Source organism: Homalodisca vitripennis, chromosome 1 (assembly GCF_021130785.1).
Source record: "Homalodisca vitripennis isolate AUS2020 chromosome 1, UT_GWSS_2.1, whole genome shotgun sequence".
Lineage (NCBI taxonomy): Eukaryota > Metazoa > Arthropoda > Insecta > Hemiptera > Cicadellidae > Homalodisca > Homalodisca vitripennis.
The window spans coordinates 58,855,052-58,924,986 of record NC_060207.1 but is presented as its reverse complement, the minus strand read 5'-3'; the positions used below and the strand labels follow the sequence as shown (position 1 = coordinate 58,924,986).

General features: G+C 33.8%; 2 protein-coding genes across 2 annotated transcripts; one reads left to right on the top strand and one right to left on the bottom strand.

Moving 5' to 3' along the window:
• Positions 1-10,144: 10,144 nt before the first annotated feature.
• Positions 10,145-28,760, bottom strand: LOC124362371 (deubiquitinating protein VCPIP1-like). Its single transcript, XM_046816813.1, has 5 exons — positions 28,534-28,760; positions 15,537-15,753; positions 13,818-13,933; positions 11,447-11,596; positions 10,145-10,349 (listed from the first exon to the last, which is right to left on the bottom strand). Coding segments are annotated over exons 1-5 (675 nt in total). The 5' UTR covers positions 28,536-28,760; the 3' UTR covers positions 10,145-10,159.
• A 3,551-nt stretch (positions 28,761-32,311) lies between these two features.
• Positions 32,312-44,313, top strand: LOC124362362 (translation initiation factor eIF-2B subunit epsilon). Its single transcript, XM_046816801.1, has 7 exons — positions 32,312-32,712; positions 39,139-39,263; positions 39,464-39,637; positions 41,343-41,514; positions 41,647-41,891; positions 43,330-43,443; positions 44,046-44,313. Exons 1-7 carry the CDS (start codon positions 32,590-32,592, stop codon positions 44,296-44,298), a joined length of 1,206 nt encoding a protein of 401 aa, XP_046672757.1. The 5' UTR covers positions 32,312-32,589; the 3' UTR covers positions 44,299-44,313.
• The last annotated feature ends 25,622 nt before the right edge of the window (positions 44,314-69,935 follow it).

Genomic DNA, 69,935 nt, shown 5'->3' with positions numbered 1-69,935 from the left:
TTTTCGTTGATACAGTTTTCCTTGGAAGGCACACATCCTCAATAATACTGGAAATATCTTAGATAGAAAATTAATTTTAACAGAACCGAATTTTGATTCGTTTATAACCCTGAATTAGTTCTTATCGAGATTCATCCTTTATTAAATTAAATTGTTCTGAATAACTTTTATATCAACACCTAAGAAAAAACCACACAGAAAGATATCAGGCGCAGGAAATATGGTACATACCTTCATATATGCGCCCAGACGACGGCTCACAATAAGGGATACGACTAATCAATTATCTCCAGTCAATTGTTTAGAATGGTGATGGGAAAAAAGAAATACCCGCCCCTGAATGTTAGTGTAACTGTTTCTTTCAGACGGGAAATTGCGGTGTGAAAGCCAGGCGGGGGCAACTGCTAGTTCACCAAACATTTTATGGCACTTGAAAAATCATCTAGATCAGAGTCCCCTGATTATTATCTATGAATGTCTATTTACATTTTCAAATAAAGTGCATTATAAAATAAAACAATTTTCAACTAAAAAATAATTATTTTGTAAATAACTAAATTGTTGTTATAGGGGCAACCCTCTTTTAAGTACTCAAATTATATTATGTTAATCACTATCATAATGAAATTAAGTTTTGGTAAGGATATATAGTATAAACATTTTTATAAAAACTTATAAACACCCTTTCTTAAATTATTATTTAACTATGAATCCATCCACTTTAGAAATTTTGAATCACTTACAAAATATATAAACTATTTATAGGAATATTTTCAAAAATGCACTTTTTAAGAAATTTAAAATCAAAATTTTGAATTTGATTTTTTCAAAATACTTTTTATGGCGTAGTATGTTGTGTTGCTCATCAAAATAAGAGCAGTTAAACTGAATAAAATTACTCCACTTCCATCTCTCTAGCTCAATTATGAGAATAGCTATGGTGATTTCAACATGTTTTGGTTCTGGTTTTTGGTGGGCTTTGAGAAATACATAGCTGTAACTTTGAAACCGTTTGGGAAAATATTGGAAATATTTCTGATCAATATAAAGACACATTCATACCAAATTTCATCAAATGCTAAGATTGTGAAGTAAATTATTTTATTTTAGTGCGTTGATTTTATTTGGAATTACCTATCATTATTTCAGTTTGAAACATGTAAAAAACCTTATCCAAGAAATATATGGAGGGTGGTATATGGAGGGATATATGTAGGGATATGTATATGGAGGAGGGTGGTACATCCATATACATATGAGGGTGGTTAGATATCAGTGACTTTTTGAATTGAAAACATTTTTTTTGCTGAATAAACATTTTATTTTTCAATATAATCAGCATTTAGCTTAATACATTTAGTCCAGTGTTTTTCTAATTTTTGTATTTCCTCCAAATAATAGGTTTTCTCAAGGCTCTCATAGGCTTTTTGTTTCAATAATGACCTTCTTCATTCGACCCAAATCTCCTACTGCCCAGTCATTTCTTTAGGTTTGGAAATACGAAATAGCGCAGGGGACAAGATCTGGAGAATATGCTGGATGGGGTTGCAGTTTTTAGCCCAATTCATGGATTTTTGCTATTGTGACTATATAAGTGTGCAAATAGCCCATTGCAATATAAGTCCAATTGTCTTGATGGATATAAGGACTTTCTCTCCTTCACTAAATGCGGGTTGTTTTTTGCCTATACATCAAGCGTTCGAATCTGTTCCCTAAAAAGCTCTGAAATATTATTTCGCCGTTGCATCGTTTTTAAACCTTTCCTCATAGGGTAATCATATGTGAAATGATTACCCTGTGCACTCCACAAAAAGAATATGTGGTCCATGACCTTGTTGGCTGACATTACTCCACCTTGGCCTTCTGTGGGTCCACATTTCAATTAATTCCTTATTTCGCTAAAACAGCTGTTATTGTAAATGGTCACACAGGTTGCGCTTATTGAGTCCGAGTGTGCTCGCAACCGCAGCAACCCATCCTGTGGAGAGTTTTTATTCATGTTCAAATATTCTTGTGACAAATGTTGAGAATGCCCAATTCAGTTGGAGACACCTACAGTATTAGCCCAACCCTAACCTATAGCACTTTACATTCTCTGATTATATCTATGGAATTTTTATTCAACAATTTTTCCGGTTGTGGATACACCTTCTTTTGGGCGACTTGAACGTTTCGGCATCACTGAGGTGATGGTGATGAACACCAAAAATGGAATTCTATAATACCACTTCTTAAAACCATTGAAATTGAAGGTGCTGAGTTCCCAGGAGTATTTATCAAGTCTTTCCTTAGGTTCCTCAGTAAATGGATAGTTTTACGTACAATAGTAATGACTTAATCAGATTACACCGAAAATTTCACCTTTTTATAGTGAAAATTATTTACGAGGCTGTCTGCTTTTAAAACGGGTTTTATCAAACAAGCACCCATCTGCACAACGCTGCTTGCTCCAAAATTTAGAAAGTTGTCCACAGTAATAGATTTACAGTTGGCCTGCAGCCATTGTTGCAATTTAAAGTTTATGCGTGTGTAAATTCCACTGACTAATCAAACTGTATTTATGAAGTATTTTTACACCCCATTTGGAATGAAAAAAATGCTTGCATACTATTGACATCAATTCTATTAGTACAGTTGACTGGCAGCATTGTTTGCATTGTAAAAAGTTTACTACTGGCCGTGTTAAATTCACCTGACGTAATCAAACTTTGTTATATATGAAGATATACACACTTGGAAATGAAAACAAAAAATGCTTGCTTACTTGAACATTCAATCTCCTTCAAACAAGTCTATTAGGCATCATCTAAACCTGCCTTTCCAGAAAATTAAAAGAAAAATTACTTTGTTTTTAGGTAAACAAGAGAAAATACATTCAAAGGTTGGTACCTTAATTTGACTGGCTCCGTTCATTGTCTATATTGCACCTGGCCAACTCACCCCAAACGTTAGTCCCCTTGGCAATAAATAAATACCTACGTCCCCGACCTCCACCCACACAACCCCCACTCCCCACAGCCCACTCCGTGCTCGGCCCCACCTGCCGCCCGCACATATTCCCCCACCCCCTACCCCTATCCTTCCCCTTCATGCCCCCAAGTTTCCCTGCGCCATAACATGTTTTATAGATTGTTGTACTGTTTATTGTTTTTTTAGCATTATTTCATCACCAGGCCTGTCGCACCTACCCATTAATACCTGAGCTCTGTCCGGCAATAAGGCAAGGGGTTGCCTTAATCCTCACTCTCCGCTGCTGCCTAGCTTTGGTCCAGCCCACTTGCTCGCACAAATAACCATTACATTCCCTTGTACCCATCCAAAGATTAGTAAAAGTGATTTTCTATATTAATATTAAGTTTATAATTTTGAACAAAATTTAAGTTGCAAATAATTGATTACATTTCGTTTTGTGTTGAGAGTGTGATTATTGTTAAGTGAAATATGTTAATTTTGTGTCAAGCCCCAGCTTTGCCCCTGTTCCCAAAACATCTGCTGCCTTCTAAAGATGTGGGGAATTGCCTCTCAAACTTGTTCCCTGGCAGCAATATTTGACCTCTCAATGAAAACAACCTGTGTTATGCATATAGGTGAGTCTGACAATAACTGCTTTTTTTATGGAATTAAAAAAACTGATATATCCTGAGTCCACAAATATTGTTAAATTTTTATTGTATGCATTATGGCCTGCTCTTAAGAATGTCTAGTAAGGCTATGTATAATCCTGCCATACTCTTTGAAGCCTAAAATTACAGGCTATTGTGTCAACCTGTAGTATTTTCTTGTTAGAGCTTTCACATAAACAATGTGGAGGTTATATATCAACACAATTGTGTCAGCAACTTCAGCTAGTATTAAAGACGCTAGCTAAATTTCCACGCTGTTTAAGTTTATTTTGGAATTTTAAAAAATAAGTGTACTGAGTAAATGTATTTTGTTTTGTCTTTAGGTGTAGAGTTACTTCCATTTGCCGTGTGGTATTAGTTATGCAAATGCTTGATAACATTGTAGTATTTTTTAAGGTTCAATGGTTCACAACTACTTTCGGGGGGAGCGGGAATTTTAGTTGTCACCTCTGTGTAAACCAAAAACATGTAACCTTTGATCGTATGAAATGCCAATGGCTCCTATTTGGACTCAGGTTCCTGGATACTTATTATATATTTTCAGAGTGTATAAAACATTCATTTAGGAAAGTCACTAATATATTTCGATTTTTTATTGTCACTCATTCTGTAATAAATTAAAAAGTATAACGAAAACACTGAATATCCTGTAGAAAGATAGAAACAATCTGTTAAAATACATATCCTGTACTCCAGTTGATTATGATACTGTCTGGTTGTTTGTGATATAGTTGTTTTCAGTCTAGGTTCCATTTGCAGTATAAATACTCTTATCGAAACACTAAGCTGTGCCTCAGTAGTTTTTGATACTATTTTTTTCTTCAGTATTTTCGATGTCTATGTTTGTCCCTCATTATGCATCTGCTGCATCTATTTTTTAATGTTAGCTGCTCTGCGGTAGACAAAACAATGACTAATTTTTTATCTCGTAATATGTGTAGTTGTGTGAATGTCTTCTCTATAAGAGTGTATGTGTGTTTATTTATTAGCTATCAGTTACCCTTGGCTTCACACGCAGTTTCCTGCTGAACTACTGGGACAATCACAATCATATGTTTTAAATAGCATACCTAATACTCCTGTGATAATGATGGATAATTGAAGGTAATTAGAGACTTTTGATCCATTTTTGAATCATTACTTTTTAAGTTTGAAGAGCAATATTTTGAGGCCTGAAGTCGAAGAGAGAAACCATTTTTATACATATCAATTAAATAAATTTAATGATTCTGTAAAATACCATGATATTTGATAAAATAGCACCAATGATTTGAAATAGTAACATGTGAAATATTTTAGGGCAGTGTGGAGGAATAATAAAGCTAAAGTACATAGTCTTTTTAATGAAAGTACATATATGTTAAGTCCTATGATGACTTTAAAACGGACTGTTTATGGTTTAAGAGGATCAGAGCATCTGCAAAATTGTGACTGGCTCTTATTTCAGTTTTGTATGTGTAGGAGGTGCACATCTGGTTCAAATGAATAATATTTCTGTCACCACAGTTGAGTTTATATATAGATGTCACAAACTTACTATACTATATAGATAGTACTCACCATTTAAAAGAAAAATATGTAATACAAACATAGGTCAAACAATATCTAATTTAGCCGCCATTTTGTATTTTTTAGAAAAATAAATATTATCTTTAGAACTAGTTAAGCTAAAGAAACCAAATTTGGCACATAGGTTTAAATAGATATAGTGGAAAATAACATACAAAATTGTAAGTCAAATATAAAAAACCAGTATAGCTATAAAAACTTAACTAGACACCAACTATTTGACTGATTTTCATTAAAACGACTTTAAGGGTATGTATGCTTGTACAAATCAAGAGCAGCAAACGTTTTTTACTGACATCAGCAGTTTTACATAGGTTGTACAAAGTTTACAAAATATCAACTATTTTGCAATCTATTACCAATTCCAACAATATTTTTTAACGAAATCCGTCAACCCATAAGTGAGCACTTTAAAGATATGCTTGCACAAGCCAGGAGCAACAAAAAATTGGTCTCTCTCAACTGTGAGATGTTTGGTTTATGTGAGAAGTCTGGCAGAATTCTGACATAATTGAGAATTTATTGACTGAATTCGTTAAAACCAGTACCGTTGGAATTTGAATGGAAAATTTTCGAATAATTGGTGTCTAGTAAATGTTTTATAATTGTACTGATTTTATCTTATTTGTCTTGAAACATTTTCAACAAACACCATTTTGTTAATATTAAAGAAAATAACAACATTTTTGTTACAATTTTTCTCTTATTTATTCAAACCTATGTGTCCAAATTTGATTTCTTTAGCCTAACTATTTTTAGAGATAATACAGTTTTTATAAAATATACAAAATGGTGGCTAGTGGCCAAACGGGGTACATTTCTTTACCTTTGTTTATATGAGATTTTTTGTTTTAAATTATGAGTACTATCAGCCTCGGAAGTTTGTGATACCCTTTTGTGAACACCCTGTATATGGAATGTAACAAAAAATGTTGGGCTGGATATGCATTTTCAGATTCTATGTGTGATTTTAAGCTAAAAGTGAAGAATAACTTTTTAATAGTCGGTTTCATTGTTGCATTTTATTTACAGTAAACAGCTGTTCAGACTGTCAAATTTATTATAAGCCATTTAGTTTGCATGTGTAATATGAATCCTTCCATAAAATGGTTATTTTTAACTGATTTTTATAAATGATGTCTTTGGCAACAAAAAGTTAATTAAAAACTTTTTTGTCATATACATTTTTTATAAAAACAGTGGTTTATTAGTGGTTTCATTAAACAAAAATTAAATGGCCCCCCATTTTGGAAAATATTAAAACTTATTTAAAAAATGCCTTCTGAAATGGACCCTTTTACCAAGTTTTGTAACAATTGTAAAAGTAAAAACAAATGTAAAATTGTTTTAATAAAAAAATTAAATAGGTGGCTGAACAAAGTGGAAATATGGAAAAAAGTTGTTCTTCATTTTTAGGCTTAGAATCACATAGAATCTGAAAATGCATAGCCAGCCTTTGTGTTACCCCCTTGTATATTATGTATGCCAACTTTGTGGCCCACCCAGCTCTGCTTAGATCGTATAGAAGATAAATTTAATTTGTGAGATATTCCATTTATAGAGTGAGAACCCTCATATAAAGGTTAAATAATTGTTTAATCACAGTCAATGATGGCAAATCGTACCCCTGTTTTTACATTTAAGTATGCTTTTATTGTATTTACAGTGCAGTGCTGTAATCCCAAATTATAAGCATTGTATAGTTTATAAAACACTTTGTTTTAAGTTACCCATTATCTGGAACTACATGTATTTTAAATGGGAATTAAATTTTTTTGTATAATCTCCCTACAATTGTTAGTTATAAATAACACAGTAATCGGTATTGAATTCAGAATCGATACCCCACTATACCTTGGAATCTGTTTTTAGAATCCATGAATCAAATTCTTTTTCCACATTGATCTATCTTTATGGTAAAATAGTTTTATTGTGTAAAGTTAAATTAAGTGCTTAACTATACCCCAGTATACAACCAATAGGCATGTTCCAACCGCTGTTCTGTTATTGCTTGAAACTACAAATTGCCAGTAGAGGTCGTGGGCCAAATGAATTGGGCGAAGCTCAAACCCTTAGATTTCATGTGCTTCCAAACTCAAAAACAGACTTGGTATCTTTCATAGTGATTTGTATACCGCTTTCCTAAAGATTAATAAAAAAAGATTAACAAGTACTCAGGGGCTTGGATTTAGTTGTACTTCTACAATATACCCAAAATTTGAAGGTAGATATCGTGTTTCATAATAGGAGGAAGCAACTGCATGCAGCCAGCATACATGTTGTGACTTACTTGCTGCTATGAGACATAATTGTTCCATACCCCCCCCCCCCCAAGGTTCCTCGCTCCACGCCATCTCTGGGTAGCTGATGTGTACCTTTACCAGTATGCCATGGGGGGGGGTGGGGGGGGGGGGGGGTGGGGGGGGGGGGGGGTGGGGGGGGGGGGGGGTGGGGGGGGGGGGGGGTGGGGGGGGGGGGGGGTGGGGGGGGGAACTAGTATACTTATATTAACATTTGGCACAGTATTTCACAATGAAATGTTAATATAGACAAGCCTACAAAAATTGTTTTTGTTACTTATAATTTTAAAGTTAATATTTTTCATATTTGATAAACTGAAAGCAAATATGATACCAGTTCTTCTCTAACAGTTATACTTCATGGGATTATGAATTAAACCATAAGCCTATATATAGTTTATTTATTGTATAAATACTGACCAAACTGTATATTCTAAGCAGTATAAAGTCTGATATTGCTCTTCTCTTCATTGTCTTCTTCTTTGTAAAACTATCACATGGTTTCATCAGACAATGCTATTCTTTTCAGCTAACATAACCTAAAAGTTTTTGTTTGTGCATTTCACAAAAGACAAAATGGCTTCCAGTCAAAGATACTGTATTAATCATCCTAATGTGATTTGTTATGTTTGTGGGGAGTACACTCTAAAAGAAAACAGAAAAACAACAGATTTTGAAGAGAAAGCTTACCTTGGGTACTTTGGTTATGGATTTGATAATCAAGATAAATACTGGGTGCCGCATATTGCGTATAAAACCTGTACAGAGCACTTAAGACAGTGGACTAACAGGAAAAGAAAGTTCCTAAAACCTGGTGTTTTGTTGGTTTGGAGAGAACTAGGAAACCAGAGCTCTCCGAAGATGAACTTCATCTCTCTGATGTTATTAGGAATATGGAAAAGCTAGCAATAGCGACCATGAGGGAACTTCATTAAATCCTCAAGAGTTTAATCAAGAAGAGTTGTGGTTTAATAATACAAAACTTAGATGTTTTTAAAGAATCAACTGAGTTACTAGCATCAAGATTAAACAGAAAATAACCTTTTTGACCAAGGAACACTAATTACATTTTAACATACATAAACAACCTTGAGTTAGATTTGCTTCCTTACTGCTCACAAGACAGGGATCTTGTAATTTGCCAAAATGTTAAGGGCTACTACTCAAAATAAGCTTTCCTGAATAAATTCAGATGGCTGGCGTCTCTTTATTGATAGTTACAAGTGCACTTTTAAGTGTTAATTTTGCACAATGACAACAAAAATGGTTTAGTACAGATTGGTAACTCAACCAAGATGAAAGAAGAGTACCATATAGTTGCTTTAGTAAATGATTAACTTGAGAGCTAAACAGCAGTACTGGGAGAGGCCTAAAAGAGAAAACATAATTGTAGTTGTAAGAAAGGTATTTTGTGAGCCCTTAATTGAATGAGATAGAGTCATCTTGCCTCTATTGCACACTAAGCTAGACTTAATGAAGCGGTTTGTGAGGGATTTAGATCAAGATGATGAATGCTTTTCATATTCCTGAAAATATGGTTGAGACCAGTGAAGAACGAGGTGAAAGATTTCCCCAGCACATTAAGTATGGAGAACCATTATCAGAGCAAATGGAACACTCATATGATAGCAGATTATTGTAGGAATTTGCAGAGACTGCTGTAACAAAGGAATATTCCACAAAAGAAACTTTAGCAGCGTAAAAAGCTGATGCTATCAATGTGTAATGGTCTTATAAACTTTACAAATCTGTAATACTGTTTTGTTTATGTAAAATAAATAATGTGTATATAAGAGTTTTAATTTTGTATTATTAATTTCTTGTTCAATAAGTTTAACTTAAAATAGTAAATTACGCTGATGTTAAATTTTAGAAAATACAGGTGATAGGAAAAGATTGGTGGCATATTCGTTTTCAGCACATCAAAAAGATGAAATTTGTATGGTCACTTGTTGATATTATGGTAAAGTTTACGATTACAAGTTATTCATAAGCTCAAAAATGTTAACATATAGTACATTATTGAGAAATTGAATTATTACTCTTACATTATTTGTTTTAATTTTTTGTCAGATCACACACTACACTGACAAATTATAATAACAGAGAGCAAAGTTTAAAATATTCTGTGTAGTTTGTTCTAAACATTTTCAGAAAAAATACTATAACTTGAAAAATGCCTTAATTTTTCTTTTTTTGATAAAATAACAAAATATTATTATTATTCAATACCTTCTGTTCTAAAGTGTATAACAACTAATTTTCATGTGATAAAAGGATCAATGTCTTACAAAAAATATAACTTTAAGATTCCACTTTTTTATATTTGCTCTTATATCTGTAAAAGATTACTCTTTTGGTATTACATAATATACTAAAGATTCTTGTTAAACATTGAACTCATTCTGATATTCTATAATTCTGTCAAAATAACTAGTTGTAAAGTGAGGTGAGTCAAATTTGAATTTTGTATGTGCAATTAAAAAACTAAATATTTCTTTTACAGAAAACATGTTTTGTACTTTATTAACATTGATTTTTATTTTATAACTGTAATCTGGATTTATGCCCATGAAACACTTTTTTTAATAATACGATTTGGACAAGGTTTTGGACTGCATTGCAGATACATATATACATACTTTGAAGATAAATATAATTTGAATACTACTGTAACTTTTCTATGATTGTATAAATTTTGAATGAGACCTTGTAGGTATCCAAGTTGTCCTTGAAATGCTGCTGTAAATGGACACGCAAGGGATGCCAGAACAACTCCCGGCCTACCAAAGCTCTGGACACGGCATGTACCAGACAGTGACCATCCCCATCAACATGCAGTGGCACCAATGTCTCTCTGAAATACAATCAATCACTTAGTTAAGGAGCTGATATACTTCAATATCCTATAGTAATGAAACAATTCTAAACACAGTGAATTCCAGGAGTTATTAGTAAGAAATAGTTTTTTGGAAGGTCATATCTAAGGACCTTTGTAACAATAACATGGCAATTTTGTCCTAAATTTATCTTATAACTAGCTGTTTCCCTTGGCTTCACATGCTTTTTGTAAGCTTTGCCCGTGTATGAGAACTTCTGGTTCAACGGAATTATATTTCCAACGCCCATGTAGGGTTTTGCCTTGTTGCCACGATCAAGAAAATCTGTCAAAAGTGTATGTTTATAGCTATTGTACACGTACGTATATTTTATTATAAACTGGTCTAATACTAAAGCTATAATTTCAAACAGAAATTTATTTTAAAGACAAATATACATAAAAATGTTGTGCCTTCAAATAGTGTTTGGCTATTTAATATACGTAATTGTTTCGTAATTGCAGTTTATAATGTGCAGGCACTTTGATAACTTTTATATTTTGCAGTGCCGCCTGGTGGTGAGTTATATCAATGGCCATAGCATATAAATCTTCTCAATAGAAAAAATACACATACAAAAAACCTTTCATAATGATCGGTCAAATAGCTTCTGAGTCTATCAATGTCATATAGTATACAAACATTTTGTGTGTGTATAAATATAGGAGATTTAATATTAGTCTATTTATTTTTAGGGTGTTTTTTTACATTCAATCAAACGCATTGATTATTATCATTTAAGGTTTTGAGATTTTTTGAAAGGTTACTATGGTTATGAAACTTATAAATCTTCACATAAACAAATTCATTATATTATATTAAAAATAATGTTTTTGTCCGATTGTTAAAGTGTTGATGCAGCATTTTGTTTCTCAATGAATGATACATTCTGAAAATTCTGTCCAAGTTCTTGAAATGTTGTGATTTGGTTTCTCACAATACATTACCACTATAAATAAGTACATCAATTCTGTTAATTTATTTACACAATATTTGGAGAACAGGAAAGCATGGGAGACTTTAATAATGGATAATAAACAAGAAGAACAGAATAAACATATTGGTTGTTATGTACTTATTGTCATTGTAAGGCAGCAACAGAGCCAGAGTGTCTGCGAGGTAGGAGGCACTGCCGCTCTGGTCTCTACCGTAACCACTGATGTGCAGGTGCCGACTCTCGATGCTGAATCCCCGATCACCAAATACACTACAGTCCAGTGTCGGTCTGTGTAACATACAAATTATTTACTTCTGTGACAGTAATCACCTTATTTACTCAGTTCTATATTAAATAATAAAAACCCACTTTTTAGTATTTACTTTGAAATTGTTAGTATAACACAAAAATATCTCCAGTTTTTGTATTTTTATACTGCAAAATAAATTAATATGAACAGCTGATGTATAGCACACTATTACTACTAACAGCATAATACAATTAGTAACTCAAAACATTACTTGTATTTTTATTATGGTTGAATAATCTTAATGAAATGAAAACCAGTTTATGTATTAATTTAAAACCTCGCATACTTCAATTCTTAGTGAAACTAAAACATTATGCAATTATGTTCATGTGAAGATTTGCCTGTATTTATGATTCTAATTCTTTCTAGATGACTGATAAGTAACTTGTTATTACAAGTTCACACCACCTGTGGTTCTTGGGACGATTCTGTTAAGTGTATAGTGCATCAGCCACCAGTGGTACACAATACAGTAATTGCTGATGTGGACAATAAACATTAGTTTTTTATAGAGCAATTATTGATACCATTAAATGAACATGAGGAATATCATATTGTGTGTACCACCAGTTGCACACACACCACCTATTTCATGGGATAAACAATATAGGAATTTGTAATATTGCTTTAATTTGTACTAATACATAAAATGTATTTTAATTATAAAACTTACTACATCTAAGATATGCACTACAAATGATATATTTACAACAGGAATTTTAACCAAGGTCCCAGATTTTAATTTGGGGTAGGTGAAGAACGTCATATACAGTGTTGTATCATTGTTACCTTGGATAGAGTAATCTCTGGATTGTCTCATCACAAACCAATGGAGTTGTCACTGACATTGTCATTATCATTATTCAAATGAAACAATTTTAACAATGTCACTTGAAAACTGTTAAACTGGTTTAATTCCTTAGTTATCCGATATCACTTAAACAATTACATCTTGAATACTGAATGTTTATAATCAAAGTTGTGTTTACAAACACAAAGAGCTCAGGATAATCAGTTGTGTGCATTGACGTCAATATGTTATACAGATATCATACAGCATATTGATAAATAACGACTTCTCTTGGCTATTTTAAACAAGTAAACAAAGTTACAAGTTCACACCACCTGTGGTACTTGAGAGGATTCAGTTAAGTGTGTAGTTCATCAGCCACTATGATAAAAAATGTAGTAATTGTAGATCAATAATCCTTCCTGTCTGTTGGTCAGACATTCAAATATAAAATAACGTTGCATAAGGCAATATTACGCACCCTGAGTCAACGTTCAACCTAAGGTCAATGGAAAATATATAACATCCAAAAGTGAGATAGAAATTGACAAAATATATTGTATGGTATAATATGTTTACTTTTAGCAGCTTAAAATATTTTCCCACATAATTCTGACTTTTTTCATTGATTCATTTAAATTATAACATTCCGATGAAAAACGTTAAAAAAGGTATAATTGGGTGGCACTGTAGTCGTCACGGAATGGTTCCATAATATAAAGCCAATGGGTTAACACATATAGCTATATTTACATGTGGTGGTCTGTACTTTTCTATTTCAATGATGTCTATGTTAGTTAACTACTTCCATTACTTATGTGGGATCCTATAGTTATAGGCCATATTATAACAGAACTAGTACATTTGGAAATGTAACATATAGTTTACTTGTAGCTATCCATTTTTCATTTATTTATATTACATAGGAAAAAATTAATTGTTCTTCTGGGGGATTTCCGTTCTTTGTGTATTAATTTGTTTCTTAACTTGTTTACATAATAAATTTTAGCAACAACACTATTAATTTCTACTAATTTTATCTTACTGGTTTACAAATGATTAAAAACTGATAGTGAGAATGGCCTCGTCATCTGTGTATGCTGTGAGGAGGGAATATTCTCTTGGAAGGTGAGGAAAGAGAATTATAAGGTCTTGTAAGAATTATACAGAGTGGCCATTCAAAACCTATATCAAATTCCCGGTTTTCCCGATCAAAAAGTCTGATTTTCTAGTCCATTTTCAAACCAAATAAACACCTGCACTTAACCCTTACACTGATATTTATAAAATATCCTACTTCAGTTAATGTGTTTTTCTGAATATTCTGAAAACCAGAGAAAGATTTTAGTGACAAGTCCATTATATAAGATTTGAACATGAAACACTAGTACTTAAATGTAAAGACATACCTTTTAATCAATTCCTTGAGAAGTCTTGCTTTTCCAGTATGTTTGTCCATTCCATAAAGAGTGAGTAATGGGGATAGCAACTTATGGTGGTAGTTAGAGATGCCAAGAACTTTGATCTAAAAAAAATATAGATACACTTTAAAACCTTTGGTTATGGTTTTTTAGTTCTAAAATTATATACTCTTGTACTTTTTCATAATGTTAGGTTTTATTATTTTATAAAATAAACAGCATAAACAAGAAAATCACGGCACCATTTCCAAATGTAGAGCACCTTATTGTTTTTAGAAAATCCCTGAGTTTTTAGCATTAGTAAATTGATCTAATAGAGTTAATTTACTTTGCCACTTCTTTAGTTCATATTGTAAACCTAGTTATTACTTATTACACAGTTAATTCATCTTTCCCCCCCTAACTAACAGGCTATTTGAGACAGAGCCTAAAATTGACAGTTAAATCAGTTTTGACATCCTGTGCTACAAAAGAAGAAATTAACAATAAAAAGACCATTTATGAACCTGTCGTACAATACTTAAATTAAAATCATAACATATAACACAAGGAAGTTATTTTACTCTTTTGAAATAGAGAAGCAAAACCTAAATTGTTTTTTCTCTTTTTTAAAGTCAAATTTTTTGGAATATTTGTAGAGCCTCATTGTCAGTCTAAATTAAGACAACTAACATATCACTCATAAGCACGATGCTTTGACACACAGTTCCACTAATTGTGTTGCACCCACAGTTGTCAGTCTAAATTATGACAACTAACATATCACTCATAAGCACAATACTTTGACACACAGTCACACTAATTGTGTTGCACCCAAAGTTGTCAGTCTAAATTATGACAACTAACATATCACTCATAAGCACAATGCTTTGACACACTCCCACTAATTGTATTGCACCCACAGTTGTCAGTCTAAATTATGACAACTAACATATCACTCATAAGCACAATGCTTTGACACACTCCCACTAATTGTATTGCACCCACAGTTGTCAGTCTAAATTATGACAACTAATATACCGTTCCTAAATATCATACTCTGACACACAGTCACATTAATTGTATTGCACCCACAGTTGTCAGTCTAAATTATGACAACTAATATACCGTTCCTAAATATCATACTTTGACACACAGTCACACTAATTGTATTGCACCCACAGTTGTCAGTCTAAATTATGACAACTAATATACCGTTCCTAAATATCATACTTTGACACACATAGTCCCACTAATTGTATTGCACCCACAGTTGTCAGTCTAAATTATGACAAATAATATACCGTTTCTAAATATCATACTTTGACACACAGTCACACTAATTGTGTTGCACCCACAGTTGTCATTCTAAATTATGACAACTAATATACTGTTCCTAAATATCATACTTTGACACACAGTCACACTAATTGTGTTGCACCCACAGTTGAATTAATTGCAACCATCTTAAGGGAGTGAATATATCATTTGCTCCATGTAACACTCAAGCATAAATGCATACTATCTACTCTCACCCTAACATTAGTAAACCAAAATAATTTAACCCCTTCACTAGAGCTCTATGCTGAATGAAATTACTCTCTCTGTGATTATGCGATATAAGTTGTATGCTGTAGTCACTTGTTAAATTACATAATTTAAATTCATCAATTTCAAAAATAACATCTATAGCTTTTCAAATATTTGTCTTGTTTTTCAAATACTCACTGTCTCTGGGCTTCTTTTAGGTGTCTGTGTTTCGATGAGTAAGCTTTTAATCAATGTTTGAACTTTGGTGGGTGCATCTTCTACAGATGTCTTTTCTGGAAAGTGGGCGACAGAGTGGGTCTGACCACAGCCTCGGCAAGTGACAGTCGTGTATGATGCAGGGTACACTATTCGGTAGCGGCATCGCTCATCCAGACACGTACTGAACAGCACACTCCTGCAAACAACATTAATATATACACTGATCAAATACTATGCTCACAACCCACATGAAAACATTTTATTTGATATGACAATGAGCTGTTAATTTTGGTATAATTTATATGATACTGAAACAATCATAAATCAAACGACCACCAAATTGACACTGGAAACGTAGGGTTCAAATACATCAAATGAACTATTCAGTAAACGCAATTGTTTTATATATATAAAATTATTATATAAGAGGCCTATTCTTATCTCGAAAATCCCTCCAGGCTACTTGATCTTGCAAACTGTCCAAAACTCGTTACAGCAGCGCACGCGAGAGCTCTTGCGCCCGTTTAGACGCAATTTTTGTAGTCGGACACAAAATTTGTGCAATTTTTTGCCAGTGTAAACGCAGTTCAGTCGAGGTTTGGATGTGACTGTGATATCATAACATAACATCACTTTCCTTGTTTTAACCAATGTAATCTGAAAACCAATCGGAACGTGTTATGAGGAGCACTCGTTCAAAGACCAACCGAGGCCTCGGCCATGATGCAAGCGGTAAACGCTGGATCAAGCGGCGACTTAAAAGTTTAATGTTTGTAATGCACATATGGGGAACACTCAACACTAGCCACAGCAGTTATGAGCGGTAGGGCGGTACCACATGATGTCATTTATCCACTGCCAATTTTAGACAATAAATGTTTCTCCTACCTCTCAGCCCTCAGCTCATTCTGTCATTGCTATGCAACATGTCAGACGCAAATGTGCCCTTCTTGGCATTAATTGTTGTAGCTTACCCGCTTATTTCTTCTCCAAAAGGTATCTTATCATGCCTGGTAAAAACCCAACTGAAATTCTGGTGTATTCAAAAAGAAATTGGGTTGCACCTATTATCAAACCATCAAACACATTACATTATTCAACGAACTGAACTATTGACCTTGTTTATAGGGTGAATACTGTACATTTTAAGCCTGTGCTATCTATCTAATACACGTCTTGTCAAAATACTATTTTCACTCAAGAATAAGAGTTGGACAACATTGTACAGACACCCCACTTCAACTTAATCATATTTCAATACAAAATAAACCCATTTGTATCGTGGTCACTACCGATTTACCACTCTTTTAGTGCTGAAGTTTGGAATGATCAGTCGACCGATTTTAAACTGGCTAATGCATTGTTACGTGTTTTTTTAGGGTGAGAGGGATGCTTGCCATGGCACAGGAGTAGAACAAACCAAAATATACTCCACTACACTAATGGAGGCAAACCTCAGATGAAGGTCGCGAACATAAATCGATCTTCATTCACAATTTCAAGATCTACGTCACGTAAAATACAATGTTTCGAAATTAATCATTTCTTGGTTCAAGGAGCTGTCAAATTATGTCCTGGTTCTATAAGTTCTTGGAGACAGATAAAACAGTTTTTGAAATTTTCCCGGTTCTCAGGAAGATTCCCGGCTTATTCCCCGGTCCATTAAATTGCCAGCTAATTCCCGGTTTTCCCGTTCTGGTGGCGACCCTGACTTAAGAGCAAAATCTACTAAGAATGTGTTTTTAGCCATTTGTTCAAAGGATTTACAACACTGGAAATTCAACTTATATATGACTTATTATATAACATTGTTTTCAGGATACTCCAAGTGATAATAATAAATTATCTTCATTAACATTTTTTTACTTTCAAAAAAAATGTCAGTGTTTAAATATTCTTGATAAGATGATGATACTATATCATCATGTATGTGTGAAAGGTTTATATAAATTCCAAATCTTACAAAAGGAACACAATTTTATACTTATTAGAAATATATATAGTTTTAGATCTTTTACTTAAAAAATGTTTACTTTTTTTAGCAATTTTTGAACTTAAGTGCAAAATCCACTAACATTGTATTTTCAGCATTTTGTACAATTGCTTTATAACACTGAAATTCAACCTATATGACTTATCATACATCTTTTCAGGAAAACTAAAGGAATAATAATATTACTCGCTTATTATTGTTGCTATAGCTTTTTTTTTTCACAAAAAGTTTTACCTTGAACTAGCCTGATAAGGATGCCGGTTCCAATTCAGCTAATAGTTCTATCAAATTACTAGATTTATTCCTAAAATTAAGCGTGACTTCATCAGCCATATTAGTAATAAACAAAACAAAATATAAAATACAGTTAAATCAATTAGACAGACACCAAAATACAACGACAGCAAACGTAACTAATAAGACAATTGGTCCGGTGAGCTGGTCACAGTCAAAACAGTTGCTTGCACAAGACGTTTCTTCTAACAATACGAAGAGGAATTAAGTTTGATTTATTGAGTAATAATATACTTCAATCGAAAGCTTAATTATTCTGCCATCAACTGAATTGATCACCTCCAGTTCCTTTTCTTGCAGCCATTTAAAACATTGCTGTGTTTATAAAAACATTTTCAGCCAATTTCGGCATATTCATCTCCATTGTTCTTGTCATTGTCACTAGCCTTCTGCTACATAAATGAAATAATAACAGCTGGTAATGACGTCACTAGTCTAAATAAAGAAAGCTTGCAATGATTAATTATGAAGTAAAGAGTCGTATTCAATATTTAAAATGAATAATAATCAGATTGCGTTGGTGGTCGCTTATTATACTGTAGCCCTTAACCCTTCGACGGACCGCGACGTACGCCGTACGTCTAGTGTTTACCGCTGAACTCGGCCCGCGACGTACGCTGTACGCATCGCGCAGTCCGATCTTATAACAAATATATTTCTGTTATTTTCGGTGTAATACATTCGAGTTATACATCGTTGGAAAGAAGATGAAATGAACTATCGGTGTATCAATACCTATGTATCGAAAGCCGTTCAACATGTAGTTTATAGTAGACGAAAAACATCGATCAAGGTGGTGCTTACTGTCAGCTGTTTCTAACTACGCAATTGACTGTGAAACAACTTTGTCTGCTGGCATGACGATGTTATTGTTTGTGTTTAGCTGTTTATTTGTTTGGTTATGTTTGGTATTGTAGTAGAATATAATAAGAATATGGGGAGTGTGGACCTTAGAGATCAAATGCTAGAGAACTATCTACTGGAAAGGAAAAAAGGTACTAAATGATACATGAAAGTCTTCAAGCGTATGTTAAACATTACAATTCTGAACTCATACATCATTTGGAAGTCAAAACACAACAATATTGATCACTTAAAATTTAGATTAGACCTAGTAAAAGAAAGATTAGAAAGATTTCGACAAGAGGTACCACGAACAGTTCAAGGCAGACCATCCACTGAGCCTCCACCAATGCGCCTAACTGAAAGACATTTTATTGAAAAGATTCCACCAACTGGGAAAAAAGCAAAGCCTCAAAGGAGATGTGTGGTTTGCTACAAACATGGCAGAAGAAGGGACACAATCTACTGGTGTCCCCAATGTGAGGCTGGCCTATGCCTAGAGGACTTCTTCAAAACATATCACACAGTTGCAAATTTCTAATGTAATTACAGCAAATAACTTCCACAAAACATCTCTTAAAAACGTTTATAATGGTATTTTGTACATGTTTGTATGGGTATACTTATATTTTAGCAATACAATCACTTTTACAAGTATAGGCTTAACGGAAAATCATTTAATGTATGTATAGGTAATGTTGTCACAAAACTGTGAAAAACAAGAAATTAATTGGACCACTTAGGGGGTGTTCAGTTTAAATTAAATATTGCGTTGAAGGGTTAAAACCAATATTGTCACTATTAAGAAATATTTCACATAATTTCCTCATACTCATCGCCATTTAAAAAGATAGATTCTAAATATTAGTATATTAAAGTAAGTTGAGCCGCACCCCATTTTAAAAGTATTCACTTTGATCATTTTCTTCTTGAACAGTATATAAAGTGGTCCAAAATGTTACAATCATAAGGCTTCAAAGTCTTTTTTGTTTTACTGTAAGGAAAAAAAAACAAAATTTAAGTAACTGCATTAAAGTTTGTAGCAAATCCAAATTTTAATCTAAGGTTACCAAAGAAGTACTTTTTCTTAAAATAGACTTACAGTTACAGTTTTTAATTTTCAGCACATTTCTAGTTTTCTTAAATAGTTTAAACAGGATATTTTAAACTGGTATAACCTAAAGAATTCTGTACTTTGGTACTGTATGGAGGCTACTCTGTTCCTGTCTACTACTGTTCTATTAGTAGGATTAGATTAGATTACTGTAAATATATTACTAATAGTAACAAAATTAAAGTTTACGAGTGCTCACATGATTTGAGCTTGAATTTGGGTAACCTCTTTAATCTATGATACTTATGAGGAAAATTACTTTTATCAATGAGATGGATGGAACACAACATGGACTAAATCTATGACCACACCAAAAGTCAGGGTTTAAGCTCCAATCGCATTTGTCACAATTTGCGACATGAGGCAAGAAAATGCGATGCTGTTGAGAAAAACTCTTGCAAAATTATGACAAAAGCAAGAAAGAACAACTAACCACGAAAAGTATATCGAATTTTGAAAATCTGTTTACATTAATACAAATTTGACACATTTAACCCTAGAAGTGGCGATGCTAAACTTCCACAGTGGCAAGCTCTTTTTGGCCACTTTGAAGAGTATTTTTTTTAATTCACCAAAAATATATTTTTTACTCTAACCTAGTCATGTTGCATACTGAATTCTTCGGAAAGAGTTGAATTTTCATATTATGACAAAATAAAATGATTTCTTGAAACCTGAATTGGACTTATCATGTGAAAAACAAAAAATTTTGATTGACCAAACTAAAATTGTAACTTTGACACTTTGTAAAAAATAACAAACACATAGTTACAGAAAACCCATTATATACAAAAGGTAGAAACAATAATTACCTACAAATAACAAAGGGAAAAGTTTGAAAATTATAAAAAATAAATTTTAAAATTTTAAAAAATAAAAATATTTTGCAAAATAGCAAAAAGTTATTGTTTAAACTGGTAAAAAACAACCTAAATGCTGTAGAATTTTTGCATACTATATTTTACTTTGAAGAGAAAGAGTTTTTTTACAGATCTACCAGATCAGTTTATTACAGTAAATTATTATTTTTAGTTTTTTGTTTGTGATCAAACTTGAAAATGAAATTTGGTACCAGGAAACAGTGAATAAACAAACTAACACAATATCGTAAAAACAATGCCAAATTTATTAAAAACCAAAAAGATAGACAATGTTATAATAATAAAGAAAATATATAGCTATATGTACAAGCCAAGAGAAACGAAACAGTCACGTAGGCCTACTCAGCTAGTTTTGCCACAGACCGCGGGAGAAAACTTAGGATTATTTCAGTTAGTACCATTGATTATTTCATCGTGATGTTGATGATACTATATGAAATGTATTTGAAATTTAGTGGTGAACGCAACTGTGCAAACTAGGCGTAAAAATAATTATCGGTTGCCTAGCAATAAGCGGCAATGTGAAGCAACTTCTAAGACGTCGCTTGCCACGTCACGGCGGCGTAGATAGAACGTCTCAGACGTCGCTTGCCACTTAGAGGGTTAATTTCATACACACATATATATAAAATATTAGATAGACACTGAGCCGCGCCACCAGTTGACAAATTGTTTGGTTGAAAAACGCCTACCTACTCTAGGATCAAAAGGAATAGATACCCGAGTTTGAATGTTAACCACAAACTAACTAACAGTTAAAATTATGGACATTACATTTAACTTAAGGTTGTTTATTTCAGCATCTAGACATATACAGCAAATTGTTTATAAACAATAACCAAACAAGTTTTGTGTCTGTAACAACGAACAAAGGTATCGGTTTTGGTGTTTTACTACTAAACTGCAATTTAGAAAGTTAAATTATTCATTGTTAACCCAAAAGCCACTCAATATACTTCCACAAATCAAATTAAATATGCAAAAAGTGCAAGGGTTTAGCAAAACTATCACAAAACATTCATTTTATTGCTATTTGGTTGACTGAGCTGTTGTTTTTTGTTTTTATTCAGTACATAACACCATTGTAATCTAAGATATATGATGTAGTTTTATAGGAAATGTAATTCTTTAAGTGGAAAATTTTATTTCATTGATTTATCTAAATTTCTTTTCAATTTTACGTATATTTTGTAAAATGTGACATTTGTGTTCTTACATAAATCCTAGCAAACACGCAAACACAAGGGTATTTTATTATACCTTGATTCACATTGTTTTTCTGGGTTAATACACATTTATTCATTTGGGATTCATTGGGATTAGTACATATTCTTTTTTTAGTTTTTTTTAAATACATAAATTTTATTATTTGAACAAATACTAATGTTCAAACAAGCCCTTTGCGTGCCAAGGCGGCGATATATCGTCACCAAAAACCCTTGCGAAAAAAGCCACGGCAACGATCTATCGTCACTGACTAACTGTGCGAAAAGTGCCAGGCGACGATCCGTCGTCGCCGTGTGTTATCGTAATTTTTAACGCTTTATTTTTCATGAATTCTTTTCACAACCAATATTGTTTTATTTGTTAACTATCCTGCAATAGATAAATAATAGTTCACATAGTACTCTATATTAGTGAAGATAAAAAAAAAACACAGAATAATAGAAGCAACAACAGCTGGCGGTGATTAACAGGGGCATCGTTGGCGCGTAAACAACTCGCTACGTATAGCAGTCTGTTCGGTCACATGGTTGTGTTTACATCGTTTTGAGGTTAGGATCTCTAAAATGCTTTGTTAAATTGATATCTTTGTAAGTTTTAGTAGTTATTGTGACTGTTTTTTCATGTGTTATTAATAATAGACATTCAGAAATGGATCGTGATCACTTAACTGTAAGTGAAGTTGACAGACAACTACCGAGTGATTTGTCAGGTAGTGAAAACGATTCAAACTTTTCATTGTCCGATATTTTTGATGACACTGATGAAGACCCTACTTACAAACCAGAACAAGACACCCAACCGAGATTTGTGAGTCGTAATTCCCCGACCATAGGCTCTCAATGTGACAGTGATACTTTAGTTCAACTTTGTGTGTGTGTGTGTGTGTGTGTGTGTGTACATATTTTTTTGGAAAATATGAAGACCATATATTAGATATTGGACTTGAGAACCAAAGGATAAATGTAAATAATGCATTGATTATTTTTGTTTTAGTGTTATGTTACCGGTACTGAAAAATGATTTTTTTATTATGTACATAATTTCAAACATTGTTATGTAACTATAGTAATTATATAAAAAAGTTAACCATTTTTTTCACATTAACAATGTTATAAAGAATATTTAAAAAATTCTTCCCATGGTAAAATTGTTTCTTATTAATTTGTCAAAAAAATTAAAACTACAAAATAAAAATTGCTTCATACATTTTTTGGTTTTGACATGCCAAAACTAATATTATTTTCTGTTGTTTCGTGTGTTTTGTAACATTTTATTGTAATACAATTTATTACAAACATTTTGATACCTGTTTCATAAAAATAGTATGAAAAATAAAAATATATATTCTTTTTCCTGAAGCCCGGTAATACTTCTTATTATTCCCTGGTATTTTTCGCATATGACTTGCAATATAGTTGCTAGTGCATTTCTTTTGTACTAAAGTTTTTGCCTTGTGGCATTCAAAGGGTTAATAACGTATGTCGTCATCACGGTACCGTCTTGTGACGGCCGATGAGGTACCAAACAAAGATCAAGCCCATATTTTTCTGGGATTAATACATAGAGTACATGTTCTTTAGTTTAATTTTAATATATAAACTTTATTACTTGAACCCATACTAATGTTTAATAAAATATTTAATAACGTATGTCGTCATCATGGTACAGTCTCGTGATCGACGTTTTAGTACCGGGTCGGACGTAACGAGACGGTACTGTGATGTGGTTAACCCTTTCAGGGCCAGGACCAAATATAAGATGTTGCAAAATTTTTTCACATATCATATCCGCTTGTGACTAGTCAAAAGTGCCAGGCTAAAATTGGCGATTTTGCAGTCTCTTAGATTAAAATTTATAACTTTTCATACAAATTAGAGAATGACCTAAAAGTTGCACCAAATTACTCGTATAGATATATACTATCAACAAAACAATATATAGATGTAGTTTTAAGTAATTTAAAATTTAAAAAAATAATTTTTTAATAGATTACATAAAACAAATTTTATTTTTTTATTTTTTTTGTAAATAACTAAAAAAGGAAAAATAATTTTACTGTGGGAAGCTATCTTATTATATTGTATTTAGAAAGGAACAACCATACAAAATTTTGTGTTATTTCTCTCATAAATAAATTTTTTATGACACATTTTATATAAATACGCATAATTGTACTTCGCAACAAGTGATAAAGCAACTGACTCTTGCAAGAAACTTAAAATAAATATTCACATTATGGATGTACTGGTAAACAGATGATTGTAGGATCCATAAACAGTTTCAATACAGTTAAAAACACTATTTACACAATTTTATTTGAAATTTATTTACACTTTTTTATTTACAAATATGCTACTTACAATTTCACTCCCGTGAGATCGCAAATTGTCAGTCATTGTAACTACTTCACACAATAGCTAAGCACGTAATAACTAACACTACTAGTATTTACAACCACAAAATAAAATAATGAAGAAGAATCCAGCATAAAATAGTACGATTACACTAAAGCATAAAGAATTAACAACAATAGATCGAGTCAGCTGTAATGTCACGTGACAATTACAAAATAAAAATGCATAGACCTCCAAAATAAAAATGATATATTAATTATCTACAAATATACCAGGGAATAAAAAAACATAAAACTTTAATCATTTGACGTCGTATTTGTTTAAGAAAATGACGAATATCAAGGCGACTATATATTGCCGCCTGGCACTTTTCAGACGCGATCTATGGCGGCAATATATTGCCGCCTGGCCCGGAAAGGGTTAATGGGTTAAACCTGCCATTCAAGGCCCAAATGAAAAGTTGATGGTAAATGGTCCAATATATTTAAACAATATTTAATTTACTACGGCTTCCTTTTGTGCTTAAGGACGCGAGCAGACCACTCACGATTATTGCAACTCCGCTCTTGACTGTCTGAATGTTCGTGCGTTCCGAGCAGGCACCAGCCGCAGCAAATGGAAAAATTCTGTTAACTAAAGTTTTATCAAGTGGTGTTAAAAACTATATTTTTAAATTGTGTTTACAAAAATAAATTATCTTTAAAACAAAAATAGTGACTATCTCAATAACATGACCAATGCCAACTTTTTTAATCGAACAAAGCTGAGAATATAAGTTAAAATGGTTTACAAACAACTGGTTAAAGGTTTACAACATCTTTTATCCATATTACTAAAATTCTAAAATTACAATCACTAAGCTCGTACTATTGTACATATTTTATATAAAACATTGGTCTTAATAGGATTACATGTTTTCCTGGTTATAAATGTTCAAAATTTCGCAATTTAGTTGGAAAGAGCCAAAACAGGGACGATTTTTCGTTCTTACGGGCATAAAATTTATTGTTTGTAAACAATTTGATTTATTTCTAGACACAAAAATAAGCAAGCTATACGAGGTCTGTCCAAAAAGTATCTGACCGCCGGCCAGTAGAAGACCGCCGCGTAACCGACCGGCTCGAACCGGTTATTGGAAGGGAGGGGCGAGCCTATTCCTCCCCATATTAGGTATTGAATACGATCCGGTCACTCAGTGAGTCACAGCGCTCTGTTCCGTACAGTACTGCCGTGTGTGTGCGTCACATTTCAATATGACTGAACGTGTTGAGAAGCGCATTTGCATTAAATTTTGCCAAAAACTTGGCCATTCAGCATCAGAGACGATTACTATGATACGGAAAGTTTATGGTGATGTGTCTATGGGCGATACACAAAAAGAAGAGTGGTTTAAGCGGTTAAAAAATGGCCACATATCAGTGGAGAGTGATGACCGATCTGGCAGGCCAGAAATGCTGAAAATGTTGAACGTGTTCGTGCACCAATTAACAAAAACCGTTGATTGACTGTCCGAGAGCTGGAAGAAGATTTAGGAATACCAAAATCGTCAGTTTGTAACATTTTACACGAAGATTTAAAGCCTATGCCTATGCTTGTTGCTATAACAGAAGTTCTAATACTACGGTGCCGTGGTTGACACGCATACAAACAAAAACGCACATTGTACACTTCTAAACCACTTGTTTTTGTGTCTGTAACTAGTACTGGAGATTTGAGGTTATGTTATAGCGAGATTTTATTTTGAAATTTCAAACATACGTGAAAGGTTAAGCATAACCAATTTAAGCAATTTGTTGATGTCTGTTGAATGTACTAATAGAAATGTCGGGTAGACTTTAATAAGCGGCCTACACTCGTTATCCGATTGCTATTATCGGTTCGATTGTTTTTATCCAAAGGATAATTCGATATTACAATTTATCTAACTTATCATATGATTTCAGCTTATTAGTTATGTTAACGTAAACAATAAACAACAAGAAGTAACTAATTTTGAGACTTTGAAAATGGCGATGAATATGAGGAAAGTATGTAAGATATTTCTCACAAGTGACTAGATTTGTTTAAGTAGCTTCAACATGTAGGTTTGGCTCCTGGTAACACATGGGGAGAATTCTTTCCTCAATTTCACCAAAGGGGTTACTTATTGATATCAAGCTGGGCAAATTATAAATATTGCAAGGTTTCTTTGATATCTATGTCTAGACCATGGTTGGATTTGTTGTTTTGAAATTTTATTGTAAAATTTGTATTTTTAAAATTGTAATACGTGTGAGATTCTTCTTGTTACGGTAATTTAATATAACTTATTGTGTACGATTTTTACATACATCAAAGTTGGGTAATATATCGAATCGTTCGATAATAGCAATAGAGTAACGAGTATAAGGCCGCTTACTAAAGTCTCTCCGAAAGCTCTATTTCAATTAGGATTAAAAATTGTTGTTTACAAAAAAAGAAGGCTAAAAATCAAATGATTTTGTTAAGGCCTTAAATTTGTTTTTTTTTAACTGGTGTTAAAAGTAACTTGTTTTATTAACAACAACCATACACTTTAATTTTATTTTGAATTTTAAACTGAGGGCAGATTTCATTTTTTGGTATTTATTTACAATACCGTGACCATGAAAAATTGACTTTTTTTTCATGGGTTGGGCATTTATAGCCAAGTGTTATTATCACAGGTGCATATAAACTGGGGGGAAAGTATATCATTGTATTATATTGATGCCTTTCGGGCATTATTGCATTAAAGATGGAAAATAACCGACAAAATTTTGTCGAACAACACTTGGAGGGTTAAGGATCAGGGGCATCACGTGATCTGGGATTCGACTTTTGCAAGCTCGAGTTAATTTTTTTTCTAAAAGAGCAAGCAGTGCGCAGCACTGCGCAGCGGGCAGGCATCGTTGACAGGATTAACGTCATCATTTCAGTAAAATTGCCAGAGGTACTGTCAAAAACAGAGTTTTCAGAGGATTTCAAAAAATCGTAACTCCTTTGATTTTCGTTGCCGACGAATTTTTTCTTCACTATTGTTTTCAGGAAAAAATTGTAGTTTTCAGGAAAAAAAAATGAAGAACATACCTTTCCATGGTCACGATTTTGTAAATTGATACCCATTTTTTTTTATTTTTACAATAAATTAAAAATTTTATTATTTAACTATACTGCTTTTAATAGAACTTCTTTACAAAAGTCTTTTAACTATTGAGGTTTTAAACATTTTAACAACAATATATGTATTAATGTAAATATTGGTTCTGGAGGCTAAAGTATTATAGAAATGCATTTTTAGTAAATATTATTATAATCTTTGCGGAATACCAATGCTATTAATAAGTGCTAAAAGAGAAACAGTTTTGCTAAAAAGTCTGAAGAGCTTGTAGCATTTTTGCTAAGAAAATTATTGGGTAGACTTTAATAAGCGGCTTACACTCGTTACTCAATTGCTATTAATTATCAAATGTTTCGATTGTTTTTATCATATGATTTCAACTTACTAGTTATAGTAATTTTAATGTAAACAATAAATAACAAGATGTACCTAATATTTTGAGACTTTGAAAATGGCGATGAATATGAAGAAAATAGGCCTATGCAAGATATTTCTCACAAGTGACGAGATTCGTTTAGATAGCTTCAACATGTGGGTTTGGCTCCCACATGGGGAGAATTCTTTCCTCCATTTCACAAAAGGGGTTACTTATTAATATCAAGCTGGGCAAGTTATAAATATTGTAAAGGTTTCCTTGATATCTAAGTCTAGGCCATAGTTGGTTTTGTTGTTTTGTAATGTTATTGTAAAATTTACGTATTTAAAATTGTAATATTCGAGATACTTCTTGTTAGGGTAATTCATATTGTGTAAGGTTTTTACATACATCGAAGTTGGATAATATATCACATTGGGTTGATAATAGTAATTTTGAATATCAAGTGTTAGCTGCTTATTAAAGCCTCCCCAAATTTACATCTCAGCTTCCCTGCCATACGTTATACTCAAGCAAAGCACATAGAAGAACCCACCAATACATTCCATAAGTATAAACTCAAAACAATACAACTCTTGACCACTAAATACTGTAGAATAAATCAGAACCTTTGTCTGTCTAGCCTGTTGGCTAGAAGCCATAATTAACCATAAACCTTTCACAAAAACAATAGAAAATCATTATTGGTACATTGACAAAATGTAACTAAAAACATTATTTCTAATAAAGATTGTATGTTGTAGTTTTTAAATAAAATTGACATCTTCATTACTTACATTTTAACAGGAGATCAAATGAATTTTCAGTTGGCACCTATAAGCTGACCATTGTATACGACAGGAAATATCAATTTTTACTATTTTCACAATATCAGAGTTATCGTTGAATTTGAAAATCTATAATTATATTATTAAAATTTATCAACATTGAATAAGCAAACTACGTACAGATCATTAGAAACGCACTCAAGGCCAATAAGCAATAAAAGACACGAGCTCCTCCCGTTTGTTTTCAATGGGGTGATCGTGACAGGCGGAGAGGAAAGAGTGGGGGCAGAGCCGAGCAGTACCGATAAATCCCGAACATTCCTGACAAACCCCTGTACATGCGGCTGATAGCGACCTCAGTTCGGAACGGTTCTGATTTCTATTATCTTACGAATTAATGAGTCGTTTTATATCCGAATTAATGAGTCGTTTTATATCCGAATTAATGAGTCGTTTTATATCCGAACATATCTGCAAAACATAGAAATTATATCGAATTAATTATATTAATATTGAAACTTTCTTTTATAACTCCAAAGATACTTTACAAAATGTGAGATGGTGCACAACGAATAAAATGTCATATAATCTAGAATAGAATAGAAAAATTATTTATTTTCTTGAAAATATGTACAATAGTAAAATTATATAAACATCATTTATACCTTAAGCACAAACACAAACATTGCTCCTTAGTTGTAGACACAATTGACATGAGAATAAAAATAAAACAATGTTACTTTTTATTAAAGGAAATATGAACATGTCTTTTTTTATTTTAATACAGCTAGGGTACATCAATAAACAAAATTCAAGAAAACAAAATAGGACCTCAAAAGGCAAGGAACTGCCTGTGTAGAGGCTCCAACTTTCTTAGAAAAACAAAAAGAAAACAACACTCAAGCAAATGAAATTAACAAATAAATTCAAATACGATAAATCTACCCATTTAAACTAAGCTTTAATAAAACAAATTTGAATAAAAAACACATTATATAATTTTTCAAAGTCTAAAGCTAATTCAGTATACATAAAATGCCATAAAATATAAATTATAACCATATCCAGTTATCTTTTTGTGATATTGGAATATATTCAAATTAATAGGACAAAAGCAACATATTATAATGTGGAGTCCTTAATTTGTAGTAAATAAATTAATAATTACTTAACCAAAAAACATAATTATAGAAATATGACAAAATCAATGACAACTACCTGACTTAAATACCTAACATAGCACGTGACATAATTAATAAATACAAAATTATCCTAATTATATTATATTAACTGTACAGATTTATGATACAATTATACACAATTTTATACAATTTATTGAAGTCTGCCATTGTTACTCAGAAGGCTTAAGTCCAGGCAAATCTCCAACTTTTTCTCCTCTGTGAGGCTTCTCTGCGAGGATTTTTTTTTCTTCTTCGTGGAAACATAACTTCCTTTGTTTGGTAATATTGCTATTACCTGGTTGCCTGTTACACTCTTCTTCCTAAAACATAAATTCGATAAATTTGACAGAATTTTCCGTGGCATAGTTTTGAGCTACTATTACTTGTTTTAAATTTAATTCAATTTAAATGTTACTACTAAACAATAAATAGTGGTTTTAATTAAAAACTGGTCATAAAGTGATTGGACTTACCTTAACTGGTATCTGCGCAGTAGTGGCCATTGCCTCTAGTGTAGTTTTTTGGTATTTCGATACTCCGTTGTATTGGTTTATTTGTATGTAGGACAAGAGTAATTGCCTGCCATTAATTACGTTGTAAAATCACGGTTCAATGAAATAAATTTAATTGCGCTGCATCCTGCAGCATCCCAGCTTTTGAAAATGTAATATATATATTACATTTATACATATACATACATATACATATTACACCACCAGGCTCTATTAAATTCAGAGTAGTACAGAGCGAGAACGCGCGGACTGCTTATTCCACTATTCTAATACGCGGGCTATCTCTAGTTGGCAGGAGGGCCCCTCTCATCCCCACTTTTTCTCTCCGCCTGTCACGATCACCCCACCCCATTGAAGACAAACGGGAGGAGCTCGTATAAAAGACAAGGGGAATGGCGAATAAATACCCAGTGAAAACAGAAAACAGATGTTTTTGATGTTATTCTAAACATTTGTATGTTTTTCTCTTTGCGCATCAAAGATCCTTAAAATGAGAAAAACTTTTATAAATATGCCTATGTATATATATATTTAATTAAATTTGTATAAATGGCAATAGCCTTATTTAATTTCAATAAACATTGAATCACAAAAAGTACTTGCTCCGCCGGGATATATATTTATTTATTTATATGCACGAAGTGGTATAAATTTGTAGTTCTGTTTCTGAAAAACTTAGAACAGAATAAGGGTCATCACTAGTAGATCTCCCATGACTAATAGCCTCAATTTGATTCAATGAGCACAACACTACCGTCAACCTGAGCTACAACGGGTATGTACTACTATTTGTCCACGGCTTTGGATTACGATTGCTCAAACGCATAAACAATGTTTATGTAGTTTAAAGTCATAATATAACAGAACCCAACTGTACGGCTATTATTAAAATTATTAATAATCATAAAACTGCCTTATTTATATGTTTTACAAACATATCTAAAAAAAGTCCTATCTTTGAAATTCTTTAAAAAATGTACAACTATAATTTATATAGTTGTCGCTCTTCATATTAATATTGTTAACAGTAACCAAGGCACGTTTATTTTGTATTCTAATAGGTCATCATCCTGTAAACAGTGTAAGAATGTCAAGCATGGCTGGCTTATTGAAAGACCCTTTTTACAAACTCGTTGAATTTTACAGTTCTGACACTAGTATGAGGAGTTATAAGTTGTATGTGTATTTTAATTTTTTTTACATATACTATAGCTTATTTCGATCATATTTTGCCCATGTTACCATTTTAAAAGTATCATATTTCCAAGTACCTACTAAAAAGAATGCCTTGCTCTAGGTTGCGTGTTTTGTTTTTGTTTTTTTTTTTACATTGTTACTCTACTTAACTTTTTAACTTATATTTTAACTTTTTAACCATGCGTTTACTGCATGATTGATTGATCATTGTCTATGTATAATGTATACATTTGAATGTATTTCTTGATCTGTTTTAACTTTAAAATTGTAATTGCATGCTGTTGTGACGAAATCCATTGCATATAAATAGTTAAAAATCAATAAAAATATCTATTTATATATTATAGCAGTGACATAGATTAAGTATTTTGTCAAAATATATGTTTTAAGATTCTAAGGAAAAGCTTTGTGAAAATGACACAAAAATGACTCAATGTAACCACAGTGTTTATCTTTGTCATGGAGATACTATACAAGACAGTTCACTTTTTTGTATGTCCAACTTTCAGTTGTAGGAATGTTATCTACTAACTTTTAGTGTACGTAAATAATACGTACTATTACGTTGGATTTGAAATTAATATTTTATATACCACTATGACCATTGCTTATTGAATCTAAAAAAATCTTTATTCTCAAATGTTAGCAGCCCCAACCACCAAACTATTATATACGGTAGAATCAGAATCGTCCTCCTCCGTAGACTAATGGTTATAGTCTCGGCTCTCTAACTGAGAGATCACGGGTTCAAATCCCGGGGAGGGCCAATCATGTATAGACACGAGATAAACCAGTGAACATCGAAGCCTACATAGCTGTAGCTGAGGCTTAAAAAAGAGAGAGAAAAAAGAATCAGAATCTAAGCGGCACTACATACATTAGGCTAGGCATAGCTAATAAACTATCTTCCGCCATCTTTGTAACAACAAAATCAACATGGATAGTTTTATAGCCTGCCTGTTGAAATTGAATAACATAACCTAATCGCCAATCGCTGAAAGATAATGTGTTGTGATTGTAGAGGATATAACCTTACTAAATAATTGACTAGATGTGTTAACGTGTGAGTGAGGGTCAAGGTTTCAAAGTCTTGTTGACTATATTTTGTTTGTTATAAAATAGGAATATAGTTTGTGTTCATTATCTGTGCCATAAGCGTGTTAAGAGTTACAAAAATGTATAATAGTAGAGGAAAATCTGGGCTTGACACTTTAGACAATGAAAATATTTTACAAGCTGTCATAATTGTTGACACATTTTCTCAAAAACTAAGTCCCTTTTGTGAACATATGCCTTCAGTAAGTTTCCTAATTTAAGCTAAGTTATTTATAATAAGGTTAGAGTATGTAAAGTGGACCTGTTTATTTTTTTATATCAGCAATATCAAATTATATTAATTATTATAATCAATCAATAGTAATTAATTTGAACTAAATCATCTGCACCAGCTGTATACACAATTTCATACTCTAAACACAATTTGTAAAAGTAACTGCTTTTAAATAAAAAAAGATAGTTAACTTTTAGAATACTATACAAAACACTAAAAGATGATTTACTGTGTCTTTCTCAGTTTCAAGATGTTTGTTTTGTTGTTACATTTTCTTTATTATTTAAATGTCATTTTCCTTTTCACCAATCTTAATATAATCGTTTGATTAATGGTTATGGTTCCTTCATTATTTATGACAGTACATAATTGTTTAAGCTATTTCTATTAATTTGAAACATATGACTTTAATTTAGTATTTTAACTTAGATATGATGATATCGATTGATAGTTCTGGTAAAGTAACAATAGCCTAATTGTAATAAGCGATATAAAAACCGGGTCCACTTACCGTACTCTGCTTTATAATAATAGTTCATAACACATAAATGATAATTTTATCACAGGCTTACAGTAAAGATTATGGTAGTTTACTAGTCTATAAGACAGCAACACTAGCAGTTAACACCTTCAATGCGGCTCTATACTGAATAAGATCACCTACTCTCCCTACTGTTCAGTGCCGTAAGGCGTCAGCCGCAGTTGTGTTAAAAAAGACGGGTTTTCTACCGGAAACAGCAAAAAGTTTTGATTATCTCAAAAGTTCCAGTTTACTGAATTAAATCCTTACATAGTTTTAAACTACAATTTATCTCTCACCATCCTGTGAATTTTCTTTTTAACACGTTCGCTGCTAAAAATTAAGTAATGTATGTTGCTAGAGGCTAATTTTTTTTTTATTAGTATTCACTTACCAATTTAGTTGTTGTGACACGGGTTGGTACAGAAAGGTCATCAAACACCAAAAGAGCCGAATTTCGCCATTTTGAAAACGTGCAGTAGATCTACCGCACACGCTCCTGGGGCCAGTCTCTCTTCGAAGCGCGCACCGTTTTCCTTATTGTTTTTGAAAAACAGACCACTAACGATTGTTTATAATAATACTGGGAACAAATCACTTAGTATAACTAAAAATATATTGATAAAAAACACTAAAAACTACTATTTACAACCCAACCATCCTCCCCAAGGTACGCTTCATTAGTCATGGAATTGGTCAAAACAATGTGGGACACACAACCCAGGCTGTCCATCACATTCTAAACACTGCCACATCACGTATTTCTTTCTGCCATTTGCATAGCAAACTCTGCACCTCTTTTGTTTACTTCTCTTTCCACAAGCCACTTTTTCTGTAATCCGTGAGGGTACATGGGGGACGCGGCGGCGCTTCAGAGGTCGAGGAGGCTCGGGAACGTCCGGGAGTAGCTTGTCAATAACCTCCAGACGGAAGTCGTACAATGGCATTTTGTTTTCTCCACTTGATGTGCGAACTTCGTTATAGAGATAGTGTGCATTCACTAACATCATCTGAATTACGTGGACAAAAATCTTTTTATACCACCGCAGTGTTTTCCTTTCGCAAGGATAATATGACATCATTTGGTCACTGCGGTCCACGCCTTTCATAAAATGGTTGTATTGAACAATTGGTAGTGGTTTTAGTCTCTCCAAACCACCTCGATTAATTGAATTCACCATGTCATTTTCAAATTCAGTGGATATGTAAGAGACAACGCGTTTGTCTTTCCATTTGGCGACAACAACACTTTCGGCGTAGCGGGCGATGGTTTCACCCTTTTTCAGGGTTGCCGATTTGACTTCAGGAGATACGTATTTTCTGTCCAGCCGAAGAGTTCCAGTGCAATATGTATTCCTACGGAGCAGGCTTGAGGCAAGAGTAAAACTATTATAATAATTATCCATAAATAAACTGTGGCCACAATTGAGTTTCCCTTGCATCAGCTTCAATACAACATTGGCTGCATGCCCCTTACCACCGTAATCATCTAAAACTCCGCAATACATAAAAAAACGAAGTATTAGGCCATGGGGGTCACACAAACTGTACAGTTTGATGCCGTACTTATGGCGTTTCCCTTTTATATATTGCCTAAAGTACAACCGTCCCCTCCATAAAACCATTCCCTCGTCAATGCACAAATTTTTTTGAGGATAATAAATTGAGTCCATTTTATTGTTGAAGTAGTCAATTAGAAACTGTACTTTAGAAGCTCTGTTGTTTGGGTTAGGGTACCTTTCAAAATTAATGCATCGCAAAATAAGCATGAATTTGTCCCTGGCCATGAATTTGGGGAAGCACGTTGAAAACAGCTTACAAGTTTTCCAATAGTCTTGTATTCGGGGTAATTGTAATATTCCCATGTGCAGCAATAGGCCAATAAAACATTTGAGATCCTCCACGGTAATGTCTTTCCATTTATGGATTTGTGAGCCTGGGGTTGTAGTAGGTCCACAGAATAACTCCAACGCGTATCTATTCGTAGTAGCCACAATGCCCTCCAAAAAAATCACATCCACCAGCAACAAGAAAAAATTGATTGGGGTAATCTCATTAGGCAAAGGGACTAAAAACTTTTCCTCTTTTGTAAACGGTACATCTTTCATACCTATAGTTTGAGGACTCCATTGTGGTGGTCTTACGTCATAGTCTGGGTCTTCGACCTCTGACTCATCAGTCTCGTATTGTTCATCGTCGAGGTCCGGAGCATAACCAGGGACACCAGGGTCGTCTTCATAATCAGAATCACTATTAGCCACAAACTGACGTCTATTCTGGATTCCACTAGTTCCAGGAGGCAAATCCATGTCTATTGTATTATAAGAATAACACTAAACACACAACAAAAACGGTAAAATTTGAAGTAGTCTAAAAACTAACCACAAAACGCTAACTGAGAACGGCGACCACAAAAACGCGGGAAAAGTATATCCCCACGAGCGGCAAAACGGACAACCATACACGACGAGTGCTGAGAGCACACTGACTGGGTTTCTAAACAATGGCGCTGTGCAGTAGATCTACGTCATGCGCGCCTGGCGCGAGGCAGCCGTGCAGTAGATCTACCGCAACCGCATTGAACGTGTTAAAAGGGCCTTATCAGAGCAGGCTAGTGCACACACTTGGTTATAAGTTAAAACAAAATGCTTTGCAATTCCTTATCTGTAATTGTACTTGGCCCTTCCATTGCAAACTACATTGTGTACACACAGTATAATGTAACACTAAACAAACGTACTCCACAGTTACTGAAAATTACGCTACAGTAGAGTTCCGAAAACTGCCTAGTGTGGACCGAAGGGTGGCTAAGTGTGTAAAAATGTAAGGTTATTGGGAATGGGGGTAATAAAGAAAATTACAGTAATGTAATTGTTTGTATTATTTACTTACAGAGAATAAACTATCCAAATACCCTTAAACAAAGAAAAAGTACGTACTTTATGAAGGCATAAAGCTGTCTATAATGAAAATTAACTGCAAAAACTGGCTACATTTCTTAAAGAAATGCGTAGGTCCTGTTGTTTTCTGCACTGCACTATGCGTTTTGCTGCCTCATCAAGAAGATCATGAAGGAACAGTAAGTATATGCACTAACTTTGAAACAGCTCTGATCAATTACAAGATGTGATGTCACTCACATTGAGTTACACAATGTGGCTATCAAATCGACTGACTAGCTGAAGGTTGAAAACGGCTGAGCCACCGGCACTGGACACGTAGTGGAGGAGTGGGAGAGCGAGACAAAGGAATGTGGGAACTTGGACGAGTCTGCACAAGGGGTATTTTCACCCTGCCAGGGTTTGACCGAGTTATCCAGACCCGATTTATGCTGGGTTATCAAGTGCTGAGTTTTTGGAACCCTACTGTATTTAGTTCCTCACTTAACTATAACAATGTCAAGTTACTAACAACACGCTATGAAAATGTCAATGTTCCAGTTCGAATGCTTTAGGCAAATTAAGTATATTGTATACTGTAAGTACATTGTACATTGCAACAATGGCCTAAGGTCTATGATCGGAGACGGCGGCACCTGAAGTGAGTTTGGTGTATCTACGATCGGAAACATTAGCACTGAATCATAAATGTCACTGGGATAGCAATATTAATTAAATAAAAATGACAAAGGCTCACCGAAGGCCTCACTAATGGCCCAACTACAGAGGTCACAGAAGACACCAGCAACACTGTGACCCGTTCAGGGTACCAAGGATTTGTTTAATCATTATGATGCAGCCTCAATTTTGCTGACCAGAGTGAAAGCCATACTGATTTTTACATATAAATCCATTACTGGTATATACATATACCAATTACTCTCTAGATACTAACATAAGTGCTTATGTTCTATTTTTTCAAATACCTTAGATATACTGGGTAAACTAATAGTGGTCTATAATTATTAGGGTCGTGCCTAGCCTCTTTTTTTAAACTGGTCTTACATCTGAATATTTTAATTGTGTGCACTAAAAGTAATAAAAAAAGCAAAAAATATTGCATAAGCTGTGCAACACCAGTTGCATGAATAGTTGGTATCAATTTACATTAACGTGACCATGATAGATCAGCTAATTAATATTATTTGTGAATATGGGGAAATAGAATTCAAAATTGTGTCTTATGCTAATTTCTTTTTTGTTTTGACTGTGTAACTGAAACTAGCTTTTCTATGCACTTTAGATTATTGGGGTAGAAATAAAAGAGATGCTATAATTAAAAAAATTTCAATAAATAGTTACTTTTCTAGAGTTACAGTTTAAAGTAATTGTTATAAACTGAGTTTTTCAAATACCAATTACTCTACTTATAGTATAGCCTAAAATATTAACACTTTGGCTTCCATTTGGCTTAACGTCTTATAATATGAGTATCGTCATATACCAGTACAGTACCCTCTGGTAGCGTATGTGTTAATAGTAAATACAATTTTTAACATTAACATATACTGTACATTGTAAGAATTCAAATGGTGTTATTGTGACCTAACAGGTAGAAATTACTTATGCTTTGCATAAAAGTAAGTTTTGTCAAAAATACATTTTGTTATTTTTACTTATTTATTTAGTTCTCACATACATTTTTTTCAAGATAGTGCCTATCAGATAGGCTAATAGATCAAATTTCTAGATCTGAACACAGTTTCTACATTGCAGATTAACTCATGTCAAAGTTTTCTCAGTTACTCGACATTGTACATTTGAAGCATTTATTGCCAAGAAAATATTACATTGTTGGCTAACAAATATTATACCAAAGTCTGAACAGAAAGTAAAGATACAGGGTTCAGTTTGCTATATGATAAGGAAATTACTACTAAATAAATAAATAATCTTTATTTGCCATATGAACTCTTACAAGTTATTAACAAAGTTGATAATACAGTCAGTTGAAACTAAGTCAAAATGCTCTTGAGACTATACAAGAATTAGTAAATAAAATAAACATACTTTAAGATATAACATTTAAAATATACTTTAACATAATTTGATGATGTAAAATAAACATACTTGACATCATTACTTATCTTCAAGAAAATGTATTTAAAGATTGTGGTTGATTCATTAAATTAATTTCAAAATATGATTCCTACTTTTAGTACATCACATAAATACTAGATACTACAAATTTATGTCGGACACATTGAAAAACTCATCCAGTGAATAAAAAGACAGCTAGAAATCAGTTATAAAATTTAGATTTAATATTATTGATAGATTATTTAGCCATTAAGGTTACTAACTTATTGTAAATTTTAACTGACATAACAAATGACTATTTAAAATTATCCTATGTCTATAAAAATCAGTTGAAGCATCATATTTATTATAGGCTCTAGAAGCTTACTGTGAGTATGATGGATAAACTCCAACAAAGTTATTTGCATTCTAAATTAATCGTAGCATATTTAATGTAGCATGGCTTTAATGTTAAATTAAATATCATATTAAACTATCATTCCATTTCAAATATAAGATAAGAGGTGCAAATAATGCTTAGAGAGGATTTAGAAATCCACTATACAATGTATAAAAAGAAATGTTTTGATCTACTGTCTGCATTAAAAGCAACAGTAATCACCACAGCCCGATACTAAGTTGCTACTGGTCCATAAAAGTGGTTTATTTGATTAAATGTCTTTTCATTTGTGCACTGCTCTGCACTGTATTCTGTATTCAGTTATAAACATCTTTTGTTCTAGTAGTAACCTCTTTAAGAATCTAAATCCGTTTAAGACATTCTTTTTCATCACTACCTCTTGATGTGCATTTTGCTGTTTAACAGCATAAAGTTTATGTATACTTAAATTTTTTTATATTGCATGTGTTTGACAGTAACTTAACAATTAAATAATTGTTTTTTTCTATTTTTCAGAGCCTCATTCCATTAGTGAATCGACCATTATTAGAGTACACTCTGGAATGCCTCTTTTTATCAGGAGTTCAGGAGACGATAATATTTTGTTCTTCATTTGCTGAACAAGTCCGAGATTTCATAAGGTAAACTGAAAATGTATATGTATATATATTTTTGTAATGAGACCCTTGGTAAAATTTGTACATAAGAATTTAATTCATGATTTGTTGCAGTATTTTATAAAATTTGTAAATATATTTATATAGAACTGATTAAAAAAATTAATATCTAATATAGATTTTGTAAAAAACAACCTTTTAAATAACAATTTATAATATCACAGGGAGGAGAGATGGCCTGGGCTGGCGATCAATATAGTTGTGTCCGAAGGATGCCGGTCGCTGGGGGATGCTATGAGAGACTTGGATACCAAGGCGTTGATCCGCAGTGACTTCATCCTGCTCACAGGCAATCTTGTCAGCAATTTGCAGCTCATGCCTGCTCTGGAAAGACATAAGTAGGTTCTCTGATACTTTTAATTGGTTGATTTGACTTGTAAAACATCAAGTCTGGAATACATATAATCATATGTGAAATCAGTAAAACCAATGCTGAGGTAATTAATATAGACATCTAATGTTGCATTTGCAATTAATACGTTCAAAATGACAAGAGCCATTTCTGACTCAATAGCTGGCATGGGCCACTAGTGGTGCATCTCCAACATTAATGGAGATGTTAATTGTATGTCCATGTTAATTTTGTTGTATCCTAAACATTTACGAAAATTTATATAATGTTTACTTTTTTAAATTAAGTTTGTGTGTAAAAATTGGGAATATAGGGCTATATTTATTCATTTTTTTTTACTGAAAGAAATTTATTTTACTTTGCTTAAGTTACTTGAAATTTAATACCCTTGTGCATGAGACAAACCCAAAATTCTTCATTTAACGTTTACTATTGACTTACAGTTCATTATTATGTATATTCATTAGTATAGAATATTGTCACATTTTCTGTTGAATTGGAATAAATTCTAAATTGTAGAATCCATGTTGATCATATCTCAACAATAAATATCGAAAAAATTTTATGGTGAGGAAGTATATGAGGTGTAGCTATTAATAACAAGACTGACGCTTTTTGGATCAAAGAGGTATTTGTCAACAGTGATTAATTAACAGCTGTTTAGTGAGAACCTTTCTCTTTAGTATGCAGCTAGTCTCGCTTGTGTAACACCATTTAGTGAGAGCTTACATTCACTTTCTTGTTGTTTTGTTTGTTTGCCAGATAAAATGGTTAGTGTAACAATAGAACAACGAATTATTGTGAAATTTCAATTTAAACTAGAAAAAACTGCTACTGAAACTTACAATTTACTGAATATAAATGAAAAAAAAAAATAATAAAATTTGATATTCAAAACAGATAAATACAGACAAAGTCAAATGTTTCAAAGGTATTAACTTGGAAAACCAATGCCATAAAATGCTTCTGTTGATTATAGACTCTTAAATGCAATTTATTTTGTACTGTGTTCTTATAGTGTGAGCACTGTGTGTGTTCGTGGTCTGAGATATCGTAATATTACTCATAGGATATATTTTTGTTTCTGTGTATACACTAGTATTTAACTAGTCTCAAACTATGTCTTCCTTGTCCAAAAATAATGGTATAAATGTACTGTCAAACACATGCAATATAAACAAATTTAAGTATACATAAACTTTATGCTGTTAAACAGCAAAATGCACATCAAGAGGTAGTGATGAAAAAGAATGTCTTAAACGGATTTAGATTCTTAAAGAGGTTACTACTAGAACAAAAGATGTTTATAACTGAATACAGAATACAGTGCAGAGCAGTGCACAAATGAAAAGACGTTTAATCAAATAAACCACTTTTATGGACCAGTAGCAACTTAGTATCGGGCTGTGGTGATTACTGTTGCTTTTAATGCAGACAGTAGATCAAAACATTTCTTTTTATACATTGTATAGTGGATTTCTAAATCCTCTCTAAGCATTATTTGCACCTCTTATCTTAATTGTGCGTTTATGGGGCTAAAGTCAAGATAGTTACCTGTACAACTGGTTCATCAAATATACATAAATTATCAGATAGTACTCAATACAGCTACTTAATAGCCTGCTTGTTCATATCTTCAATAATAACTATAGTAAAGTTGTATTGTATTAATTTGTGTTTGTTTTTAACAGACGCATCCAAAAAGCTGACAAAGGTGCTGTGATGACTTTAATTTTTAAAGAATGTGGAAGAAGGTGGAAAGCACCAGAGGATGATTTCACAGTTGCGCTTGACTCAAAAACAAGTAGGATCTTACTCTACAGTAAGAAATCAAGGAGTCAAGGAAAAATAGATATTCCTATGGTGAGTGTGATGTGATTAAATACTATCTAACTGGATTTTCAGTGTAACAAAAAGTTAAATGTTTTATGTGTGCTTAATGTACCAAATAGTTTTGAAACCATCAGTACCTTTATGAAGTGGTATTTGTGGCAGGAAACAGTGCTGGAGACTGCGGAGATAGACTTACGCAGTGATCTGCGGGACACAGATGTGTGTATTTGTTCTGTGGCCATCCCCCCTCTGTTCTCGGACAACTTTGACTACCAGACAAAGGATGACCTTGTGCGAGGGCTGCTAGTCCAGGAAGAGGTGGTAACCAACTCACTGTATTGCTACATGTTGCCCAGCAAGGAGTATGCGGCTACTGTTACCTCTTGGGCTCACTACCAGTACATCACGTACGTGTCAACCAGTATCTCCTGGTAGTGCAGGTTTTAAACAAATCATAGTTAATTATTATCATGTTGTCTCACTTGTTTACTCATTTGTACACACTAGCAACATAGCTGTCTATTACAAATAGCTTTTTGTTTTTTCTTCCATATACAAAAATTATATTGCTTCCATATGTCGTAGTAGAATTTTCTTGTTAGATTAACTGCTATCCTTTGCTTTTCTGCCATTAACCCATTGCGGATCGTATTATTTTGGCGCGCGGGCGTGAATTAATTCACGGTCAGCGGCCGCACGAACAGCAATGGTGCGCCACATCGTATCGCTCGCTATTGTATACTAGAAAATTCAGCTGCAAAGGTATTCATTCAGATGGAACATGGGCCTGCTGGGGTATCCGTGATGTAGGAACGATAACACGAGAGCAAGGTTACGGCGTGGCAGGGATGATGTCTGAATCATAGTCTAAATAAAGCGGCTCGGGCGAATCAATTGCAACATCCGGGCCATTGTCTAGACTAAACCCACCAACATGTACGTCTGCGTCATTTAGTTGTGTCACTAACCTCAAAAGTATTATAATAACAACTGAGGAAAACACCCAATCAGAAGCGCTAAAAAGCAGAGAGTAAACTCATATGAATGATTTTTCAACTTCGACATACAACTGCGATCTGTAGGTTATTTATAAAACTTTTGAAAACTCTAAACGTAGACCGTTGTTAAACACTCTTAGTACACAAGTGAAGACGATCGCCCGATCTATCAGACATTAACAGCACTATTTGGAGGGAAATTTAAAAGCAGACCGCTTTTGCGACCTAAGCTCGTCACCGTGCCGCCGTTAGGCCCGGCTGCTGCGTGACGAGCCCAGCTCGTCAGTGATCCGCAATGGGTTAACTTGTTATATTAATATGTGTTAGAAATATAAAATGTATTAAACTAACATTAAAAATATACGCCTCACCATCCTTTTGTAAAAAATGAGGTGATCTAAATTGTGTCCAACCAAATAAAAACTTGTCAATATATTCATAATTAAAATAGAGCAACATCTAAAAAATTGTTGGATTGCTAAGATAAATGTTACTCATTCTGAACTTTAGTTCATGTTTTTTGGTGAAATAAAGCCCATCAGTCTGGTTCTCAGATGTGCTTACTTTTCCTTGTGAAAAGTTGCCTGATAAGTTGTTTTAGTAACAAATATGTAATTATTGCTGTGTCTTGGTTTTTTTTTTTAATTTTGGATGAATAATTAGTGTAAAAACTCAAATTATTATGTATAAGGTGTAGAAGAAAAAGAGATTTCATGAGCTGTCATTGTGACATACCAGAGCTTGTTTTATTTCAAAGTTTTTTTGACAGTTCTTTTTTTCCATCTCAAAACGAGTTATGATTTTATTGTGAAAATATTGGTTTTATCAAAGTAACTGATTATTACAGACATGATGTGATTCACCGTTGGACATATCCGCTGGTTCCAGACATGTTCAGACATGACCCGTATCTCTTCAGACGGAACAATATTTATATCCAGCCTGATATCAGTCAATCCCAGTAAGTGGTTCATTTCTCTTATGTATTGATTTATTCCTCTAAGCCCCAGCCAATAATTTGGTCGATGATGAGAGAGGATTTACTTTGATATTTAAATATTCCAAATTTAAAATTAGATTTCAGTTATAAAACTAGTTTGAACATAACTTGCATGTTGATGACCTATTGCCAGGGTTTCTAAAATTGTTTTACCATTTTTACTTTGACAATTTATCATCTCTTTCTTTCTTCAGAAACGCATTTGGAAAACAGAATGTGGAAAATATTGTGAAAGAATTATAAAAATCCAGAATTGTATCCAATTAAGAAACCAAATTCAAACCTGATTTGCCCCATATAAAGATAAAACATGATTAGTGTACATAGTGTAAAACAGGAATATTAAATATTGCAAATCAATACTCAGAAACATTCAGTAAAGTATTTTGTCAGACTAAATAGTACTAATACATAATAGAAAAGATTGAAAAGTACTTTTAACTCTAGGTAGTTTAATTAGTCACTGAATTTTGAACATTTTTACACAACTCGAGTCATGCTTGATTTAAAAAATCTAAACTTGTACTTCCGTAATTTTAGGTAATGTTTATTTGCTTTGATAGGGATTGTAAACTGGAGGAGGATGTAGTGTTGGCTAGGGGTACATCTGTGGGACAAAACTCGTTTATTACAAAATCAGTTGTTGGGAGGAATTGCCGTATTGGAAACAACGTCACCATTGATAGTTCCTACATCATGGATAATGTCACCATTCAGGTATGTACTGCCCGATATATGAAGTTATTCTTAGAAATATTGTTATATAGAACAAGTTTTAATGTTTGTTATCGATATACATGTATATCGGTTTTTTAATACTGATACACTGGTTTATAAGTTTTTTAAACAAATTGTATAATATGGTAATTGACATCTAGAATGTTTTGTTATATAAAATACGAGGGCCATCCAGAAGTAGTACCAGTTTCCGCCGCGTGAGGCGCTGACGACGCGAGTAGCCGCCGGTCAAGGTCAGATCGCTTCAGTGGCTTGTCTGCCTTCTCTGTTACAAGTTCCGTGACGCTAGCATTGCCTGTGTTGTTTCTGTGGCAGTTCATAATGTTTAAAAAAATTGAAAACTCCGCCAGTTGTGAAGTGAGGGCTGTAATAAAATTTCTCAACGCAAGAAACGTTCGACCTTGTGATATTCATCGCCAATTAAAGGAAGTGTATGGAGACAATGTGATGGAAGAGTCATCTGTTCGGCGCTGGTGTCGTAATTTCAACTTGGGGAGAGCGAACACACATGACGATGAGCGTTCAGGGAGCCATCTGTCATTACAGATCAACTGCTGAGGTCAGTAGACGAATTCGTGAGGAACGATCGGCGCGTCACAATTGATGACATCTGTGAATATTTCCCTAATGTTTCTCGAACAATTGTTCATGAAATTGTCAAAGACCATCTGCATTATTCAAAAATTTGTGCAAGGTGGGTCCCTTGCATGCTTACAGATGAGCACAAAACCAAGGCCTCATGCAGCGGGGATAACACAACAACTTCTGCAGCAATTCAATTGGGAAATTTTCGACCATCCACCGTATAGCCCGGACTTGGCCCCTTCAGATTTTCATCTCTTTACAAAACTTAAAGAGTTTTTGGCGGGAAAAAGATTTGACAGCGATGAAGAACTTAAAGAAGGCGTGACTACGTATTTCAATCGGCTGGCGGCGGAGGAATATGACGCTGGAATACAAACGTTATGACAAATGCTTAAATTTGCTTGGAGATTATGTGGAGAAATAGTTTAAGGTATGCTCTTTTCAATAAAAATGTTTATATTTGTTAATATTTACTTCTGTGTCTTTATTTCACAAACAGGTACTACTTTCCGGATGGCCCTCGTAGTTCATAATCTATAAAACGAATAAACTCTTCTAACTGTGTATATGAAAAACTTAAAATTTATCTTTAATTCTATCAGTATTCATAATTCTATATTTGTTATCTTAACCATTTAAATTAATTTCTTATATCCAATAAATTTTAATCATCCAACTTTACGCAACTCTCTTGAGAACTAAATTTTCATAAAAAATATTTTAATGAGTAAAATAAAGATAAAATAATGTAATCTGAAAATAAAGTAAGATTTTACTGTAAATTTTTAAAATTGAAATCAAAGTTTATAAACAAATTAAATTTTAAAAAATTAGTTAAAACTATAAAATGTGAGCAATAAAGTTATTTTGAATGATATCATTAAAATTTAGTTTTCAGTAAATTAGTTTTTGTTGCCTTGTTCTGCAGAATGCTGTTAATTCCCTTATTAAGTACATTGCCCATGCGGAGATAAGTGAAACCTCACCAGTTGCTGACTTAATGGTTATAGTCATTATCTCTGTCGATACTGCGTTCAACAATAAACATAAGAAGGGTTTTAACTGAATAGAGTAAATTGTGTTTTTTATCGTAAAAATTTTTAAAGCTAAGAGAATAAAGTGATAATGTAATTTTTCATAAATTGTGATACTTAATTGCCAATGTTCTATATTCTTATGATATGATAGTATTGAATCACTTATATTAATAGCGTAAATATGGAAACAATATTGATATTGATATCTAATCGTATTCCAGAATCATCGGCTTAAAATTACACAATACTAGTACCAACTAAAACACATTTCTTTACTTGGGAGAGCCCTCTGTGTGAGGTGAGGGGTGAAGAGAGGTGCAAATTGAAAAATCCTGGTTATGCTGGGGAATCCTCCACTTTTATCCTCTACTACTGGTTCATGACCCTGCCTAAAACCTGGCCTGTTATTTTCTTTCCATGTGACTGAGTAAAGTATGAATGAAGTCAATGATTGTGCAAATCGTATACCTGCTTTAATTTCTGTTTTATCTTTCACTTTTATAGCATAAAAAGGTATTTAAAGAATTAATATTGCTATTATATATCTATCTTCTAGTTAAAATAATCTTAAAAAATTGTTAATTAAAATATTCCATGTAAATTATTAAACATTTTAAATTAATTAATTACATTAAATATCCAATGTGTGGAAAAATTGTTAACAATTTAATCTAAGTTTAGGTCTACACAATACGACCTCTTAGATTTAGACTTTATTACATATAATAACATATGTAATAGTGTTTGTGTATAGAACAAGAAATTGACAGGAAAATCTGCACATTATGGTGGGGGGGGGGGGGGGTGGGGGGGGGGGGGGGTGGGGGGGGGGGGGGGTGGGGGGGGGGGGGGGTGGGGGGGGGGGGGGGTGGGGGGGGGGGGGGGTATTATTTGTGTCTCGAACTGTATTCAATATATTATATTGACCCTGTAGGAATTTTTCGATCACTAATAACTTTATCGTTATGAATTGCGAAACAAGCACAAATTTGATGCAAAATACAAATTGTTCAATATATTATATGTAAACACTGTAAGAGTTTTTCGATCACCAATAACTTAGCGTTATCAATAATTGTGAAAAAAGGCTCAATTTTGATGCAAAATACAAATCGGGCACAGGTAAATTCAGTGAGAATAAATTAATAATATTTAATTTGTAACAAAATATATCTACTTCTTCAAACTGAAATGGAAGTACTATTGTTTTTAACATACAGCACACAATCTATCTTCAAAGCCTATTTTTAACTGGCAGGACGAAAAAACTGAAATCCTTAGTTGTTAAAAAGCGTTTTGGAGAATTTTTAAACTCAAGTTGAAAAAAGGTTTATTGAAGCTGGCACATATCATCCTCATATAATTTTATTATAAATACTATTTTTGAGTCAGCAACAATTTGCTGCTGTAACCGATCTTCATTTCATCGTATCAAAATATAACTAATGCTAATAGGCTATATAACTATGCTACTAACATATAATACATAACTAATACTACATGAACAGTTTTTACTGGAAAACTACTTAGAGTTAAATGTTTGCATGTAAACAACCGAGTCCGTGTATCGAGTTACTTATGCAGTAAGCACGTCCCTGCAGTAAAGTAACCCCAGAGAGGTTTATAAGTAGAAACCAGAGTATATTCAATAATGGACTAAGTGGCTAGAACTGATGGATCGACATTATTGCTTTTGACATTGGCTTTTTCCACGCTGATGGTTCCGCATGCGATTCCTCGTTTAATATTATTTCAACCAATGGGCACCTAAAGAAAGAGTAGACAGGACATTCAGTTTATTGATTGGATCGAATGTTACAAATCTTTTACTTTGTAAATGCCACATATTATGTTTTGAGCGAACATACCACTGAGGGATATGAAATTTAATCATGTTAAAGACAAAATATAATAACCAAGTCTTGTGGGAATCCTTTTTATATTACAACTATCACTTACCCATGGATTTGCTCACAATTTCCCTGCAACATTTTATTGAATAGCTCCAAGATTTCAGTAATACTTGAACTATTTCGGAGCATTGTGGAGGAAACTTTAAAGTCAGCTTTCGTAGCGAAATCACATAATGAGAAGGTCTCCTATAATACGATATTTTTTAAACGGAAGTACAAATCACGTGTGTGCGTGCGTGCGCGTGCGTGCGTGCGCGTGCGTGCGCGTGTGTGTGTGTGTGTGTGTGTGTGTGTGTGTGTGTGTTACGAGGGCCAGATGTTAAGGCAAATTTTGATTAATTATTATTTCTGATTTTATATAAATGCCTATATACATCATTGCAGTGCGGCTAGAATCATAACAGTGCAGTTTTCTGAATGGTATGGGCATAGATATGTTTATTGTTAATTACAAATATTAAACTAAAATTAATATCAATAATGCTAACACGTTTCAATACTTACATTATGACAGTTGTCTTCCGTCCCACAATACAATGGAGATGATGTTTTTGAAATAAAATATTTCAGTGTCTATGTATAAGTCAGGGAAGCAATAATAATAAACGAAAGTTATGTAGAATATGTTTTAAGCCTCGCGAAAGAAATAAAATTTATAAAGGAGAGATACAGATTCATGTTTTATAAATAACTATCTGATTGCCGAGATTTTAAAATTAGCTGATGTACGATTTCGTTAAATTTATTGAATTTAAGTTAGGTTAAAAATGAAAAGTTTTTCAACTCTTTTAGGTTGACGCAATTTCGAAATGATTTTGGTTATGTTGAATTGTATGTACTTGATAATAGCCCTCAGAATTTTGGTGGACAGTACAAGCCAAACAAATTAGTTTTTTTATTCTTAAAAGGGTGATTGTTTTCCAATATAATATTCGCAGATATATATGTGAATTTCAGTAAATATTCCAATAGTAGCCTACATACTTTGGACTAAGAATCCCACTACAGTAAAACGTGTTTACTTCTGCGCTTGTATTCCACTTAGGGTATGAGGGGTAGAATTGAAAATCGTAATGTTCCTTACTCTTCGACAGACGGTAATTGGTCATTGAGCGTCAAACGGCTTTCAAGATAATGCGTGACAAACCTACATAGCCATATACAAACAAACACATGAACTATCTGGGTTAGCTCATTCACATAAAACTGAGTAGTATAATATATATGCACAATTAATTATATATTTGGGTGCACAATTTTCGTAACAAGTTAGCATTTTAATTAATTGTCATTCTGCATATGATTTTATTATTATGGAATGGTATTGGAATGGATTCTCGAGGTACTTAACTTTCTGCGCCCTTACCGAATGCTTTAGAATGGGTTCTTGAAGAGCTCAAGAGCCGTCAGTACTTGGCGGCCATATTGATTTTAGTCCCATAATAACAGTGTTAAATATAACTAATTTTACCGTTTTAGTACAACCGGATTTATCTCGATACCCCAGACGACAATTTTACTCAATTCGAATCTTCACCCCTTCCCTTACCGGATTATTCGTCATAGTCTCAGAGTGTTAATTCGGTATTGGTTTATAATTAGTCAGTTGTTTCTTTAAACCAACTATTTTTAAAATTGTTTTACATCGTGTCCAGTTATACTTATGCTTCTTAATTTCTCATACCTATTGTAATTTATACTTACTCATTTTTAGCAGTTGTTTATTGTTTGATTCGACAGGTTAATTATTCCAAATACTGTGGTATACCGTACTATAAAGGTATACCGTACATATCAGAAAGTCGCAAGTTTCAATAAACACACTTATAGTCAACTATATGGAACTAGGACAAATAATGTAATATGTATGTAGGTTACGAGAAGATGGGGTTATATAACTGTGACGAAGGACATTGTTATTCACAAGTATAGGCAATTCCAGATGGGACTAGGGGCTAATGCTATTACGTATATAGGCTACCAAAGGACGGGGTTAGACATTAGCAAGTCCAATGGGATGTTTCCTGACCTGACGGCGGCACGTGTACGGTACTATAGTTGATTGCTACAGTGCAATTAGTATAGAACGGGGCTGCTGTGCAATGTTCACATTAGCATATCATCGCATGGGTTTCTAGATGCAGAGCACGCTCTGGTCTTCTGCAGAGTTTGATGATTGTGAATATATAACACATGTATGTATAGGGCACTAACCTCGATTCGCTTACCTCGGTGATAGCTTACCATCAAAGTCCTGCTGTTAGTGGGACACAGTGGGTTGCAATCTCAAAGGACATTCTAATGACTCGATAATAGCCTGTTATTACCGGGCATACGAGTCTGTGATAAAGAGTGCTATAAAACGGGTTATACAAGTAATTTTGGTTCTACAGGTTTTATGTAGGCCTATAGCCTAGTTTCATGGACCGATCGGCGTTTTCTAGTGCAGAGTAACTATTATACCAGATTGTCTCAGATTTCAATATACGAGAGAGAAGCGTAATACTTGTAGACGAAAGAACTAAGTGAATACGACAAGTTGAAGAAATTCCCTATGCCATTATACAATATAGGATAATCAATGTATACGAGTTTTTTTATATTTGTATGTTTGCACAATTTTATGTAAAAGAAATATAACACATTTAGCAGCTGTAGTTTATAAAGTTTCTTATCAGTCAATTTTGAAGTTTTTTAATACAATAAGGAACAGTCCGAAATCCTTTAAAACGGTCAGATGTATATGTACGTGTGTTTTGTCTACATACGGCGTTATATAAGACGTGTTATTTATTCTGTAAATCATATGAGTTTAGCCCGAAATCATTATATAACGCTTTCAGGATACGCTCAGACAGCTATTTGTTTGCGTGCGAAAAATGCCATGCCCAGACCGGTACTCAAACTCGGTAAAGGAAAGTGTAAATATATCTACACATGGTAGACACTGATAGTTTTGTGATGTTTGAATAAAAGATGAAGATGTATTTCACATTCTTTTGCTTGCTCTACATAAAATACCATAGACGTAGAAGTGTTTCGAAATTTGAAAATGCGAGGAGGGTAACGATTTTGATATAGTGATAATCCTGACAAAACGTTCTTGTATTTTTCGGGTACTATGTATAAGCTTTGGGTTGAGGCCAAGTTGGTACCAACATGAGCAGTTCTTGGATGTCCGTAGGTTAGTCAGTAGCTGAAGACTGTTACTATCCAGGGACATTTCTTTACAGTATTTTAGAATGTGTAATACTTATAGTGCACGCAATTTATACTAATAGTTTCTCATTGTAGATTCAGCCAGTTTCGTTAAAATCAAAATATTCTACTCAGATTCGATACTATTAGCTCTTTCTACTTTCGCTGATTTTAACTGCAAAGAAAATACTGTAATTGAAAGTTGCCAGAAGAAAAGAAGAAACTGGGAAATATTTCGCTTCCTGTGGCCTCCAAGCGCGACAGTCACAGAAGTCACGAAATTAGCCAAATTATCGAGTGAAGCACTCGAGCCTGGCCGCGAGCCCGGCCTTGGCTCTCTACAGCAATTATCGGCCGGTAGCCTAACTAACCACAGGCCTCAGGCCATTCTTCTACATTTTATTCAGATTCCTTTCCGCTACAAGAAGTGAGCGAACAAAGGCAATTACAACTGTCATGTCGGTGTGGTCTGAGACGAACTCTCGTGCAGCAGGGCTGCACGCACCTACATCGTATGCCTCGGACAACCTTGATATTCATATATTATAGTGTTATTTGTAATTAATTTCACATGACGTTTTATAATTTTGACAGTACTTAATCCTTATTGTGGTTTTTAAGATTATCAACGACGTAAATGGAAAACAAGAAAGAAAGGCTATAAGGGTAAATATTTAATGATTTGACAGAGCGATTGTAACTAATAATACACGGGACAGGTTAATAGCTTATTCATGTGCTATAGGTGACGAATTGCCTTAATAAGTGTAGTCCCTGAGTCTCCTTCTTTTCCGCATCCAAAATTTTTAATTTTGATTGTAAAAATTATACTTCTTGTATATTTATGAATATGTACAAAACAGTTTGATACGTATATATATATATATATATATATATATATTTATCTGAATGAATTAACTGAATATTTGTCTGTATGTCCTTTATAGACTCAGAAACTATTTGACTAATCATTTTGAAAATTTGTATGTATATGTATTTTTCCACGTAAAAGGTTTATATGCTATGCCCATTGATGTAAGTCACCACCTATCGGTGCTGCAAAATATAAAAGTTATCAAAGCGCCTGCGCATAATAAACTGCAATTACGATACAGTTACGTATATTAAATAACCAAACATTATTTGAAGGCTCATTGTTTTGATGTATATTTGTCTTTAAAATAAATTTCTGGTTGAACTTAAAGCTTGAGTGCTAGACCACTACAATAATGTACATGTACGTGAACAATGGCTATAAACATACAATTTTCACAGATTTTCTTGATCGTGACAACAAGGTAGCCTAAACTCTACATCCGTGTTGGAAATATAATTCAGTGGGCCCAGAAGTGATCATACATGGGTAAAGCTTACGAAAAGCGTGCGAAGCCGCGGGAAACAGCTAGTGACCAAAACATTATAACAATTAAAAAGAAGTTAGATGTGTATTATTTACATCTTTTAAAAAGACATCTCCCATTTTCTTACAATTAAAAATAAGTGTCTTAAAGAGTTTGACTATTGGTTAGACAAACTCTTAACATTGTGGTAAAAATAGAAATCGCATTTCAACATAAGTCCAGACTCACTGCCAGGGAAAATCTCAGTTCTGTTCCTACACGCAGTGGATATCAGATGTAGCAACCAAGTGAGAACCTCTGAGATCTCTAGATTTCGTACGAAGCAATCGTGGTACGATGGAATGTACTGGGTGTTATTGGCTCCAAATCTGTTTTAAAATAGAGAAAAATTCAGTTCTTGGTCTGCCTGGCAGAATGCAAGGCATTTTACGATTCAAGCTAAACTGAATGTTTTATTTAAAAATAATCAAAGTGAGCCCATCTTTACTTTATTTTTGTTGTGAGCCTGTTTTATAATATATTTTAAATGATCAAAACTATCATTACAAGAGAAGTGAAGTCGATCCATAAATTCTTAATGTTACATTTTGAACTGTGTACCTTTTCTTCTGGACGATAATAAAGAATCTATATATTAAATTCCGTAAGTAAATCGGTCCCTAAGAAATTTATCGAGATGTGCAGAAAATCAAATAGGTTTACGAGATTTATTTTAAAAATTCAGTGCCAAGGGCGGTGGGAAACAATATCAGACATTACAAAAATTACCAGGACTTCGCTTCACTGATGTATAGAAATTTGAAGGAATCTCCATAAGAAAAGCATTGGTGAATAAACAGTCACATTATTAGAGTAAACTTTGCATCATTATCAGTGGATTTAAATATCTCTGGTGTGAACAAAAGCTGACGTAAAATTTGTTCGTAATATTATCGTTTATTGACTTTAATGTTCTGTTTAATATAAATGTATAGATGGCGAGTTTGTTTAACAATAGTTAGAGGAGCAGTGTGGAACAGGGAATATGGTTAAGTATAATTTACGAGAACATTTTGAATTTTATTTTTTATTGATTTTTGAGGTGTGTTTAATGTTAAGGTGTATCGTAATATGAAAAGGCCGCGAGTTCGCGGAAGAATATTTAGTTACGGTGACAGCAAAAGGGAATGGTTACGGGCGATTTTACAACGAATGAACAGGATGATGAACAGTACGACAATTTTAGACACCTTCTGATTAATGAAAACTGTGTCTCTCAGAATAGTGGTAGCCTTGCCAGAGGTAGGCCTACATGCACTGTAGTGAATTTCATTTTCCAAGTGAGTCAATGAAAAGGCACTTTATGTTGAAAGGGCTCATGCTGCCACAATAGATTGGTATGACAACCTAAAGCCCAGGAGAAATCCACAATTATAACACAATGTTGAACAGTATATATATATATATTATATTATATATAACAGTATTTATTGATAACATTAGAAATGTAATAGTGCCGTGGTGTTTGCGTAATTTTCAGCATGTATCAAAAATATACCTAGGCTATGGTCCTGATACTTTAAAAAAGATGTAAGGACAGATTTATAGATTTAGGGGTACGTATTTTTGAACAGCAAACATGATTTATAGCAGATAAAATGATTTATCAGAGAATATTTTAATAGTTCGATCATTTTTAGGCGCTTGTTTGTACTGTAGCTTTAATTCAAAAATAATCTGAATTATTTCCGTCTACTATAGTGTAATATACAGTATGTATATTTTTAAATGGGATATATCTTTCAAACTGTATTTCAGCCTCATGTAGTTCAACATTGAGAAAATACCTTTTTAAATATGCGTTCATTTGACTATTCTAAAACGAAAATCTTAAACTTGAGAATTTGAGCTTGTTTTTATATTTTATTTTTATCTTAATATATAACAAACGTTGATCGTCATATTAAAAATTGGCAGCTGTTTTTAAAAGGCCGAAATTCAAAATTTTAAATGTATCTAAAACAAGGAAAGTTTCCATGTTTAAAGTTTGATGCCAGATTTTTTATTTTCCACGATCACAATGGTGTTGCATTTTAAACCACCTATAACTTGTCTTTGACGGAATCGGCATTCTCTTTAAGAAAAAATAGAAAGAACATTAACCCTGTACAGATTAATAGTATAAAAGAATAATAGTATACTGTACAGGATAATATTCTGGGTGAGTCGGGAGAAGAGACGGAGTATGAACTCTATACACGAGGGAATGGTTTCATCAACGCGCTTGTTTGTGGTATCTTCTTAATTGCAACCCCATTCTGTGCCTTGTTCACTAAAAGCAACTTGATTGGGAACATTAATTTTGCAGATAAAAGTAAAACCCCCTTGGAAAGTATCGGTCACTTGTTTTGTTTTTTAAACTATACATATATGCTATAACCAGTCACTAAGTTGGTTTGTACACTAAGGACAAAATTGCCTTAGCAACACGTGTTTTAGTAATCAGCTGTTTTAAACTAAACAAAAATATACTCATAGGATTAACTAACTTCGGGTAAATTTCAAATAAAAAAGGGATATAAAACACGTTTACAGTGTTAAAGCTTTCAATTGATACCAAATATGAAAAAAAATAATTTTAAAATACCTGAAATCGCCGTACAAAAATCAGGAAATCCTTTTAAGAACATAGATAAATACAGTAGCTGTTTTTTCCCTTGGGGCGGTCTACTGCCATGCACTTAAGCCTCAAGGGCTTTTTGCGCACCCCGGAAACACAACGTGAGTCCTACCAGTCTATAATTTCAGCAGTTCCACAAACCGCCGAAAACAACCCTATCAGGTCCTCCTGGGGAAATTCACCACCCCTGTCCAAAATACCAAAGATGGCGTACCGCTCCCTTGCTATTGAAGGGCAGTCGAAGTGCAGGTGCTCAGCAGTTTCATCCTGCTCATTACACATTCTGCAGAGCGGACCCTCCTGAAGGATGCCAACTCTGTGAAGATGCTTCCTCAGGTAACCATGCCCCGTGATAAGACCAATAACCCGAGAAGTCATTGAATGAGAGAAGGTCCGACGCCACCCTAGAGGAAGGCGTCTGTAATACCATTCTGCTCATTCTTAAGCCCGGATGCAACCTCCACCTTCTCTCATGCTCCACGCGAACCCATTTCGAGACAACTAGAGGATTCACACCTTGGAACACCGCAGAACGGTTGAGGGCCCGTCATAATTGTCGCTGAGCCCCGCCCGGTTGGCCAGGGCATCAGCTCTTTCGTTCCCAGGGATCCCCTCATGACCAGGAACCCAACAAACGGTCACATTGTTGATTCTGGCAAGGGAGGAAACGGTTTGATAGCAATCCCAAACTAGTTTGGATTTGATCACACAAGAGTCCAGCGCCATCAGCGCTGCCTGACTCTCCGTGAAAATATTAATCGTCTTGCTCCTATATCGCAGACGAAGATTCTCACGAGCACATTCCATAATAGCTGTGACCTCTACCTGAAAAACTGTTGAATACTGACCCATAGGGAGCACCAGCTCCCTACATGGTCTCACTCCCAGAATTCCAGCGCCTATGCCGCTTTTTGTTTTAGAGCCGTCTGTGATAAATAGCTGTTACAAAACGAACACATTTCGGAAATTTACAATAAATTCCTTTTTTAGGATGTCTTAGAGTACATAGACGCTACACAGGATAAAGTTAATCAAATCGTATTATAGTTATAAAGATAGATATAAATTAACGTGTTTGTTTATAGTTCGTGTACAGTGTGTGTAGTTAAAAGAAATTCGGGTATTAATTTATGAATGGTCGTAATGTTACGTGGAGTTTGTGGTAACAAATTCCCAAGCATTTTACTTTCGTTCAGAAATATCTTGCAATTTTCCATTGAAAGTAATAATCAGGAACAGTAATAAATCGAATGAGCCTAGTAAAAAGTGGAAAATTCATTTGAATAATACAATCAAGAAAATAATATATACTCAGCATTTGTAATTTTATTTATGTTGCAAGCGAAATTGTGGTAGTTACAGGGCAAATTATACAGTGCTTTTTGTTACCGTATAATTTACTCAGAAATGACGGTATTTGAAAGTAAAAAGAGCGGATATCAAATTTCATGTGATTCCACCGGTAAACCTAGTAGAGTGGAAAAATGCATATATTCAGTAGGCGAGATGGGAAAGTGAGGGAATGTGAGATTGTGTAAAACTGACCTTGGCTTTTATAGGCTGAGGGCACGCAGGGGATGTGGGGGAGGGGGGTTTCCGAGTGGGCGGAGGAATGGGGGAGTTCATTACTCCGAAATCTGATTAGGAGTATTAATACTGTTACTGTGTACAGTTGGTTTAATTAGTAGTCAAGTTTATTTATTTATTATAATGGCAATTCACTAATGCGTACAACACATCTGTGTGGGCATCTGCCCAATTTCTTTGGAACAATACTTCGTTTTTAGAGTATAAAACACGTGTAATAAATTTCGAGTGTAATTTTAAGCATAATTAATTCTCATCGTATGATACCTTAGTGTTGGTCATTTGTATTGTTTGTTATCAGTCATTTAAGTGTGAATAAATGTTCATATATATATATATATAATAATTAGGTATTAAAAAAGTACTTCACCAAGCTCAACATCCCTCTTTTCTACTACGGCCGTGCTTCTAAATATAGATATTCCCACTATACTCTGTAAGGCAGTATTAATTAAATGTTATAATAGCCCAGAAGCCGAGGATCAACTTATATTATAAAGTGCAAACCGTTTTTCGTTAAATGTATAGAGTAATTTTCGGAATGTATCAGTCACGGTGGTTTTGGTTGGTTCAGTATCAACTCAAACGATGATGGATTTCAAATAAAATATTTTTTCTTAGGTTAAAACACTTAAAACCAAAAGTCACATAATAAAGAGCTATACAATTGTCAATAATAATTATGGAGGCAGAGTGTTAGATGGACAATGGCGAATTTCGCTATATGTATTTCGTTGTCTGGTGATATAGGTCTAACTATTATTTACGTGCTTGGTTGTTGGCTAGTGTAACAAGCTAAACAATATGATCTGAGAATAATAGTACCGCTTGGTATTTTAGTACTCTCTAATTTCGACCTCCATTATAACTGGAGTGGACAACTGATGATCAATTTCTTTCGTACCAAGTAAAAGTTATGTTTGTAGTTTTTTCAAAATAACTTCGTCAATTTTTCATTGATCCTAACGGCTATAAATCGAAACGTGTTGCATCACGTTATATATTATAATCTAACGCCTTCATCTATCAATATTTTTTTATTTGCTCTACAATACGCATAATAAATTATTAACTGTTTATTGTCAATTGTATCGTTATAGTCATGTGCTGTATACATTGTTGATGATTGTTGTTGTTTAGTCCTGTTAATATGCTGTTAGATAATCACTTAATTGAATGGAGTACATACTACGGATGTAAGAGTATACAGTTTAAAACACGATTATAGTTGATAGTGGAGGTCAATGTTTAGTGGATGATGAAAATGAAAATGTCAGATCGTTAGATGTGCACCGGACTGTTTGTTCTCTTCGTATACTGGTCACCGGTCAATACGGTGAAGGTTTACGTGTGTGACCCACTATTAAAACACGATTATAGTTGATAGTGGAGGTCAATGTTTAGTGGATGATGAAAATGAAAGTGTCAGATCGTTAAGATGTGCACCGGACTGTTTGTTCTCTTCGTATACTGGTCACCGGTCAATACGGTGAAGGTTTACGTGTGTGACCCACTATTAAAACACTATTATAGTTGATAGTGGAGGTCAATGTTTAGTGGATGATGAAAATGAAAGTGCCAGATCGTTAAGATGTGCACCGGACTGTTTGTTCTCTCCGTATACTGGTCACCGGTCAATACGGTGAAGGTTTACGTGTGTGGCCGACTGTGGCCCACTATTAAAACCCCTACCTTGCCCTGAACGTTATCTGGGGTTTCTGCAATTACAATTCATCAAGGGAGGGATTAACGGGGCAGTATATTATGTAAAGTCTATTCAAGTTTAGATTACAACTGTGTAGCCCTCGGATATTCTATCTCAATGCTACACTATGTATTACATTTATTTACGGCAGGCAGTGTTTCCATCTAAATTATTAACACACACCTACTTCAGTGTTTTGGCTCCTTTTAATTCATTCAGTCCCGAGATGGGTGTACTGATCTTCTTATCCTGCGTAGCACCTGCAGTTCCGATAATCGAATTGTCGTTATTCGTTTCGCCAGAAGTAACACGAGATACCCGGTGTTCAGTACTTATTTCTTAATTAACGGCTGGTGTTGTTACTGGCCCGAGATGACGTCACCGACTCGCAGCCCCTTCTCCAACCCCTTCAAGATAAGAAGACGCGGCTCATTATTCTCTCCGCAGGCGGCGTACTGGACACACGCTGCTGCCCGCATTCCACCCCAATACATGAACAGTTTCACGTTTATACAGCTCTATTTTGTTTATGTATTTCAAGTCAATATAGTTACTTTATTTACCCGCTCGGAGTGAATCATTCCCCTTGTTGTCCACCGCTCTCCATCTACAAGACCTACACAAGACTTCTGGTGATCCTGGACTCCCCGCTGCCCTGGCCGAGGACCTCGACGACCCCGTTCTACGAGACTCCCCCAAGGTACATCACCAGTCGTTTTTATTTCGACTATACCGCGGTTACGGCTCTTCCTCAAAGACCGTACACCCGGGCTATTATACGAGTGCCCACATCGTAGAGAAAACAAACGATTATCTCGACGTTTGGCTAGTAACCGCATTTACTACTGCTGAGTGTCGACAACGCTCATATCGCCTGTATTGTAAACTAATATCCGTTTTAGTTTAGTTACGCATTATACCATGTGCGACGTAGTGTAATACAACACAAGCAATGTACTGACCCCAGGATTGATTAGCCAACTATTATTAACAGTTAAGGGCGTCCCGACAGAAACACTAAAATATTTTTTTCTTTTTCTTTGTAAAGTATTTCTGTATATTACCGGGTAAGTCGAGTAAGAGGCTTTATGAGGTCCAATGCAAGATTTATAGTATACACCTCATTTAATTACCGGCAGATAGAACGACAGACAATCCTACAAAAAGGAAATTTTACATTTCCCGGAAAATCAATAAAAATAAAATAAAAGAGAAGTTATGTACGCCGACGTGAAACTGGCCATAGATTCCATCTAGGAAGAACGAGTGCCCGAAGCCGATTTTGATAAAACTTTCTTTACACATTCAAGATACAGGATACTACATGATATGTCGTATATGTTATATAATTCGCCTAAGGGTTGAATGTGTATGCAAACTATTATCAAAATCGACTCGTACATTTTTGAGGTACGATCATCCATAGATTTATTTCAGTACATAGTCTGTAAAATAGATATATCTAAGAAAATAGGTCTGGCCTAAGAATGAGGGTTATAATATAATATAGTAGAGTATGTGTTTAATGTGTATAGAGAGTTCATAATCGGTTCGTACGTTTTTTAGGTACGGCTATCCATAGATTTGTTATTTCTGTATTTTACCTATAAAATCGATTAGATTTTGTTCATTTAAAGCCGGTATTTGTTGTTTTAGAATGCCAGTTAAGTAGATTATATAGATTTTGTTTTGTATGTTTTGCATCTGTCTTCAAATAATAAAATTAATTAAGATTTTTTTAAAGGGCTAGTTCAGGAACTAGGTTAGATATAGTCCAGGAAATAGGTTAGGAGGAGTTCACGAACCAGGTTAAGATTCGTGTCATACGATTAGTTATTTGTACAAATAAAATCTATGGGCAATTTCACACTGCTGACATGCCGCATCATTAAACTCATACTTGTCTATGTAGAAATGAAGTTTTACCCAAACTTCGAAAGTCATCTGTTAAGTCTACAGATGAAATCTTTCTCGAGATATCTTACATTCATATGTTTGTTCATTAAACATGCTCTAGTGTTTAAAGCATAAAAGACTACACACCCAGTACCTATAAAATATGTTCCAAGTTTTGGGATAATTGGGCTACATGTGTTAATGTGCCACATTTTAAAATCTCTTGAGTGTACTTAGTTTGCTTACAAATGTATTTATTCTGCTACTTTCTAGTTGCCGCCGTAGTTACCCATAAGACCAATGTGAAAATATTCTCTAAAGTTCAGCCAAATCATAAGTAGTACCATGCATCTTCATCGAAAATAGTGCTTGTCATATAGAAATCAAACTTCATGCATAATAAAGTCTATTGAAGTTTATAGGTCAGTTCGTATTTGAGATATCGTGTAGAGAGACAGGCAGATAGACGTTTTTATTCAGACTCCTAAACGTGTCCACACTCTTCCACTTTACGTACGCTGGCCCCAAATGCTACAATTAAACATGAATTTACCAAGCAATATAATTTATTGTCTATTTTTTAAAGGAAATTCTTTTGAAAACAAAATTCTCGGATTATTTTGTATAACCACACTCTGCTCTAAAAATACTTCGTAAAATGTTATTAATTAAAAAAATATTTTTTAAGTTCCATAGTACCCTGAACCCTTTATATCCTAGGAAGTTGCTTTAATTAATTTAATTTCACGTCAACGATTTTTGGTTAGTAACAACAACAACACAAACTCAACCACATACATTGTTATAGGACGTGTTCAAATTGTTTCCACTCGGATTTTCTGCTGAATTTAGTTTACTTTGAAAGTCTTTGAACTACGGCCATCTCATCACGAATAAAGCTTTTGAAGTGCGGTTGCGGCACACTTCTTTGGTTGACTAGCCCTTTAAAATGATATGCATACGGATTTATGGTGCAGGAGACGCTGCAGTGTTCATATAATGTTACATCAAATCTCGGCATCTTCCATGGTTTATTATATGGACGACGAGTATTTACTGCTTGGAGATATCACAAGGGTGTAGTAGCGCACTATGCTTGCATTAAAGGTATTCTAATTACTCCTCGTGGACCGTAGAAGAATAGCAGGACACTGAATACATTTCAAATTAGGTACTTGTGTACTTTATAAAATCATGTATGAAGTTTTATAGCTTCATCTGATACGGTTACAATAAAATTAAGCCATTCTTGAACTTGCACATAAGATCAGTATTGAAACATTCGAACGCCGCCATTTTGTTTAGGATTAACCTTTTGAGGTCTAATTTGATATTCTACTGATGAACTGCTAACTGCATCATAAATATCAGTATTATGCCCTATGTAACTGTACAAAGTTTTATGTTTGTTCTTTTACGAGTAAAAAATGCCGTTTCAAGAATTTTAAGCACTCCTGTATAAACCCCTGTATCTGCCAAGTTTACATACTTTCAAGATGCCGAGATTTAAGATGTAACATTATATGGTGCAGCGTCTCCTGCACCAAAGTTCCGATATACGGAGAGTTGTGTACTGTTATCTGTAGGCAGAAAGAGTTAAGATGGCCCCCAGTCCTGTCAGAGTTCCCGGAAAGGCGATAATCGGCCGTGGCGGCCCGGTGTCATCACGCAGCACAATGCGGCCGCAGCGTTACTTATTTACGGTGCCTCAGTCGATGGATGAGGGAGATCACGCAAGCCGTCTTTGTTGTCCTGTTGTGTTGTCTCCTTCACTACCCTCTTCTTCTGTCCTTCACCGTGGCTGCTTCTGTACAAATGTGTCACCCGGAGATTTTACTTAGTAGTCTCCTATAACAGTAGCGCGGTGATCCTCTGGGGTCGTGTGAAGTCGGGGAGAGTGGACTGTGCGAATTCCCAAAGTTTCGGTGCGTCTAGTTCACTGTTCCCTCCGCCTCTCCCCAAAACATAGTGATCCTCAGATAGTAAAACGCTTCAAATATATTCAGGTGTTTATTATTATAACGATCAGTCGGTCATATCAGTGATGACACGATTATCAATTATACAAATGCTCAAGCAGTTAAGTTGGCACTCCTGTTGACGGTATGTCACACGTCACGGCAGTGGTAGATGACGCATACATACTCTCAACATTCGTTGAGTCCAGTATAGTCACGTCCTAATACTGCGTTAGCTACAGGCACAAATTTCATCAAAAGCCATTTTATAAAAAGGGGGTGCAAAATGGCCCCTTAGCTTTTCTTTGCCCACACTTCAAATCCACCTTGTTTTATATATATATATATATATATATATATATATATATATATATATATATATATATATATATATATATATATATATATGTTATCTGATAAGTGTTCTAAATTTACACTAATTTTTTATGTAATGTACTTTTTATAAATTGTTTTAATAGTACTTTAAAATTATAAATAGCATTCATATATAAAATTAACGTTACCGGCTTACATTCAGGGACACATATTGGGATCAAAATTCAGTAAAATCAGGTAAAGTAAATCATCAGGCCTATTCACAAATCAAAGAGGTATTATGTTCGAATTCGTATAACACATTTACTGTAATGTACTCAATGCATGCAAATGTAAATGTAATCATAAACAAAATTGTAATATTTTAATTGTTTGGGTGAAAATTTGTGGCTGTTTGTAGATTCTCTGCGGGGGATCTTTATGTGTGAGGTGTTTACAGATACAATGACCAAAACAATGTACTTGGAAACAATATTGGTTGAATAGGGATTTGAACTCAATATCTATTAGGCCTATTATTCAAAATAATTGTATTTTAGGTATATTTCATAGAAATCTGCCTAATGAAATCTGTATGACGGAATTTCTGGGAGGTTTTCTCCAACAATTCAAACTACCATAATTGGAAATTTGAAAAATCCAAAACAACCATAATAATGATATATGTGGGTATATATAATATAACGTGAGCATGTAAACACGATAATTACCGTGGTTTTTGAAATATCCAGACTTAACTTGATACAAAGGCAGTAATTATGCATAGCTTAGATGTTATACTGTCTAAACCGACAGGAAACAGAAAGCGTGAATAATATTTTTTAAGTAGTATACACTACTCTAGGAATAATTGTGAACACCTTAACTACCGTAATTCTTGACAGATTCAGACAATACTTGGTACAAAGGCAGTAATTATGCATAGCTTAGATGTTATACTGTCTAAACCGACAGGAAACAGAAAGCGTGAATAATCATTTTTTAAGTAGTATACACAACTCTAGGAATAATTGTGAACACCTTAACTACCGTAATTCTTGACAGATTCAGACAATACTTGGTACAAAGGGAATATTTTCATTAGCCTGCATGAGTCCGTTAGCGAATGAAACGTTTAAAGGTGGCGGTTATTCGAATTCGGGAAACATTTTTATCTCGGGTATTCCACAAAAGAACTCTTCTTAAAGTTACTAAGCAACATTTATTCTTACTTACTTTTCTATAACGCTTAGTGTTTCAAGATGATGGTCGTATGAACCATACAATAAAACCGTTATAAGTGAATGTTTTTATAAACATGATTTAGGACTAATTGTAGTCCTAAATCATGTTTTAAAATTAGTCCAATTGTAACAACTGTCTACGGTTTTACAAAGAAATGTGTATGATTTAATATTTAGAACGATTATTGTCTTGTAAGGTCAAAGATTATAGTGTCTAAATGCTTGAAGTGTTATTATATTAACACACGATTATAGTGACATGCTAACATTGAGAATTTCTGTTGTGAAATGAAATGAGAAATGTCTTTATTAGAGGCGAAATAAAGGACTCTACCACTTAACCTCATAAAAAAAACACACACACACACACACACACACACACACACACACACACACACACACACACACACACACACACACTGTATATATATATATATATATATATATATATATATATGTACAATATGTATATATACACATTTATAACTAAAAATAAATCCATTTATCTAAATAATACACTAAATGAACCTTAGCTTAAAAAACAAGCATCAATATAATTAATATACATATTTACACTACTATAAGAAGACACACGCGCTTTCATTTAACTTGAATTTTTATTGCCCAAAGTACCACACTCCTAAGCCGCCAACCGCTATACCCCCTGAGCCCCCAGCATCAAGGCCCTGACCTCCACCCCAAAGCGAGCGCGCTTATCGATGTCTCTGATGTTTACAGGTAAAGCATTCCACAATCGACAGGCAGAAACTGGAAACTACTTACTAAAGGTAGTTGTTCGATGAATTGGGATAGATAATAAGTATGTACTCCTCCTTATACTTCGTTTTGCTTATCACTGTTGTGCAAATTAAACATCAAAACTAATAATAAATGCATCTTCAGTTTGACTTTTCAATTTTACGGCCTCATGGGAAATACACCTTTCTGAATAAGTTAGAAGGATATTTTATATGAAAATAGATTCATTCTGACAAACCCGAGATGGAGTCAGAACATCGACATTATCTTACAGCTGCCTTTCATGCACGATTCAGCTTGTAGTAGTTGCATAGTACAGTAGGCGAGTATCTGCGAACTGTGCCAAATCCAGTTACAAGCGGGCGTCAGCTAAATCGATTCGCGCGATTCCTCCTAGTGAGATATGGGTTGGCAAACCTGACGTCTCTGCTTCTTTAAATAATATCACATTAACATTTTATAGTGTTGAGGACAAATTTATCACCGAACTTGCTCTTGAGGCTATGAATAATCCGGTTATTATGAAATTGTGGCTGTGATTAATGTACAATAAAATAAATATATTAGTCACGAATCTTAGTGTGCATAAAATATTGTGTAGTATGGGGTTAATCAACCCACATTATCAACCTCATTAAAATGTTGTAAAAATTTGTAAAAATCAACCTCGACAGGACCTTCTAAAAAAACCTTGTCGCCGTCTCTCTGTTTCACCATAAGTGAGATAACTTTCGGTGGAAAGGTATTAGAGACTTAAAAATTGGTACATAGGTTCCTCTTGGTCCAAGGAAACCCCCTTTTTATTTGTAGGTCAAAAGCTCAAGGAGAGACTCCGTCCGCCCGTCCGTCTATCTATCCGTCGTGGAATAACCCTCGATAGGTCCTACCGACTTGAAATTTTGTACATTATTCTTCCCTTTTGGTCCACGAAAGAACTTTGTTGATTTTTGAGGATTTTTGTTACGACTAGTTTACGATAGTGTTTGGGGACTGAACTTCGTGATTTTGGGTCATTCGTTTCTCTGGTTGTATGTCAATTCTGTCTTTCAATTTTCCGTTACGTTTTATAGGGTCATATAGAACGGTACATATACCGTGGTATCGGTTTGCTCTGTCTAGACCGCAAGGGATATTTGTAAAGTTAAAAGGTTAAAGTTTCCTTTTTATTTTTATTTTTCTTTAGCCACGAGACTGCATGAGAATCTTAAAAACTGAAAAAGAGAATAAATCTTACGTAGAATACAGGCCTAACTCAATAATATTTAATAGTATTGACAAGATGAGAAATTTGAACTTTTGCTACCTTTTTCAAACTTATGAAATCATTCCAATCTTGTTCAAATATTCAATAGTGTATTGGGCATGACATCTGTAGTGTTCATTTAACGAATCTAGCTATAACAAATTGATAAACCTGTTTCTATGAAAAGGCGATAAAGACGTAAACATAAAGTTACAAGAAAAATAAATTCATGCCTTGGAACTATTAAAACTCTAAGTGACTAATGGTTCGTGCGATCCGAGAGAACACGATTGCTATCGAGGTAATGTGTATAGTTAAAATGTTTAACTTCTGTATACTTTTGCGTGCTCACATTGTTTATTTCAGTTAATTCTGTTTCAAAAGTCAATGAAGGGTGTAAACTTAAAGGATAATTAAGTTATAGTTAACTGCAGGTTAAAAACTAGCTTACTCTGCTGTCTGTTGAAATTTGTATGATATATTGTAATCATTTCCTGTTTTAGAACGTTTTTGTTGTTTTTTTTTAGAACACATTCCGAGTTCAGTCCCACAATTAGTATTACAATCAAGAAGATCAGAGGTAAGGACATATTTCTCAATTTAACGCCACTTGTTAATCAGCTTTCAAAAGTTTATACAAATTTTAATTATTTATTCAAGTTGGTTTGTTCTAGTTTTTCAAATATGCATTAGAAAAAAAGGGCAAACAATCGGTTAGGTTCTGTTATCACATAGTAACATTTATAATTTAACCTGGGAAGTTGGACGAGTTTATTATAGATTAGTATTACAATCAAGAAGATCAGAGGTTATAAAGTCATCTAGAATTTCGGTTTGCTATATGATAGATACTATCTCGAAGGATGTTTTCGTTGGTCGCCATCAATACGGGGGCAGCAGTCCGCGCCGCCGCGCCGCGCCGTGATGGCCGGGGGCATCAGCCCGATACGAAGTGCCCGATAATATAACAGATCGGAACTAGGAACACTTTCTAACCTTGTTCATTCAATCATAATAGTAGTTTTAACACTAGGAGCAAAAGTGGTTGTTTTCAGTGCGCGATCGTGTTTTACGTAAGTTTTAGGTTAGCGCACAAAAATAACTGTGCGCCAGCTGATTTTGGAGACGGAAACTGAATTTAAAAAAAAGCAATCTATTATCGTAGGTAAGGGTATCATATGTGCCTAAAAGTTGAAAGTAGGTCCTACTATCCTTGTAACAGCTGACCAAAATAAGTTTCGTTGGATTTTAAAATGGTTACGTCAGGTAATTTTTTCATAATATTTTCTGTTATCTTATTAACTCCACATTATAGGGTTATCTTTATATTAGTATAATGAAAAGTCAACTAAAACCCTTTTTAAAATGTTTTTATTGCCATACACGTGTTTCGGTATTCAACCATCATCAGTGTACATTAACATCTAAATAAATAATATACACATGTGGACCATTTGAACATATGTTAAATTTAAATGACACAGTTGTAATTTTGATTACTAATCAAAATGTAATATCTATAATATTATTTTTATTTTCTCAAAAATTGGATTTGTCTTATTTTTCAGATTACTATTTAAAATTATAATATTTTCTATATTACTCGCACAACAGCGTGTATAAAGTACTGTGTCACTGATGTACATGTAGTACAGGAAAGCACAACACTTTAGAATGATGTATCTCAGCAGAAAAGTGTAGCCGAGAGTAAAGTTATTAGTTAGTTTCGTGTTGATTATCAGCTGTTACAATCTGCGACTGTAAGCACACAAACGTTTGCTGTTACTAAACTGATTGCCTGGTCTACTTTGTCACTTTAATGTATCTTTAGTCTTATTTACTACGAATTTGTGCAGTTGTTTGTTAATAATAGAATATGAAAAATAATGATGTTGTTAATTTTTTTTAAGGAGAAGCCTATCAGGGGATAGCCTTTAAAGCCTTTAAAGGGCTTTAACCCTTTAAAGGGTGAAAGGCTTATTCTGCCCGTCCTTATTGGCCACTGGCCTGTGCGAGGACCTTATCAAATAGAATAAGGGGGAGAGTCGATACAGTACAAGGTCGATGGTACTGATAAAAGGTGCTACGGTCACAGACAGGACCCATGCACGAAAACACCCATTCACGACATTTTTCAAAAACATGTTTAGACGGAGATACACTAAATGAACAAAATGTTCTAATTTCAATCTGAACAGTGCATTCCATTTCATCTTGACTGGGCTCAAAGATCCACCAAAATGTTGAACTTCATTATCTAAAAATGAAACCCAAAATTTTGCCTAATTTCATTATCATCTACCTTTCTCTATAATTTAAATGAATCGACCACAATATTTTTTTAGTGACGAAATGTATTGTTGGAGTTAAATTTACAAAACACATTTAATAAATATTGAGGTAAGTATGAATTTGGTGCTGGGTGTTACATGGATAATGTAGAACCACGGCATCACGTGCCATACATATTTGATAAGCAATATCCCTCCCCTGACGAGTTCTTGGTCAAGATTGCGGCGACCTCTTATTTTATTTATGGTCTCCCATCATTTCACCAACATTATGACCATCTTTAAACTACACTGAGATTTATATTTTATATTGCGAATACTTCTACGTAATTGGCTTTTGTACAACACAGAATTCTGAATTATATATTGTTTGAATGAGTTGCAAAATACCATTTAATACTATTAAGTAATACCATTTATAGTCAATGTGAAAGAGGCATAATTTTGAGTAAAACATTATGAATGCCTGAAATACTGATCGATGTATCGGATCGGTCTGTTAGTTCCAGGAGGAACTGTCACACACTGATGCTAGTACTACGTGTTCCATCACAACCATTTCTATTTTGTATTTGCTTCAATTTTTTATTTACTCTACCTCCCTTTGCAACAGACCTAGACGCGTCACTTTGTGACATTTCAAATGTTCTTCAGCCAGCACAGTCTACAAGTATTAAAGAGTAGTTCCAGGCTCTCGGAAGTAGAAGAATTTGAACCCTTGGCCCTCTTCACGATGGTTCTCTGGAATAAACAAGAAATGAATAAAAGTAATAATTATAAGGGACTTAATATATATAGTCGATGATAAGATTAAGGAGAATAACAATGATTAAGGATAATATGTTAAATTGGGGAGTTAAAGGGCTGTGCTCTGTGTATTAGGGAACGAGTGAGCCAGAACTGGAATGAATAGAAACTAAATGTTTCTATAGCCTATACGAAGTAAATGTTTTTTTGCATAAATCGTTTTTATGAGTTTATTGAAAGCGTGTGTGTAACCGATACGCCTAGCTCGTTGCTAGTCGTTGTACACGCATCCCAGAAAGTGACAGCAGATGTGACCGCAGGTGATCGATGTATTTAGGTTTTTTTTCTGTGTGACAATCATAGAGTTTATAAACATTACCACCGAGATAACTGTAAGTTTATAAGTCTCTCACTACAATATTACTACAGTTTCATCTGAAATTGAGAGGGTTAAAGTCTAAAAATATCTACAGACCTATATAGAATCGAAAAATTTTAAAATTGTGATCGTAACAACTTTAAAAATAAAATAGTTAAAACAAGGGTATAAAAAAATATCGCAAAAACATTATCTAATAAGAAATAGAGCCATTCCAATCAAACATAGAAAATGTATAAGTGACATTCTCAAAATTTAGGCCGTAATAAACAGTAAGCAAGAAAGTACCTCAGTAAGCCACAAATTTTGTTTTGTAGAGGCACTAAAATTCTATAACCGCCAAAACCATAAATAAATTTTGATTATTTATATTGATAAAGCCTAACGTAATCAGGTAGAACATAATTATAAACATGACCAATGTATATCGCATTATACTGCAATGGCAAATGTTTGCATAAAAAACAATCTTTGTGGAGCAATGGTTTAAATTTAAGATTGTAGCATGAGAGCGAGTAGTTAGCATATTGATGTTAAGTGGGGTTTCGTTATATGACATCGAGAAACTCTCTTTAACTCACAGTAAAACACCTTAATAGCCGATAAAAGTAAAAACATCAAACAAAATCCCGTTAGACCGCGCGTTCAATCGACAAATAGGACCAAAAAATCATTTCTTCTGTAGGGCAAGCGAAAGTTAAAAATCAATATCTGTATACTACATAAATAAACATTTTACTTTTCAATAGCTACATTTAAAATGTATGTGTAATGTAAGCAATTATTAACTGAGAATAGGATACAGTGTGGGATATTTATTGTCATCAAATAAGACAGT

Coding starts and splice junctions, on each gene's coding strand:
- LOC124362371 (XM_046816813.1), bottom strand. Junction 13,934..15,536: donor CTAAAAGAAGCCCAGAGACA/GTGAGTATTTGA, acceptor TATTTTTTTTAG/ATCAAAGTTCTTGGCATCTC. Junction 10,350..11,446: donor CTGCCTTACAATGACAATAA/GTACATAACAAC, acceptor ATTGTATTTCAG/AGAGACATTGGTGCCACTGC.
- LOC124362362 (XM_046816801.1), top strand. CDS start 32,590: ATGTATAATAGTAGAGGAAAATCTGGGCTTGACACTTTAGACAATGAA. Junction 32,713..39,138: donor TTTGTGAACATATGCCTTCA/GTAAGTTTCCTA, acceptor TCTATTTTTCAG/AGCCTCATTCCATTAGTGAA. Junction 41,892..43,329: donor GCTCACTACCAGTACATCAC/GTACGTGTCAAC, acceptor TGATTATTACAG/ACATGATGTGATTCACCGTT.